The sequence below is a fragment of the Eschrichtius robustus genome, chromosome 16 (genome assembly GCF_028021215.1).
Source record: "Eschrichtius robustus isolate mEscRob2 chromosome 16, mEscRob2.pri, whole genome shotgun sequence".
NCBI lineage: Eukaryota > Metazoa > Chordata > Mammalia > Artiodactyla > Eschrichtiidae > Eschrichtius > Eschrichtius robustus.
This window is the reverse complement of record NC_090839.1, coordinates 86,630,175-86,694,354: the sequence shown is the minus strand read 5'-3', so window position 1 is coordinate 86,694,354 and position 64,180 is coordinate 86,630,175. Positions and strand designations below refer to the sequence as shown.

Here is a 64,180-nt window from a genome sequence, read left to right as displayed (position 1 = left end):
AACACTGATTCTTTGCTGGCAGGGATGTAATGGTGCAGCCAGTGTGGAGAACAGTTTAGCAACTCCTCAGAAAGGTAAACATAGAATATGACCCAGCAATTGCACTCCTGGGTAGATACCTAAGAGAATTTCCACAGTTTCTCAAACAAATACCTATACCTGCATGTTTGTAGCAGCACTATTCACAAAGGCAGAAGGGTGGAAACAAGGAAAATCCATGGATGAATGGATAAAAATTTTGGCCTTCTCCATTAAGCTAAATGTACCCAGAGGGAAAGAAAACGTTCAAACATAGGTGGATGGGTATATCAGACCTTTGATATCATTAGGGGGCAACCCAATTCTCGGAGGAATTAAAAACAGCTGACCAACATTGTTTTATAAATCTTAACAGGACCAGAGGGGTGGCTCCAGAAACAAGTCAAAGCCCACCAATCTTTATTTACCACTCCCAAACCTCCCCTATTTATCTTAAGAGGCTTATAAGTTAAAAAAAAAAAAAAAAAAAAATCAGCCCTTAAGGGAACAAAACTCCTCCTAGGAGGAATTTGCATTTCTCTTCCTATGCCTTTGAGGTGTAAATGTTCTACCTGGTCTTCTCCAGGAACTCTTATCTAGGCCATGGTTTTAAAAAGCAAATTTCAGGAAGGTAATATTTTTTATTTTTTCAGTCTCTTAGCAGATTTTTTGTTTTTAGTTGTTACACAGTTATTATTGCATGGTAATAAAAACTCATTACCTACACAGAATTAGGCCTTTATTACAGATTTGGCTGTTTCTAGTCTTGGTTCCACCATTTTTTTTCTTAGTTAATTCTCATCTTATTTTTTTAAATTTATTTTTATACAATTTTTAAAGGTTACTTTCCATTTACAGTTACTACAAAATATTGGCTATATTCTCCATGTTCTACAATACATCCTTGAGACTTTTTGATACCCAATAGTTTGTGCCTTCCAATCCCCTAGGCCTATTTTGCCCCATCCCCCTCCTCACTGGTAACCTCTAGTTTGTTCTTTATATCTGCGAATCTGCTTCTTTTTTGTTATATCACTGGTATGTTTTTTTTTTCGATTCCACATATAAGTGGTATCATACAGTATTTGTCTTTTTCTGTCTTACTTATTTCACTTAGAATAATGCCCTCCAAGTCCATCCAAGTTGCTGCAGATGGCAAATTTTTGTTCTTTTTTATGGCTGAGTAATATTCTGTTGTCTATATATACCACATCTTCTTTATCCATTCATCTATTGATGGACACTTAGGTTGCTTACATATCTTGGCAATTGTAAACAGTGCTGCTAGTAATATTAGGCCAGGGCTTCCCTGGTGGCACAGTGGTTGAGAATCCACCTGCCAATGCAGGGGACATGGGTTTGAGCCCTGGTCCGGGAAGATCCCACATGCCGTGGAGCAACTAAGCCCATGCGCCAGAACTACTGAACCTGCACTCTAGAGCCCACGAGCCACAACTGCTGAGCCCATGTGCCACAACTACTGAAGCCCATGCACCTAGAGCCTGTGCTCAGCAAGAGAAGCCACTACAATGAGAAGCCCACACACCACAGTGAAGAGTAACCCCCGCTCGCCGCAACTAGAGAAAGCCCACAAGTAGCAACGAAGACCCAACACAGCCAAAAATAAATAAATAAATAAATTTATTTTTTTAAAAAAATGTTAGTCTGCATTTATCTTTTTGAATTACTATTTTTGTTTTGCTTTTTTTTGATATATACCCAGGAGTGGAATTTCGTGGTCATATTGGAGTTTTATTTTTAGTTTTTTGAGAAACATCCATATTGTTTTCCACAGTGACTGCACAGCCCACCTCCTCTAAGGCCAAGAGAGAATGTCCTGTCACTCAGCACCACCTGCAAACCAGGAGACCAAGAAAAGTTGGCTATTCCCCTCTCCCAGCTGCCAAAACTTAAATACCACCTGGTTACCCCCAAATGGCAAGATCAAGTTTTTCCCTACTGAGAAGCATGAGGGCTTAGGAGCAGAGTTACAAACACATAATCTTGCTTTCATTGTTTGCACACTCCAGATTGTGAAATTTGAATGTAATGCACAAATCCTTCCAGAGTAACACTGCCTCTTCATACCGTGAGCAACTCTCTCGGCCGTGAAAGTCTAGATAGGCTTCCCAGAAGAGGAGTTACTTGGGCTAACAATATAAAAGGACAGGAATATAAGACCATGATGCTTCATCTATACTGATATCTGAGCCTAATGCTGCCCAGAATGCTATTTGAGGTTCAACTTTGAGTGCTAAGGACTGAGAAGCCATTTATACCTGATGAGGGAACCGTGTTCTCTTACCTGTATAATTAGTTTACCTTGGCTGTACTATAACTACCTGTTTGTCTCTCTCTTCAACTGAATACTGTCTGGGTCTTAGTCATATCTGCACGCTAAGCATGAGAACAGAGCTTTGAAAGTACATGCCGAGCCCATTAGTACACAGGTGAGTAGATGAGAGACATGGGGTGTGGGGTGATCTTCAGGCACACATGTCTTCCTTCACAATCTTAGTAGGTAAGACTTTTCACGTTAGGTGTTCCCTGCTGTGGAATGAAGGGACACAAAGATCATGCCTTCTATTTTTCCCCTTTGCAGAGCAAGGCCATTTGTATTGGTTAGGACGTGGCACTGGTTACATTTTATTCCCAGGAAATGACTAGCTTATCGCCATTGGGATAGATTCCAACCAGCTGGACCGGGTCCTGAGGTGAATAGGGCAGGTGATGGTCATATAAGGCTTAGTGAGAAAATTATTGTAGCCGAGTACACATTTTGGAGGAAGATGAAAGCTTGTACTTTCCACAAGGGTTTTGTTTTTAAGAAGACTAAGAAAGGCTGTGGGTTTAGTTGAGTGAATTAAGTTGTCAGTAGTTATCAGACGACACCCCAGTCATCCCATGTGGGATGTATTTTGTGTTCCTCTCAGTTGGGAACATACAGAGGTGGAGCCTACACACAAGACCCTAGTGTCCTCATGACCTGCACCTGTCTTTGTTCCTGCTGAGGTGAGATAGAGTCCTTGGTTCTGGTGACCCGTGGGGGAGCTCCTGGGCAGGGGTAGCCATGGAGGTAGGAGCCAGAATTGTAACCAAGTTGCTGCTGCAGCCTCGGGTCTCACTGTTTCCCATAGTGACCCTTATCACAAAACAGCAAACATTGAATACTAGCATTTCAGAGCAGAAGACTTGCCAATCTACCTTCATGTTAGCTTACATATGACAGGTTGTGATCAAAGCTGTTGGGAAGCCACTTGCAGTCCCTGAGCCTCAGTTTCTACATCTGTAAGCTGGGGGTTGTAGCATGACCCCACTTAAACGTGTCCAGACAAGGCACCATGAGGGGCCAGAAACAAATCAAAATTCCTAGGACTTTCCATCCTACTTTTCCTGGGAATCATCTTCCAGCTTCCCAGGTCTGTCCTTTGTTGGTATGGAAGCTTACAGCCACTTCTCTCCTTTGTCACCTCTCTGTAGGGCTCCATTATCCCAGAGACTCCAGAGGTATGCTCCATACTGAGCTCGGTTGACTATCTCATTCCCTCCACTGGGAGACTGCTTCCAAGAAACGACCTGCATGGATGGCTTCTAGACCAGCAAAATGCCTGCACAAGGCATACGCCCACTTGGACTTGAATCAGTGGAAGGAAGAATAGATATTTTCATGCATTACGATTTCCAGTGGCAGCTATGGATTTTAACAGCTGCCTTCTCAAGAAAGCCTGAACCGAAAGATGACAAATTATAATGGTAGAAATTTCATGCTGCATGACAAGCTCCCAAGGAAATAAACGAGGGCAGGAGAGACAGTTGGGACTTACTGCATTTTACCAGTGAGATCCAACCACTCAGGCCAGTGTTGGGCAGCTCTGGGGACTTTCAGAAGAACTGAAGGTGAGAAAGGATAAAGGGAGAAGGAAGTGCACAAACACAGCTGAAATGTCTTCCATTTCTGTTGAGTTTTAAGAACTTTAGAGGTTTTGTTTTTTACATAATCCACAGTTTCTCTGCCAAGCAGACAGAGAACTTGGCTCAGTGTAATCTTCAGCCCCTCAACCCTTGGGTCTCTCCCATCAGGTATGTGGCAGGTGCTCACAGGTGACACTGACTTCTCCTATAGGCCTCCTCCTATCAGCTCCATTTTAAAAATTCCCCACTCATCTAGAAGCAAGAAGCCTTTCTTTGCTCTTGAAGCTCTTTGCCCCAGAGATAACGTGCCCTCATGTGATCTTTTTGGAGTCCTGTGTACTGTGTGTGCCACATCACTGGCGGATAAGGAGGTTGGGGTCCACTTGGCCATCAGGCTGCTTTCTCCACTTTTCTCCATTCACACCCACTGTTCGCGAACTGGCGGTCTTCCCAGCGAGTGCAGGGAGACATATTTTGGTCTAGAATCTGTCTAACTTACTGTCTATTGCAGGACCCTCTCAGCGGGACGTGAATCAGCCTAAATCTATACTCCTTGGTGTAACCATCACCATCCCATCCACGTCCTGTCTCTTATTCAGGGGCCCTCTTGTAAACAGAACCCTGATGGATCACCCTGAATGTGCAGGGATGGTGGCCGAGGTACAGCCAGACTCTCTTGTTGTATTAATAGTCCAGGAAGACGTCATGGTCACCAAAGAGTCACAGGGAAAGGACACGCAGGCGTCCAGTGGTCTTACCTCCACCAACTCAATTCCATCAACCTTTCCGGATGCCAATTCTGCAGAAAGCACTCTACTAGGTACCAGGAACATGACTGTGGCTAATACCCACACTGTAGCCAAGCTCTCAATCCGGTGAGGGAACTACGTGCGGAAACCCACAATGGTGCTGGAGATAATAGGATTGTGTGCAGGGGACAGGAGTCCCGAGAGGAGGAAATGGTTATATCTGCTCAAGGAGGTTGGTTAGCAATGACCCTAACACAGAAAGTTCCATCTGAGCTCCATTTTGGAGGATAATTAGGAGCCTACAAGGGACACAGGGGCATTTCTAGGAAGAAAACAGCTGCGTGGGTAACAATCTGTAGACTTCTCTTGTTTGAAGGATTTCAAGTATTCTGTAGTGTGGGCAGCCATGGAGACAAAGGCAGATTAGTAGTGATTCAAGGCCAGTGGGTTTAGCTGACTTTCTGTGACCTTTGGGCTTACTGATGACACTGATTGAGTTGTTTATTGATTTTCCACAGAGTAAGAACTCAAGAGAGGTCAAACTGGAGTGTCCATGATGCTTTGCAAACTATCAAGGCACACAGAGCTCTGCAGATGGAGCACAGGTGGCCCTTCTGTTGGCTGCAGCTCCAGCTCCACTCCCTTCTCAGTACATAAACTTTCCAGCCTCACTGAATCTCCACCTGACATGACCGGAGCTCCACACTCAGAGGCAGGCAAAGAGCAGCACGTGCAGCTGAAGGGAAACTCGGAGGAGGGAAGCACGGAGGAAAGTGGCCATGGACCTGATCCCAAGCTTTTCCATGGAAACCTGGGTTCTCCTGGCAACCAGCCTGATGCTCCTCAATTTGTGGGTAACTGTCCAGGCTCAAGTCCTCTGGAACCTTGGACTTGGTGTGCTAATCTTGTCCCCCTTTCCCTTTACTGTTTGAAGATCAAAGTCAATGGAAGGGAAGTTGCTTAATAATTGTGTGCTACAAGCCAAAAAGGTTACTATTGACCTTACCCAGATCTGTTGAAGGAGTTGACGCCCACCCAGACCCCCAAGTTCCTATTATTGTAGTTAAGAGGGTTTAATGACAATTATTTACTCCTGTGGATGATTTGCTGATTGACTGCCAGTTTGCATAGACCTAGACTAACCAACCAGAATCCAGCAAAGGCAGATTTGAAACAACTGGCCCATGTGCAGCGGAGTCCTCACGCCTTCCCAAGCTTCGGGATCCTGGAGGCAGGAAGAAGGAACTTGGGTTTTTGTCTCATTACTTTCACCTTCTGGGTTCTGTGTCTGCTGCAGAAGACCTCTAGAAGGATTAGCCCCTGTGCCACTCGGGGTTCCTGCTTCCTTCCTTCCCATCACAGGTATCATTTACACAAGGCACCTGGTGCACCCTGACTTTGTTGGGGGTGGGGCTGGAGACTGATCACCCTTCTCTTCAGACTCAGCCCTTCCCCTTTTCTGCGCCCACCTGCACTCCCTTCCTAGGATTTAAGTCCCCCACCCTGTACTATGCAGAACTATCTACCCCCAAATGAGAAATCTTTAGATCAGAGGCGTCACGGCAGAAATCTGGAAAGTTTAGTCATTTCCTTCACCTTTTCTTCCAGTCTCTGGGAGGGTTAGCATTAGTATATACATTTATTTTCACCTTGATCTGAAGTCTGCTAACAGCCTGCAAAGGCATGAGACCTAAAAGCCAGTTTGTATTCAAAATATTTATTTCCCTTTAATACAGTACAGGAGGACGAATCCAAACCACCTAGCAGAGGAATTCCTTTCCTGGCATCATGGAGCAGGGTAGGAGAGCAGAGTGGGTAGGGAAAGCCTCCTCCATGTCACATTTGACCTCTTTCTCCACTTCAGTTTCACTGAGTGTAGGAAATCATGATGACATGAACATAGATAATATCTACCTCATTTTGCTTCTTTGAAAGATGGGTTAGAATTCAAGACATTGTGGTGACAAATTTTCCTTCTGATAACATTATAAAATTAATTGATATGGTTTAATTTCATTCTATTTAATACCAGTTTTTTTACTGATGTAAAACTATTTCCAGCATATTCTTTCTGGGGGATAAAAGAGGGCTGCTGTTCAGTATTTTTTACCATAAAGGTAGGTAGATAAACTCATACTTCTAGAATAAAGTGAGGAAAATGAATCTAGTGTAAAATATATATGTACATCTATGATACAGATTGTTTTAAATATACCTGACAACAGGTTATTTTAATCTCTCAGGGCAGGTGAGTAATTGTGCCTGGGAGCCAGTGATGATATGAGAGGCATCCAGGTGGGGTAAGGATGAAGAGGGAGAATATTCCTCAGAGCAGACCTCCCTTGGTTCCACAGGAGGTTAGCAGGTTTAGCACTTCATCTGCTTGAGGCCTGGGAGAAGGGACACCATCTAAGTCACACTGTATGTGGTCCATCTGGCAGCGGGTCCAGCACTAGACAGTGTCACCATGAGGCAAACATCCCTGCAGCCTTAGAAGATACTGGTGCAGCCAAGAGTCAGTAGCTGCAGGCAAAGCTCTCCTTAATGCCAACACAATGTAAAGACTATAAAAATGATTGGCTTTACCATTAGCCCCTTCCTTTTTACCCAAAGCAGCATTACTCTACCAAAAAGAGGGAAGCTGGAAAGAAAGCAAAGAATTCACCGAGCCCACCCACTGCCTTGATGTGGACCCTTGTGAGTTTAGACACTAGACGAGATCTTTCCTTGGGATCAGTGTTCTGACACGGTCGCTCAATTGCTTGGCATCATTTTTTTTTTTTTTTAATACTTGGAGACTTTTTTCTCTTTATTTCTTTATTTATTTTTGGCTGCACTGGGTCTTCGTTGCTATGCACAGGCTTTCTCTAGTTGTGGTGAGTGGGGGGCTACTCTCCGTTGCGGTGTGCGGGCTTCTCATTGCGGTGGCTTCTCTTGTTGTGGCGCACAGGCTCTAGGTGCACAGGTTCAGTAGTTGTGGCGCATGGGCTTAGTTGCTCCGTGGCATGTGGGATCTTCCCAGACCAGGGCTCGAACCCGTCTCCCCTGCATTGGCAGGCAGATTCTTAACCACTGCGCCACCAGGGAAGTCCTTGGTATCACTTTTGAATTCATGTAACCCCCTGAAAGTTCAGAAGCAGAATTTGATCTGCCCTGGTTGTGATGGCAAAGGAAGGACCTGGGCGGAATAGCCCAGGCCACCCCCTTTTTTGGCAGTTGGTGCTCACGCCTCCACCAACTGCTCTGGAGGAAGGATCGAAACACCCAGTGGGGCTTGGCCAAAGTACCTATTGGGCCTGTCCCACAGGCACGTCCTTTCATGCAATTTGGGGGTTTATTTTATCATGTATTATAAGGTTTGCTGGATTTGTAGAGAATATTTGAGTCTTGTACTACCGTAAAGTCTAAACTCCAAAGAGGAAGAGACAAAGTCTTAATCAACCATTCCGGAACATTTTATGCTTATTCATTCTATCTTGCATGATACGTCTTTTGCTATCCACAGGAAGGTACCTGAAGTTTGGAAGGGCCCCTTATCTTTTAGGGAAAATGGCTTGTAGAGCATGTTGAACCATTTATACATAAGCATACCTTCTTAATTTGCCTCTACAGTGTTAGTCTTGGAGGCCTAGCAAGTTCATGTTTAAAACCTTTGCTGGCAATCTCTTTGCTCAGCTTCTCTTCTCCTCCACTCTGTTATCTCTCAGAAACACAAGAATGAGAATGCTTGCAAGATTTCAAAACCCCCAGCTGTGGGATTCCACACAGGAAACGTAAAGATGCGTTGCCAGCAGGTCTGTCACAGGGAGTGCCAGAACCTACTGGGTTGTGGAGACAGTTAACACAGAGAGGCAGTAAAGTAACTGCTTTGTTACTGAGTATCTTCCAAAAGATGAGTGTGCCTGGGGCACTTAGCAGGCGAGTGTCACTGGTTGGAAGCCCAGGTACCATGATGGGGGAATGATCTGGAAATGGATCCCTTAGTCATTGATTCCTTTGTACAGTTTCATTCATGGGACATATGGTTAATCACCCTTCTCTGTAGCCCAAGTCGACCACATTGCCTGACAGCAGAGACTTGGGTGTAGCCGAAAGGGGCTCATATTTCTACGATGGCAATGGAAGCCTTGAACGCAGTTTACATTCTATAGAAATAAAAACACTGGTTGCTCCAAGGCCTATTTCTGTAAATAGATTTCAGAAGAATCAGATCCCAAAATGGGGTCAGGGCATAGAGGTAAGGAAAAGCAAGTCTTCAAGCAATCTGTAAGAACAATGTCACATTAGGCTCTCAGTAACTGTCTGTTATCGAGTGGACGAAGTTAAGCAAGATATCATTATCAGAACTGAAAAAAAAAATTTCCCCTTTCAACCTAGAATGAGAATCTAAATAAGCATGAATGAATTTTCTGGAAGAATTCCAGCCTCAGCTTCTCAGGAACACTCAAATTTGGGAACATTTATCAAGTATTCAATATCAGATTGAGATCATGGAGACTTCAGCTGCTTTTAGCTAATCATCATTAGCTAAAATCACCCACAATCATTCTGTGGGTCTCACCGTGGAGTTGGGGAAGGAAATGATGAGTGAAGATAATACGCTTTTGGAGTTGCTGATATTATTTATCGCCCACATGTTACCTCCCAAGGTTGACTGTTCCAGTTCTGAGTCAGTGACTGGCCAGCTCCAGCACTTATTCCACAATTCCTGTGACCTGGTTTTTCTCTTTCTTTATAGATATGGGACTTATTCACATGGACTTTTTAAGAGGCTGGGGATTCCTGGGCCAACACCTCTGCCTTATTTTGGAAATATTCCATCCTACCTTAAGGTATGTGCTGTTTGAACTCCCTCTTTTGATTCTTATGGTTGCAAATCCCAGCTGAGTTCCATCCCCAAAATGTACCTTCTCAGGAGAAAGTTCTGAGGTTTCACACTTTTCAGAAATGGCATCATAGGCCCCACCCAGCACATGGCCAGTTTTATCTATTGTCAGCTGTTAGGAGCCTCAGTTTTTCCTCAGTCAGACAGCCCAGCTCTCTAGCTGATTCAGCACGGGATTTGATGTTCCAACGTGTGAGCATTGTGAAGAGGATTTTCTTTCTGCCAGATTCAGATTCCCAGGAAGGATCTGTCCTATTTAGCATTAGGAGAAAAGCATGGAGGGGTTAGCTGTGTAACTATGGCTCATTAGCTGTGTAAACGAGAGTCAGACTTTCCTGTTGGTAGGATAAGCTCTGGGTACTCTTTTATTCTTCGTTCTGGATTGATTGGAAACTTCATTGTCTAAGGCAGTCTGAGTATTCATCATCAGGTAGTTTGCACATACTCGAATTCTCTCAAGAACTGCTAAGTCCTGCAGTTGTTTCTGTGACTCTGCTCTATCGCTACTCAGGACATATTTTGGGGTTTGAGAGATGGAACAAGAGCTTTCTGCTTTGATTCTCGGCCTTCAAAGGGGCACCTCATGGGTGAGTCAGAGCAGAGAGTGAGTATAACTGAGATAAGATGTTGTGTCAACTTCAGATATTTAACCACTAAATGAATTGTGTGGAGTTTTTTTTAAACAAAGGCAGAATCACCTACACAAAATCACTAAAAAGGAGATGATTTGATGAAATTATTAGAAATTTAAATCAGGGAACGGAATGTGCTAGGTGAGACATAGACTGTGAATTTTAGTGGAGCCTCTGTGGTTAATCCAGTTCTAAAGTTTTGCCCATGGCCTGACCCCTGGATGGAAGGTTTCAAGTTCACATCCAGACAGAAATCAGGCAGAGACTTCCGTGCAAGCTGCTCTCTGCCTCAAATTCCTTCCCTGCAGCCCTGGGTTTGTTCCGCAGATTCTAATTCTCCCAACAGAGGCCTAAATTGTCTCATTATTGCCTAAGAACTTCCTGAATTTTATTTCCCTCTGAAAAAGCAAATTTCCTTTCCAGCTTTCTCAGGTCAACCCCTTAGTTGATGGACACCAAGATTCACATTCCTTAGACTTTCTTTTGTGTTAAAATAGCACAACTTCAACTTTACAACAAGATTTTTTTATTCGCTGAGGTGAAAACTCAGGGCAAGTGTTTTCATTGCACTGTCCTTTGTGTAGTTGTGGCATCTCCCCGTCTTTTCAGTGTTGAGCTGGAAAACAGGAAAGTGAGTCCACTTTGTCATTCATTCATTCACTCACTTTCTCACTCAACACACATGCCTTAGACTTATTTAAATCTGCTAGACACTAGAGGTCACTGGTGCTTTAACTTCCTGATTCTTAAGAATTCGAGAAAGGGCTCAAGAGATGAATGAAAAGGAATGTTTAACTAGGAGATCAAAGTGTGCGTAGGAAACTCTTACTTTTTCTCAGCTTCAGTTTTCTCATGCTTCCCTGGAGGATTATCTCAGAGGGTTATAAGATCTTGGAGACACACATGCACAAGCAAAAACACTTCAGAAAGACAAGGAGTAATTAGTATTTACAGACAAGGGTAAGAGTGACTAAATTCTCCATTTCAAATACGTCCTCCATTTACCCTCCTTTCCCCTAAGACATCTCTGAATGAGAGCTTCCTTACAACTTCCAATGAAAAATAGTAAGACTGATTTCATGGCATTCACGCCATTTTTGTCTCAGTTAAAGGTAAGGCTCAATACATTTAGACTAATAATCTAAATCTTTTTCTCCTCCAGGGTGTTTGGGATTCTGACAAGAAATTTTTTTAAAAGTATGGAAAAATGCGGGGGTGAGTATTCTGGAAGCTTCCATTGGATAGACTTGTTATGATGAGGTGCCCCCTGTGGTGTGGAAGACAATCTCAGTCCAGAGCTTCTTAGGATGAAGTCATCTATTGTAAAGCTTTGGAGGCTTATTCCTCCAGAGATCCCAGATGTCACCAGGTTTCCGGGTCCACAGTCTGAATCAGGCCTGGAGAGTCACAGGTCATCACTTTGCTCCAGGCTTTGAGGCCCAGGGACTCCTAGCACCACTTTCTGTCCAGTGTCTCCCTCTCCCCCTTTTCTCCTTTTTTCTTCCTTAGGGCACCTTTAATTGCATAAAATGCATAATTCCAGACCCTTCTAATATGTGCTCATAAATTTATGTCATTATACCTTTCTCATTGATTCACTTTTAATTATAAGCCAGAAATTTTTTTGGTAAGTTTTGGATTTAATATGTTTTTATGGAAACAGGGTTGGGGGGGGCACAGATAAATAGAATGGGAAACAATTTATGTTCTTTTTTTTTTTTTTTTTTCACTGTCTACAAGTATGGAGTTTGGGGTTTTTTTTTAAGCCAAGAATTTCAGTAGAACTGTGTATAATTATTTCCTTATTCTATTCCTCTGATTTTGAAGAATTGTTGGATATTTCTAGCCCACATTTTTTCCAGGTGGGCTAATTGACTTGATGATCTTGTAGAGTGGCCAGGATTGATTGCAGCAGGAGTTCCCTTTCAGAGCTGTTGGAGGTTTGGTGAGAGCAGCAGGAGAGCGGTCATGTAGTGCTTGTTTGCCAGAAGCAAGTGGGAGAAGGCTCTACGTCTCCGTACCTCTTCATCTTCCCCCAAGAAGTCCTCACAAACCATCAGGCCCTGCAGAGTTGGCACGGCCCCAGAAGGCAACGTGATCAAGTGGACAGAACACATAGCCCTTGCATTACCACTGGCCCAGCTCCAACTGCAGCTCCAACATTTAGTACTTTCCAGCTCTGGATGGAGTCACTTTTTCATAGTGGATCCCAGTTCTCTCTTTAGAAAATGGTTCTAATGCTTGGGTATAAATACGAACCACCTGGGAGGGCTTGTTAAAACTACAGACTTTGTGGGAGTTCCCTGGCAGTCCAGTGGTTAGGACTCAGCACTTTCACTACCATGGGCCCGGGTTCAATCCCTGCTTGGGGAACTAAGACCCCACAAGACACGTGGGGCAGCCAAAAAAAAAAAAAAAATGCAGTCTTTGACTCCACCCACCAACACACTGAACCTAGAGGATCTGGGATGGGGCCCAAGAGTCTGAATTTTAACTGGAAGTGTAAGAAATACTAAGGCTGGAGTGATATCATGAATATAAAGGGTTACCCCAAACCACTATCCCTTCTCCACCCAGGTGTTTTTGAAAAAACATGATAGGAAGAAGGGAAATCATCCGAGAAATATGGTCAATCAGATGAAAAAGCAGATTAAATGCCTCCTCAAACCCTTCTGTCACTGCTTCAACACTAAATGCACATGACACTCACTTAAACCCTCTCAGTTTTAGAATTTTTTTTTTTTGAAATAATGCACTGGTTCTCATCCATTTTTTAAAAATATTTTTATTGGAGTAAAATTGCTTTTCAATGGTGTGTTAGTTTCTGCTTTATAACAAAGTGAATCAGCTATACATATACATATATCCCCATATCTCCTCCCTCTTGCGTCTCCCTCCCACCCTCCCTATCCCACCCCTCTAGGTAGACACAAAGCACTGAGCTGATCTCCCTGTGTTATGCGGCTGCTTCCCACTAGCTATCCATTTTACATTTGGTAGTGTATATTTGTCCATGCCACTCCCTCACTTCGTCCCAGCTTGCCCTTCCCCCTCCCCGTGTCCTCAAGTCCATTCTCTACATCTGCGTCTTTATTCCTGTCCTGCCCCTAGGTTCTTCAGTACCATTTTTGTTTTTTTTTTTTTTAGATTCCATATATATGTGTTAGCATACGGTATTTGTTTTTCTCTTTCTGACTTACTTCACTCTGTATGACGGACTCTAGGTCCATCCACCTCACTTCAAATAACTCAATTTCGTTTCTTTTTATGGTTGAGTAATATTCCATTGTATATATGTGCCACATCTTCTTTATCCATTCATCTGTCGATGGACACTTAGGTTGCTTCCATGTCCTGGCTATTGTAAATAGAGCTGCAGTGAACATTGTGGTACATGACTCTTTCTGAATTATGGTTTCCTCAGGGTATATGCCCAGTAGTGGGATTGCTGGGTCGTATGGGAGTTCTATTTTTAGTTTTTTAAGGAACGTCCATACTGTTCTCCATAGTGGCTGTATCAATTTACATTCCCACCAACAGTGCAAGAGGGTTCCCTTTTCTCCACACCCTCTCCAGCATTTATTGTTTGTAGATTTTTTGATGATGGCCATTCTGACTGGTGTGAGGTGATACCTCATGGTAGTTTTGATTTGCATTTCTCTAATGGTTAGTGATGTTGAGCATCCTTTCATGTGTTTGTTGGCAATGTGTATATCTTCTTTGGAGAAATGTCTATTTAGGTCTTCTGCCCATTTTTGAATTGGGTTGTTTGTTTTTCTGAGATTGAGCTGCTTATAAATTTTGGAGAGTAATCCTTTGTCAGTTGCTTCATTTGCTAATATTTTCTCCCATTCTGAGAGTTGTCTTTTTGTCTTGTTTATGGTTTCCTTTGCTGTGCCAAAGCTTTGAAGTTTCATTAGGTCCCATTTGTTATTTTTTGTTTTTATTTCCATTTCTCTAGGAGGTGGGTCAAAAAGGATCTTGCTGTGATTGATGTCATAGAGTGTTCTGCCTATGTTTTCCTCTAAGAGTTTAATAGTGTCTGGCCTTACATTTAGGTCTTTAATCCATTTTGAGTTTATTTTTGTCTATGGTGTTAGGGAGTGTTCTAATTTCATTCTTTTACATGTAGCTGTCCAGTTTTCCCAGCACCACTTATTGAAGAGGCTGTCTTTTCTCCATTGTATATTCTTGCCTCCTTTATCAAAGATAAGGTGACCATATGTGTGTGGGTTTATCTCTGGGCTTTCTATCCTGTTCCATTGATCTGTATTTCTGTTTTTGTGCCAGTACCATACTGCCTTGATTACTATAGCTTTGTAGTATAGTCTGAAGTCAGGGAGCCTGATTCCTCTGGCTCCGTATTTCTTTCTCAAGATTGCTTTGGCTATTCAGGGTCTTTTGTGTTTCCATACAAATTCTGAAATTTTTAGAACAAGAGTTCTTGACATGCCTGTGTCAGGTCTGGCACTATATTGGCAAATTCAAAATTTTTATCTTATGCATATATATATGTGTGTGTGTGTGTGTGTGTGTGTGTGTGTGTGTATGTGTTATGTAATTCATGTATATGTATATGATTTCTTGTATAATTACTTTAGACAGTATTTTATCCCCATTTTGCCAATGAGTAAAGTGAAGTTATAAGACACTAATATTGACAGCTAAATGAGGCTGAATTTGACTCTCTGGTCAATATTTTCTGAATTGTGTGAATAGATATTTTTCAGTTCTCATGTTCTCAAGCACTTCATCAAGGAAGTAACTGACAAAAAAAACCTATGTTGGGTTTGACACTACAGTTGTTAATTTACAAAATTTATCTAAGTACATATATATTATTGATAGTATATACTATATATAGTACTATATATATCATATCACATATGCAATTAATATACATATCATATAATATTGAATATATGCATTTACATAGATATATATTATTATAGTTTATGAAGTTGTTTTCATAGGAATTACCTCATTTGATTTTTATAATAAAATTTTATTTTTTCAATTTTTTTATCAAAAAATTGAGTAATTTTTTAAATTTGAAGTTTAAAAGGGATAAGAGTCTTTCCAAAGTCATACAGCTGACAGATGTTGTGTGTCCTCATCAGAATTCTTTCTACCACCCAACCACATCTCCTCCAGCTCCACTCCTTTCTGAAGAGCATCCACTTTAACAACAGTGCTAGGGACCAGGTATATTTGGATCAGCAAAGAATCTCTGAGAAACAGTATGATATTCTCAACTTTTGGAACTTTCCTGATGGACTTGGGCTTCAGGTGAAAGTAGGACAGTTTGTCCCACAGGCTCCACCTGGACAAGATTTTTCCATCTATGAAGAGTTGATCGATTGGGCCATCAGATTTAAAGAGGTTGGTTGCTGGATATTTATGACACTTAGGTATTTAGAACAGAGCTGGGTCATGAGCACTTTGGTGACCTCCTCCAGGTCAACACGAGAAACCGAGCGCCCCCCTTCTAGCTTGAGTAATTTTCTAAGTTTCCTTCAAATTTGAGCAATTTTCCCTTCCTAGTGCCTAACGGATTTGGGAAAAATACATCTAATCAAGTATATGCTCCTAACGTTTGGAAGAGTTAGTGTCATACAGTAGAGAAGAGCATCCAATCCAGTCAATGAATGGGTTCCTTTTTCAAAATAAAACTTGTTGGCTGTCCCTGAAACACTCTGGTTACACAGGACTAGATCACATGTGCAGGTTTCAACAAGTCTTTCCTCTGATTTCTCGAGACTCCTCGCTCTGTGTGCAGCAAAAGCGGTGGCCCTGGATGGAGGAAAGCTCCCCAGTGGGGACAGGCTGCCTGCTGCTTTGACTGCATGCACTGCCCAGACAAGGAGATTTCCAATCACACAGGCACCGATCAGGAAGAATTTCTTTCCCACCCTTTCATTTACATTCTCATTTGTCCCCCAAAAGCGAAGGATCTAGAATACAACTGAAATCTTCAAGTTCCCTCATTTACTCAGCAATTTCACTATTAAAGTTAACAATCCCTATGAAAGGGATATGAATTAATATCCCTATGAAAGGATACTGTTCTCTTTGGTTTATTCCTACTCATCTTTTTTTTTTTTTAAAGATCGACGTTTCTTTTTATTATTTATTTATTTGTTTGTTTGTTTGTTTATTATTTATGGCTGTGTTGGGTCTTCGTTTCTGTGCGAGGGCTTTCTCCAGTTGCGGCAAGCGGGGGCCACTCTTCATCGCGGTGCGCGGGCCTCTCATTATCGCGGCCTCTCTTGTTGCGGAGCACAGGCTCCAGACGCGCAGGCTCAGTAGCTGTGGCTCACGGGCCCAGTTGCTCCACGGCACGTGGGATCTTCCCGGACCAGGGCTCGAACCCGTGTCCCCTGCATTGGCAGGCAGATTCTCAACCACTGCGCCACCAGGGAAGCCCCCTACTCATCTTTTTGACCCTTAGCATTATCTTCTCAAGAAAATATTTTTAAGGACCATCCCAGAAGGACCTATGTCTGTTTCTACCAGGAAACTTAATACACAGTATTATGAGTATCTTGGTTTTATTGTATATGTTACTCTCAACCAAACCCTGATCACACTGAAGGTTGTATCTTATTCTGCTTCCTTTCTCACGTGCCTAGCACCATTCATAACACAAATAAGTGTTCAGAAATAATTTGTGTGATTTCACAAATGAAAAAACATCCTGTATTGCTGCTGTGAGCCTGTATTGTACAATATGCTGAGGATAAATTCCGGTACCCCTCTTTGTTCAATCATGCCTGTGCTCTGCTAGTTCAGAGGCAAGGAGAGGAGATGAACATGAGAGCTGACCACACGGACCATGGCCACTATACAAAGATGTGGGGGAGGATCTAACATTACTTTGGGAGGTCAGAGAATTTTCCACAAAGCGTGCAGATTTTATTATTGACTTCTGAAAGTTGAAAAGGATTGGATCAACTACATAAAGGGAGGAAGAGTTCCTTGTCAGAAATAAGTGGCACATTTTTCCCACTCTTCAGGGACCTGAAAAAAAAAAGTCTAATGTGGCTGAAAAACAGCAAGTATAGGGTGGGATGGTGGGACCTCATGATGGGAAGTGACAACAGTCTTGTACTGGAGACTTTTCACACCATAGTTAGTATTTTGGATTTGCCAACAGACAAGCTAATTAAATGATGAGAGAGGGAAAACACCCCCCACCAATTAAATTTGTGGACAACATAAATTGGTCACTTTCCTTCCTGTTATTTAACATTGAAGTTCTGAGCAGCACAACAATGCATGGAACAAAAGGGGTCATATTTATAGAAAAGAAAAATACAAGAGATTAAAGTACATCCTTTTGTACCAAAACTACTCCAAAGAATCAACTGCAACAGTATAATTGCTAAAACTTCCATGTAAAATCTCCTGATTGAAGATACATATATAAAAATACATGACTTTTCTTTTTTATAAAAATAATCAAGTAGATGAAATGATAAAATATTCCGTTCGGATAGTAGCAATGTACAATATATCTCGGGATAACCTTAAGAAGAACTGCATGGTAATTATATCATCGAAATGCAAACTTTTGGAGAGGTATATATCTTGATTAAATGAAAGAACCAACCTTGACTTCTTTACACCCCCTGACTGTGCTCACCCTCGGGCCAATGGTGAAAGCATGGAAAGTTATAAAAGCAGTAGGTGGTCTAGCTTGCTCAGTTCTGGCAAATTGATGTAGAATACCTCAAGAGCAGAATTCCTCATGCCCCTACTCCATGCCTCTTGAAGTTTGCTTACAAGCAGTGACGACAGTGTAAAATAGAAAATGCCATGGATATGACTTACTTCTCGGGTAATTGACTGTTAGGTCAGGTGTGTACCCAGGAGCTCTCAGGAGCACACAAGCTCAAATGAATCCTTTTAGGGAAACTCAACCTCTTCTTCAGCATGAACCCTTTGCAAACTTGGCTGCTGACTAGCTCCCTTCGAATTAGTGTTGGCTTTATTTGCACGTTTTTCTCATTAGAAGCTCATTGTCATCAGTTGGGGGGGTCATTGCCAGAGCAGCTTGCAGTGGATCCTGTGCCCTGAAAAAGAGCCCTTTGCTTTGCTTGATCTGATTTTTACTATGTTCTGGGCTTCGCACACATTTGGAATCAAAAGTACACCGAACACGGCAAAGTTCTGCCAGTTTTCTCTCCCTGTATCCACAAATCAGGCTGTAAAGTATAATTTCTCCTGAATTCACTAATTAACTCCTCTTATTTCTATCTGCTTTACTCGATGACCTTCCTCTTTCCTATGTAATAGATCCCCCTTCCTGTCTACATAACATCTCTTTATTTTACAGAATACAAATTTGGAATTTGGAAACATCCTAATCTACTCAGAAATAATTAGTAGGCTTAAAGAAATTTTAAATAACAATGCCAGAACCCTCATTTTGAAATCAGGCAAAATCATTCCAAATTTCATTTGTAAGAAAAATCAACTCCAAGAAAATAATTCTATAAGAGAGTGATTAGGGTGAAAACCCCATTTAAGATATTGAAGGTTATTAAAAACTACTCTTTCTTCACCGTCGTTAAAGCACTCTTGTTTAAAAACAAGACAAAAATGATCATTTTGCCACAATTGGGTAAGTCCAGTCTCTAAATAAGTACACAAAAGTGCAGTAGCTTTCCTATGGACAAATAATAACCGTATTAACTCTATGGCAGAAAAATATTCCAAAATGTAGGTACGCATTTAAAATATTTAGTAATGAACTGCAAGTGCACAAGTCTGATACAAAAGTATTCTAAAATTATTTGTTGGGGAAATATGGAGTTGATAATCCTGACACAGGCAAGGGGTGCTACTCAGGTGAGATGATTCAAGCTCAATCTAGAGACAGGTGTTTATAGTTAGTTACGTGGAGAAGGGAGGAAATGATGCCCCAGGAAGAAGAGAACACAAGTGTGAGACACACAGGTATGAGGACAAAGGAGCATTCTGAGAACTGAAGGTAGATTTCTTTCAAGGTTTTGATAGTAATGAAGGATCTCAAAGGGCTGCTCACCCAACAGGGCACCAGGTCCTGATCAGTTGAGCTGAAGATTCCATTAAACCTTCAGGAAACAGGTAATTTTCACTCAATTTAATGGTACCATAAGTTTTTTAAAGAGGAAAGCTTCATAAATTTTATGGTTTGCTTTTGTTTATTATAATTCAGTATAAAATTCTTGCCAATATTTGGACTATTGTGAACTCAGGTCTGCCTGACTCTAATGTTCTTTCAAGTTCTTTTGTTAGAAAACATTTAAAAATTTTAGCCCTGGTTGGCTGTGGTGTGCTATTTATTTAATGTACTTGATTAACCTTTTCTAAGGCTTTATTTTAAATTTATTAGCATTTTATAAATGAGATTGGCCTATGGTTTTCTTTTCGATGATAAATTTATGAAGTTAAATCTTGAGAAATTCATATTGAGATAAATATCAAAACACAGAAATTTCTCTAAACCCTGTAATTCTAAGAGAATGACAGCTTTTTAAGAGAAAATGTTGTAATGAACATGAAAACTAGCAAAAGGTGTGTAAGGGAAAGATCACAGGCTTTGGAATCAGACAAACATGATTAGGGCCCAGACTACGGTAAGGTAAGTGAGGTGCAGGAGGTACAAACATTAATGAGGCACTCGGGGTCTTGCAGGGGCAGGGTTGGCACTTGAAACAGAATCCTGCTTGAATTTTGCCCCTGTGGGTGTCCTATTTGGCTCACCCTAATTCAGCCCCCTGGTCACGAGTCTACATCTAGCCCTGCTCTACCTATCTCCAAGATCTCAGGTAGTTACTTCAGCTCTTTAAGCCTCAACAGTTTTCTTCTGCAAAGTGGTTGCTTCTATCTACCTACCTCCTGAGATTCTGTGAAAATTGAAGGGGAGATATTATATGAAACAAATTGTCTGGAGTATCACAGGTACACATTAGAATTGGTTTCTTTAGCCTCCCTACTCCACAGTCTCAAAAAAAAAAAAAAAAGTTGTTGCAGGAGAAGTAGGTAGAATGTAGATAATAACAGCGCTTTTTGCGTGGTTGGGAGTTTGGACTCAATCTAGAACAGTGATTCTCAAAGTGTAGTACGTATACCAATGGCATCAGCATCGCTGGAGAACGTGTTAGAAATGTAAATTCTGAGTTTCCCAATCAGAAACTCTGGTGAGGGACCAGCAAACTGCTTTAACAAGCTCCCCATATGATTCTAATGCATGCTAATGTCTGAGAATCACTGATCTAGAAGAACATGAGAATAATTGTGGCATTTGAATCAAGAAGTAGTATGAAAGGGTTTAAATAATAGAAACAATAATACCTGTGACTGAATGGATGAGAGATGAGAGGGATTCAAGACAGAAGACAGGGAGACTCATTATTCTGTTAAAATACAAGTTATTCAAATTGGAACAACAGAGTGAAAGTGATAATGAACAGGACATAGGCTTGCAATGATGTGGATAACAGAAATAATGTAAATTTGTAGCTTCTTAAGTGAGTGTTTATGCCTTGGTCCTCTCTATATGTGCCACAGTTGGGATATTCTCTAGGTCACTGCAGGTTATCAATAAACGCTTGCTTTTGAGTGAATGAATCCAGTATATGTCCTACTCTGCCCATATCTAAGTCAAATAGTTGGGTGTAATTTTTGTTTATATGAAAGAACATGTTCCTTTGCATATGTAAGATTAAAAAAGAGGTGATGTTAGGTTCCTTGGTCCTTGATATACTAAGAAACACTAGACAGCATTAACTCAGAATTCTTCACTCTGTAATGTTCCTTTATTTGGCGTCGAACTACAGAAATTTGACCACATGTAAATATTTGGGGAGCTCAAGAGAATCACTGAACCCAAGGTAATGGCACCTTGTTTTTCTTGCTGGATGCAAAGCAATGTATGAAGTGTCCAGACCATCAGTACCCAAATAGTGATCGAGATCATTGCCTCTCAAAGGCTGTGACCTTCTTGTCCTATGAAGATCCTCTGGGGATGGTCCTTGCCTGCACTGCCCTTTGTCTGTCTGTCCTCACAGCTGTAGTTCTTGGCGTCTCTGTGAAGTATAGGGACACCTCCATAGTCAAAGCTAATAACCGGGCTCTCAGCTGAACCCTGCTCATCTCCCTCATCCTGTTCTTCCCCTGCTCTTTCCTCTTCATTGGCCATCCCAACACTGCCACCTGCATCCTCCAACAGATGACATTTGGAGTCGTGTTCACTGTGGCTATTTCCACCATTTTGGCTAAAACCATCACTGTAGTCCTGGCTTTCAAGGTCACAACCCCAGGGAGAAAGATGAGGCAGTGGTTGCTTTCAGGGGCACCCAATTTGATCATTCCCATCTGCTCATTGATTCAAGTGACCCTCTGTGCTGTCTGGTTGGGAACCTCTCCCCCTTCCGTTGACATGGATACACATTCAGAGCCTACCCTCCTAATCATTGTGGGCAGTAAGGGCTCCGTCGTCATGTTCTAACTTTCCTTAGGATACTTGGGCTCCTTGGGCCTCTCGAGCTTCACCTTGGCCTTCCTGGCCAGAAGCCTGCCTGCCACTTTCAGTGAAACCAAGTTCCTGACATTCAGCGTGTTGGTGTTCTGCAGTGTCTGGATCACCTTCCTCCTTGTGTATAATAGCACCAAGGGGAAGGTCATGGCGGCTGTGGAGATCTTTTCCATCTTGGCTTCCAGTGCTGGGTTACTAGGATGCATCTTTGCCTCCAGGTGCTATAATGTTCTCCTTAAGCAAGATAGGAATACCCTGCCAAGATTAAGGGGTAAAACAAACTCTGGGGAAAAATAAATATTTAAGGCTTTACTTCATGGATTTCATAAAACATTTAGAAAGCTTGAAATTAAGCAATACTTTGAAGAGTTCACGCCTCACACCCTGCCATGAGTACCTAAATGTTCTAACATCATTTCCTCCTTGATTTGCAATGCCCTGGTTATTATAAACTAAATTCCTAGATATAAATCTGTGTTCTGCACTCACTATTCTTTCATTGATTCTTTCTCTGAATTAATACCATGCTGTTTTAACTTTCTGGATTTCATGGTATGTTCTGACAGTTGATAATACCTGTTCTTCGTTATTGCTGTTTTTCTGTTATTTTCTGTTTATTCTTACAGTTTTCTCTTTGACTTTTTGAATGGTCTTGGCAAATTCCATAATACACAGTAAGAGATTTGGATTGGAATCATTTTGAATTCAAAGATTAACTTGAAGAAGGACTGACCTCTTTGCAATTAAAAGTTTCCCACTCAGGAATGTGCATTATCTCTGTTTATCTTAGCATGTTCAGTTTATTTATTAATGTTTTATTATAGTTTCTGAATGGTTATTTGGGTTGTTAAGTAATGTATTGTTTCTTGTACATTTCTTTAGCTTACTTGTTTGCTCCTGTTAACTGTAAATTGATTCTTTTGGTCTTCTAAAGTATGAAAAATACTGTAGGGTTTCTTTCTGCTCAAGATAACTTATTTCTTTCCTAGTGTATTGGCAAGATTCTTTAATACAATGCTTAATCATAGCAGTAATTGTAGTCTTGTGTCTTGGCTTTAGTGGGAAGACTAATGGTTTTTTTTTCCATTAAAATGTATATTTGTGGTAGGTCTTTGGATCATACCTTTTTGTTAATCCAAATGAATATCTCATTAATGATGAGAGTGCCCTGTATTCAACCCAACCTAAGTTTTTTACATAAATTTTTAAAATTGTGATAAAATACCCATAACATAAAATTTACCATCTTAACCATTTTTAAGTGTATAGTTTCAGTAGTGTTTAAGTACCTTGGCGTTGTGTGCAACAAATCTCCAGAACGCTTTTGGTCTTCTCAAACTAAACCTCTACACCCATGAAACAATTCCCCACCCCCTGGCATTCATCATTCTAGGTTCTTTCTCTGTGAATTTGACTGCTCTAGGTACCTCAGAGAAGTAGAGTCATACAGTATGTGTGTTTTCATGACTGGCTTATTTCACTTAGAATAATGTCCTCAAGGTTCATCCATGTTGTAGCATGTGTCAAAATTTCCTTCCTTTTCAAGGTTGAATAATATTCCATTGTATGTATATTTACCACATTTTGTTAATCCATTCCTTCATCAATGGGCACTTGAGTTGCTTCCACTTTTGGGCTCTTGTGAATTATGCTGCTATGAACAAGGGCATACAAATACCTCTTTGAGATCCTGCTTTCAGTTCTTTTGGGCATATACCCAGAAATGGAATTGCTGTAATTCTTTTTATTTTTTGAGGAACCACCAAACTGTTTGCTAGAGTGGCTGCAGCATTTTACGTTCCCATCAGCAGTGCACACACGTTCCAATTTCTCCACATCCTTACCAACACTTGCCCTTCTCTGCTGTCTAATAATAGCAATCTCAATAGCATGAGGTGGTATCTCATCGTGGTTTTTGTTTGTTTGTTTTTATTAAAGGGTGAGATTCATTTTTCCTACTGCTATTGATCTCAGAGAGACAGCAGTGAGCGCTGGCTTGAAGGGAGATCTTAGTTCTCCGCCCAGGAATTGAACCTGGGTAGCCTGGATGAAAACCAGGAATCCTAGCCACTAGACTAGCAAGGGCTAGAGACTGAAGCAAATTCTCCTTGGCCCTTGCCCCCCCACTGAAAAATGCATTTCTCAAGGAGGCAAAAACTGTAAAAACAGGTACAAAGTTTATTATTAGAGACAGCACAAGTGGGAGAGCACACAGAGAAACAGTTTGTTTAGTTAAGACCAACGCAAGGCAGAGATACACACCCAGAGAGAAAGGGTGTGGGCGTCCTCCCTAGTGAGGAGGAGCCCAGTAAAAAGGCAGTTAACTCATTTATATAGGGCAGTTCTTCCGGGTCTTTGTTTACCTTTGGCCAATTATCTGGTTTCTTCTTCCACACCTGCCCTACCCTAGGATCCACCCCAACATGCGTGCACCACTTTTTTCCAAGATGGATTACAGCCCACCCTCTGGGGGGGCCTTGACATCACCTATTATGGGGTGGTACCCCCTCCTTTTTGACCCCCAAGGAGCCTTTCTGCACTTGTGCAATGTCTCCCTTGCCCCAAGGAAGGGAAATATATGACCTCTTGGTCTTTTACTCAAAAGGGTTTAGCCCCTCAATGTTCCTGCCATGACTGTTATATTAAAGTGCTCTCAGGAGACAAAGTCTGGCTATTTACCCTGTTTCTGTTGTTATTTCTATGTCGAAGTGCAAACAGGAGGCTGGTTGTAAATATCTAACCTAGAGCCCACTTATCTCGTGTCTCAGGAAATGCAAACAAGAGGCTAGTTCTAAGTGTCCAGCCTGAAGCCCATCTTCTTCTCACCCCGAGAAATGTAAACAGGAGGCCAGTTGTAAGTGCCTAGCCTGGAGCCCATCTGTCTCCTGCCTCACTATTAAGATGTAAATGATGTATAACATTGTATTAGTCCAAGGTGTACAACACACTGATTTGATAGATGTATGTATTCCAAAATGATTACCAAAATGAGTTTAGTCAATTCACCTCAAATAGTTACAATTTTTTTCTTGTTATAAAAACTTTTAAGATCTACTCCCTTGGCAACTTTCAAATATACAATTCAGTACTGTTAACTGTAGTCACCGTGCTGTACATTATATCCTTCAAACTAATTTATCCTGCAACTGGAAGCTTTTACCTTTTGATCACCTTCACCCATTCCCCCCACCCTCAGCCCCAACTCTGGCAATCACTAATCTGTTCTCTGTACCTAAAAGTTGAGGGGTTTTTTTGGTTCCACACACAAGTGATAGCGTAGAGTATTTGTCTTTCCCTGTCTGACTTATTTCACTTAGCATAATGCCCTCATTGTCCATCCATGTTGTCACAAATGACAAGAATTCCTTATTTTTTATGGCTGATAATATTCCATTGTATATATATATACCACATTTTCTTTATCTATTCATCCATAGATAGATACTTAGGTTGTTTCCATATCTTGGCTATTATTGGGTGGGCCAAAAGGTTCATTCGGTTTTTCTGTAAGACGGCTCTAGTAGCACTTAGTTGTCTTTAACTTCATTCGAAACAATTTTGTTAGATTGTATGTGACAGCTGTCATATCAGTGTACATTTAAAAAAAGACTTATCAAAATTGGTCAATTTTGGTGTGGCCATTTTAATATTGAAGATGGAAGAAAAAAAGCAACATTTTCAGCATATTATGCTTTATTATTTCAAGAAAGGTAAAAAACGCAACTGAAACACACACACAAAAAAGATTTGTGCAGTGTATGGAGAAGGTGCTGTGACTGATCGAACATGTCAAAAGTGGTTCGCAAAGTTTTGTGCTGGAGATTTCTCGCTGGACGATGTTCCACGGTTGGGTAGACCAGTTGAAGATGGTAGCGATCAAATCGAAGCTCAAAATGTCCAAATCAAGCGCTGAAAATCATTTGCACCAGCTTGGTTATGTTAATCGCTTTGATGTTCAGATTCCACATAAGTTAGGCGAAAAAAACCTGCTTGACCATATTTCTGCATGTGATTCTCTACTGAAACATAATAAAAACGTTCCGTCTTTAAAACAAATTGTGAGAGGTGATGAAAAGTGGATACTGTACAACAGTGTGGAACAGAAGAGATCGTGGGGCAAGCGAAATGAACCACCACCAACCACACTAAAGGCCGGTCTTCATCCAAAGAAGGTGATGTGGTGTATATGGTGGGCTCTACATGGGCTCAACAACATGGACTTGTACTCACCACGGCCAATCTAGGTACAGCCACCACTGAGTGCCCAATCTGCCCAAAACAGAGACCAACATTGAGTCCCTGATATGACATCATCCCACAGGGATATCGGACAGACACTTGGTGGTAGACTGATCATACTGGATAACTTCCATTACTGAAGGGACATTACTTTGTTCTTACTGGAGTTGACACTCTGGGTAAGGATTTGCCTCCCTTCCCCACAGAGCTGCTGCCAAAACTACCACCTATGGACACACACAATGCTCTATGCACCATAATGGTACTCCATGAAGCATTACTTCTGACTAAGGAGCTCATTTCATGGCAAATAAAGTGCAGGGGTGGGCCCATGCTGAAGGAATCCACTGGTCTGACCGTATTCTCCAGCGTCCTGAAACAACTGTCTTGACAGAACAGTGGAAGAGACTTCTGAAGACTCAGTTACAGCAACAGCTAGTTGGCAACACCTCCCATTGCTGGGACAATGTCCTCCAGGGAGTGGTATATGCTCTAAATTTCTATATCAATTAATGGTGTTGTTTCTCCTATCGTAACAGTTCATGGGATCAGGAATCAAGAGGTGGAAGTGGCAGTGAGCCTCCCACTATAACGTTTATAGCCAGACGTTATAAACCAAAGTTTTGCTCTCACACATTTAGACTCTGCTAGTTTAGAGGTCTTCATTACAAAGAAAGGAATTCCTTCATCAGGCAACACGATTTCATTTACTGAGAGTTGAGACTGCCACCTTGCCACTTTGGACTCCTCATATCACTGAAGCAACGAGCAAAGGAAGTTACTACACTAATTGCTGTGTTTGATCCTGACAAGCAAGGGGAAATTGAGTCGCTACTACTCCATGCGAATGAGGGGGAACATGTCTGAAATTCAGGAGATTTTCTAGGGTGCATCTTGTACTCAAATGTCCTGTGATGAAAGTCAGCGGAGGGCTTCCCTGGTGGCGCAGTGGTTAAGAATCCGCCTGCCAACGCAGGGGATGTGAGTTCCAGCCCTGGTCCGGGAAGATCCCACATGCCACAGAGCAACTAAGCCTGTGCGCCACAACTACTGAGCTTGCGCCCTAGAGCCTGCGTGCCACAACTGCTGAGACCCGTGCGGCTGGAGCCCATGCTCCGCACCAGGAGAGGCCACCACAGTGAGAAGCCCGCACGCCCCACCAAAGAGGAGCCCCGCTCGCAGCAACTAGAGAAAGCCAGCGTGCAGCAACTCACGCAGCCAAAAAAAAAAAAAGACCCAACGCAGCCAAAAAGAAAAAGAAAGTCAGTGGAAAAGTACAACAACCCAATTCAAACAGGACTACTAATGGCCCAGATCCTTCAGGAGTGAAGGTTAGCGCCACTCCCCAACCCAACAAGTAACCATGACCACCTGCAGACAAAGGGCATATGGAATGGGTAACGAAAGAAAGTAGCTAGGAGCTCCAGCCATGACCATGTGAGCAGCTGGAGAATCAAAACTTGAAATAGTTACAGGCATTTCTTATTTATATATGAATATTTTGTATATAGATATATTTACCAAATATTTCTGTTTTTTCCCACTCAGTCATCCCCTTGTCTAACATAAGATATATTAATATAGTTAACTTCATATCTCAGTATTCAAGTCACAGGATATAAAAGGGGAAGTATGAATCAGATAGGAGTAAAATTAATTTCACCTTTTTTATGGGAAAAGCATTGGTGTGTTTTATATGTTCTTCTTGGGAGAGGGTTACATGTTTTTGGTTGTACATGGGGTAGTTGTATCCAGTTAGGTGGAAGGATAAAGTGATACTGTCTTTATTTGGAGATTTAGTTTAAAGAAATGTGCATGGGTGCCAAGCTGACACATTACAAACCCACCAAAACTATGTGTTTGACTGGGAAGACCTGAGAGCCTGAAAATTACAAATCGGGCTGATAAGACTAGGATGATAACATTTAATCAGCCAAATTTCCCAATCGGTCCTTTACCTAATTCTCATATGAACACTGATCAGAAGGAACTTTAAAAAATACTCTAAATTGATCCCCAAATATCCACTCTGTTCCTCTCTGTGTTTTTCCTTCTAAGCATCTCCCTGGATCTTCATGCATTCCAGATTACTTACTTTTTAGAGTGAAGAACTCAGAACTGAATGTATTCTTCCGAGGATAGTTTGACCAGTAATCACTCTCCATTTTATGCAGCGTAGGAGCATCTTTGGGGCTGTCACCTCACAGTGTTATTTCAAACTCAGCTTCCTGTGGACTAAGAACCCAGCATTCCCCCACGCTTCCTCTACTCACTCCAGCCCCGTCAACACATCCACAGATTTCCCTTGACTTAGGTATCCATATACTTCCCCCTCTCTTTCCTCATTAGTTTCCATCTTTCTCTGGAAATCTCCGTAGCATAATACATTTTCCCATCGTCTGATTCATGCCTCTCTTCCTCCCACAGGCAACTTTCCTAATAGTTTCCCATTCTGATTTGTGACTCTCAAGTGACTTTTCCTCTGCCTTCTCAGGCTGCTTTCCTCATGGAATCACCAATTATCACCCTCTGACTTGAGGGGTCCAGTAATAAGACCCTGACAATGCCAGAGGATGCCCTAGTTTCAAATAAAGGTTTCTTGAATACTTCAAGCCCCAGCATTACCTTGCCTGGAGTTTCCCCTGCAGAGACTTGTGGGAAAAACAAGTACAGAAGTGGAATAGGGCAGAATGGATCCACACTGACTCACAGATTAGCTACTGAACATCCAAACAAGTCTTTTATGAGATGCTCATCAGACTCCCTTCATAACCCTGAAAATCTCCTTTGACTGAGGAATAGCATAGAGGATATTGTCCTACACAGTCTTTATTGTTTACACTAATTCTCTTCGTGACAGAGCAGCATCACCAGGAGCAATAGAAGGTGTAATTCTGAAATACTCTTGCAAAATGTGTTCAGATTTTGAACTCCATCAGCATGCATTAGGACAAATTAAGTAAACTTGTTTAATCTCTATTAGTTGAGCCTTTGAATCATGCATACGATTTCTCTGCCTCCAAAAATATATCTGAGCCACCTCTCCATCCAAAAATAGCAATGAGAGCCTGGGTCATAACAATTTGCATTAATGTTACCTGGTTAAGAAGCTACATTTAATACCAGCTTAATCATCAATGAGTCCAGAGTCAAAAGAAAATCTGTTTTGGATTTCATGCTCTATTGGATCACTCAAGGCACTCTCTTCTTAGCTTTACACCTCCTTTCCCATTTTAATAAAGTAAGAATTTGGCTCTAGCACTGGGGTTTTTAGAATAAGCCCCTTCCTGACTGCATGAATGTTTCCTCAGCAGGAATCATAGGGGCTAGAATGAGGAAAGACTTGGCCTGACAGGAGCCAATCATGAAGGAAGAGTAGCATCATCTGTGAGAAATGAAACACCCCTCAACCCAGAGGACCTATGTCAGCTGAGGCAAACTGGGGACACTAAACATATGGCATCAGGGATTCCCACCCAAAGGACACATCCTGAATCTCTTCCGGAAACCATTACTCAAGATGCCAATTAGACTTGCATTGTGCATGAGATAAGCATTCCCAAAGGGCTTTGCTTGAAGTTTGTTTGTAGGGGTCAGGGGACTGAGATACTTTGAGGACTGTGGCTCTGAAGATAACATGGGAATACCTTCTCCAAGGGCCAATTAGCCGTGGAGAGAAGCAATTCCTAGAGTCCCTGGCTTGTTTTTCATCCTGGAACCCAGATCACTCTTGCCCCTTTCCATCCAACCCTTTGGAGAAGACAATCTGAGAAAGATATAGCCTCTATTGCCCACGGGGGCCTGTGGAGGTTTCCCCCTGTGCCTTATCATAGGAAAAAAGTCAAGGAATGGAGGCAGGCGATTACCACTAGTACTTCCCACCCTCTCTGTTGGTCATACTCCAATTTTATAGACTACGTTCATAGAACATGGCCAAAGACTTCAGATACAGAAGTAAGAAAAGAAAGTAGTGTTATCTATACATCTCCTCCTTATTTACTCCCATCTCAGTCTTATGCCCTGCTCTTCCTCTCCATTAAAGGATCTATTGAGCTATTCTTTGCTCTCTATCTCAACTCAGATACTAAAATGTCTTATTTCACTGAGTTTATCTTGCTGTTTATTCTTTGAGTAGATTCAGTGTATCATCACTTTCTTCAAAACTTCTGTCTAATGATTTACTTGGTGCTCTCATTCTTGCCAGAATATAATATCCCTCTAGTTAAAGCAGTTATGGCATTTATATAATGCATTAATTTATTTGACCAATATTTGATGATCACCTGCTAAGTTCCAAGCACTGTACTGTGTACAGTGACAAACAAGCAAGCATGGTCCCTTCCCCCAGGGGGACCTAGAGATAGAATAAATAAATAAACAAATATACTATATTATATTGGGTTAATATTTTGTATTGATCAATACTCTTCAAATGCCAACGACATTAAAACAAAACTTATACTATCTTAAGGGAAGGGTGTGGAATCACAGCAATGACTAGGGTAGAACTAATCTCAGAATCAGCTAGAGCCAGTTACTTGAATCATGTCAATGCCTTCTTTTTCCATCTTTCATCTTGGCTTGGGTCTCTGTTTTGATCTCATTCTCTCAGGCATTTTTAGATGCAGGGTACCCATACAGCTGGAAGCTCTGATGCCATACTTTTGGCTTGAAATCTAATACTCCTCCACCTCCAGTTGAGAAAACTCCAGGGAAGAAATCTGTTCAACAGTTTAGCCCTGTGGCCACACCATGGAGCAATCACTGTGTGCCAAAGCCTGCAGTGAAAGGATAGACTTCCCTGGGACAGGTGCCCATCTCTTGCAGGGGTTGGAGAGGTAGGGTGGTGATAGAATAAGAAAAACATGGATTTGGGGGAACTTCCCTGGTGGTCCAGTGGATAGGACTCCACGCTCCCAATGCAGGGGGCCCGGGTTCGATCCCTGGTTGGGGAACTAGATCCCACATGCGTGCTGTAACTAAGTCCACATGCCACAACTAAGACCCGGTGCAGCCAAAATAAATAAATAAATACTTTTAAAAAAAGAAAAAGGAAAAACATGGATTTGGAATGGATTTGGAATGGCGTAATATTACAAAGAAAGTGTGGTTGTGAAGGGGTGACTTTAGCAGAAGTAGGGAAGGAGTGCGTGACAGACAAAACAATGCATGTCCACTGCTAAACTATGATGAAAAAGAATTTACTATGCTAGAGTAAAACAGGGAGGTCACTGCAGTAAACTGGGTCATAAGGGAGAGCCTCTTTTAAAAACGGCAACTAAGCTAAGATCTCTGAATTGAGGTAAGGGTTATCCAGGAAATTGAAAATGAAAAGAGGTCTAGATAAAGTCAAAGACGTGCAAAATCCTTAAGCTGAGAAAACTCTTGATGTAATTAAGGAGCTGAAAGGAAGCCAGTATGACAGTAGGTACAATGAGGAGCAAAGTAGGAGAAGCCATGATGGATATAAGCATGAGGATGAGGCGAGGGAGAGAGAGAGAGAGAGGGAGAAAGGAAGGGAAGGAGGAAGGAAGATGGAATAAAGAAAGAAAGGAGGGGGATGGAGGAGGAAGGAAGAGAAGAAGGAGAAAGGGAAAGAAGGGAGGGAGGGAAGGGAAGGGAAGGTTAGGGTTAGGAAAGAAAGGGAAGGGAGGAAAGCAAGGTCTAGTAAATTTTATTCAAAGTAGAATGTGAGTTCTTAGAAAGTTTTAAAGTAAGGAAGCATCAAGATAAAACTTACATGTTTTAAAGCTCACACTAGATGATGTATGATAGTGGATATATATTACTGGGTAAGGCTGGAGGCAGTGTAGCCAATTATGAGGCTACTGCTACATCCAAAGAAAAGAGGATAGTGTTTTGGACTGATCGTAGCAGTGAATAATTTCCAGATATTTTAGGAGAGTGTCATTAGCCTAGTATAACGATTGATTTAATATGGAGAGTTGAACATAATGGAATCTCATGATAGGAAACTAATAAAACTGCTTTAATAAAAACAGAGGATTAAGAGTATCATGTAAAATTAATTATGAAGGAAACTAGGACAAAATATACAGCTTTCTTAAATTTCAGAACTATTAAAAAGACAGGGCTTCCCTGGTGGCACAGTGGTTGAGAATCTGCCTGCCAATGCAGGGGACACGGGTTCGAGCCCTGGTCTGGGAGGATCCCACATGCCGCGGAGCAACTGGGCCCGTGAGCCACAACTACTGAGCCTGCGCGTCTGGAGCCTGTGCTCCGCAACAAGAGAGGCCGCGATAGTGAGAGGCCCGCGCACCGCGATGAAGAGTGGGCCCCGCTTGCCGCAACTAGAGAAAGCCCTCGCACAGAAACGAAGACCCAACACAGCCAAAAATAAATAAATAAATAAATAAAGGAGTTCCTTTAAAAAAAGAAAAAAAAAATAGTTATATGTAGAAATATTTTTTAAATAAGAGCAGAAAGCATATGAATACAATGTGACAGAATTCAGGACAAAGATACCTGGACTATTAATAAATATAAATGAATTTAACCCAGTTATTCACAGAAAAGGCTTTTCAAATTAGGTCACAAAGCAACATCGAACTCTATACAGTATAAAAGAATGTATCTCTTAAAAAGTAGTTCATAAAGCTAAAAATAAAAGAATGGGCAGAGATAAATTAAAATTTTAAAAAATAAAGGATTTTAATCTTATCATCTAAAAAACTGGAATTCAATTCCAAAGACATGAAAGACAAAGAAAATTTTGTAATTTTAAAAGGGCATTTTCTGAAGTGTATATAACAGTGAAACTAAAATCTGTAAAAGACTGTATAAATGGGTACAATCTATAATAAAGATACACTAGTTATGAAAATGTAAGCACTGACAGAGCAGCAATATTTAATAAAGCAAATTACAGGAACTATAAGGAGAAACAGAAGTTCACTGGAAGAAGAAAACTTTACCTCTCTCAGTGTGAGAAAGATTTAAGTGAACAAAAATATAAGTAAAGATTGAAAAGAGAGAGAGAGAGAGATACCTAACGAATGTAATCAATAAGATAGCTCTCACTGGTCTACTGAGAGAACCTGGGTGTTGCAATAGTTAAGCAAGCACAGGATGACAGGGCCAGAGACACTGAGTTCAAATCCCAGTTCTACTACTTATTGGCTATATGATCTCAGGCAAGTTACCTCAATAATCTGTGCTTATGTCCTCTTTTGAAAAATGATGACAAAAATAATATATACTTCATAGGGTTTGTGAGAATTCAGTAAGTCAATATGTTTAAAACACACAAGATAATGTCACGATGCCTATGTGAGTGCTACGTAAGAGTAAGCTATTATTATCCACTGGAATGTAGACTCCATGAGACCAGTAAGTTATGTTTTCTTTTCTTTTGCTTTTTCTTTTTCTTTTTTCTTTGGGGGGCGGGGTCTGTTTTCTTCATTGATGCATTCCCAGTATCTAAAACAAAATTTGAATTTGCTAACCACAAGCAATTTTATATAACCATATTACCAGGATTGGTTAGAAAACAAACCAGAAGTTTAACACATTTGTTTGAATTTCTCTGATCATACAGCCACATCAGAATTCACTTTATAATGGTGTATATTACACATTAAAGTTATGTAATTTAATTAGAATATGACAAGCATTAGTGTAGTCAAGAATTTCAATTAAATAAAACATGTTGTGTAGTGAAAATAGAATCAGAACAAGAGGGAAAGAGATGGTTTGAGTGTGAGAAAAGAATCCTTTTCAAATTGCTTAAAACATACGTGTAAGGACTTCTGACCAAGATGGAGTAACATGGTGGTGGAGAGGGGATTTTTCCCTTCTGCCTGAAACAACTAAAAAAACTACACAGAATGTATGAAACAACAGTTTAAGACACTGGACATCAGACAAAATGGGACAGTGATCCTTGAGAGCTGGGGGAAAATGAGATGAGCCCTACAGTTGTCTCATATTATTGTCTTGAGAGTTTTCAGGCTGCAGTGTCGGGAGGAAGAAACCAGATAGAGCCAAACCACCTCCCTAAGTTGAGGAGATAAAGTTGAGAAGATAAAGTTGAGAGTCTAGGGGAGATCAAGCTTACAGGAATTTGCAGGGCAGAGTAATGGAGAGAAAAAAGTTGCACAGAGAGACAAACCCAGAGATGTGCAAGAGCTCTCCCTTGGGTATTTAGCAGAGTATTATTCAGCACATGTGCTTCATGAAACCACTCAAGGCTAGGGAAAAGAACTACCTTGACCTGGACCTGAGCCAGGCCAGGAACAGTGCCCGTTCCCACCAGCCAAACTGGAAAACCAGTCTGGAGTACTGGGTGTAATACTCAGAAGGGTCTTGCCTCAGTAGTGAGGAGTAATTGGACCTAGACTAAACCCTGCTATAGTTCTGCCTAACAAATCCTAAAAGCAAAATCCAAAAGGATCAGATTCCCAATGACTGCATTCCAAAACAAAGCTCAAGAATATTTATAGGAATACAAAAATATCCAGCACACTAGATAAAATTTACAATGTCTGGCATTCAATAAAAAATAACTAGGCATGCAATTAAATATAATGAATAGAAAAATCAGTGACTTGAAGTCTACTCAGAACTGATACTCAATAGACAATTTGAGGTATTTTATTGATTATGTTGGTTAGATCAGACAGAATTAGAAGACAAAGGGAGTTCCCTGGTGGCCTAGTGGTTAGGATTCCAGGCTTTCACTGCCGTAGCCCCCGGCTCAATCCCTGGTTGAGGAACTGAGATCCCATGAGCCATGAGGCACAGACAAAAAAAAAAAAAAAAAAAAAAAAGACAAGACATTAAAACATTTATTACAACATATTCCATATGTTCAAAATTCTAGAGGAAAGATTAAACATGTTAATAAAGACAAAGAAGATAAAACAAACACACACGAGTTTCTAGAGTTGAAAACTAGTGTCTGAAATGAAAAACACACAGAGGAATTAGCAGCAGATTGGACATTGCAAAAGAAAATATTGATTCATGAAGACACAGCAATAGAAACTATCAAAAATAAAACAAAATAGGAAAAAAATCTAAAAAATTAATGAACAGAGTATCTGAGCTTTAGGAAAACCTCAAATGGCCCAATATATACGTATAATTGGATTACTGAAAGAGAGGAGACAGAAAGGACAGAGAAAATATTTGAAGAAATAATAGAACACTATTAACTAACGACCTAATTGAGAACACTCCACTCAACAAAAGAATAATACACATCCTTCAAGTGCATATGAAACATTTATCAAGATAGACCATATTCTGGGCCATAATAAGAGTATAAATAAATTTAGAATTTAAGTCATACAAAGTATTTTCTCAGAACACAACAGAATTCGAAATCATAAGAGAAAGATCTCCAGAAAAATCCCAAATATTTGGGAACTAAATAGCATACTTCTAAATAACTCATATCAAAGGATAAGTCAAAAGAGAAATAAGGGGGTATTTTGTTTAAAACACTTTGAGGTATGATTGACATACAAAAAGCTGTACAAATTTAAGAAGTAAAACTTGATAAGTTTGCAGATAAGTGCACATTCATGAAACCATCACCATAATCTATGCCATAAACATACCCATCACCTACAAAATTTCCTCCTGCCTTATTATTTTTTTGTGTGATAAGAACACTTAACGTAATATCTCCCTCTTAGCAAATTTATACACAATACAGTATTGTTAATTACAGGATCTGTGCTGTACAGATCTCTAGGACTTACTCATCTTGTATAACTGACACTGTACATTTTGACTAATCCTCCCCATTTCTCCTTCCCTCAGCCCCTTGCAACCACCATTCTAATCTCTACTTCTATGAGGTAGACTATTTAAGATTTGTTACGTAAGCGATATAGCGTAGTATTTGTCCTTCTGTGTCCGGCTTATTTCACTTAGCTGATGTCCTCCAGGTGCATCCGTATTGTCACAAATGGCAGGATTTCCTTTTTTTGTAAGGCTGAATAATATTTCATTGTATGTACATGCCACATTTTCTTTATCCATTCACCTGATAATGGATAATGGATAATGGTTGCTCCCATGTCTTAGCTATCGTGAATAATGCTGCAATGAACATGTGAGTGCAGGTATATCTTTGAGGTACTGATTTCAAGTCCTTTGGATATATAGTCAGAAGTGGGTTTGCTAGATCATATGGTAGTTTTATTTTTAATTTTTTGAGGAACCTCCATACTGTTTGCCATAATCTTTGGTTCTCTTGATGATAGCCATCCAAACAAGTGTGAGTTTTATGGTTTTGATTTGCATTTCCCTCATGATTAGTCATGTTGAGCATATTCTAACCATTGGCCATTTGTATGTCTTTGTTGGAAAAATGTCTATTCAGATCCTTTGCCCATCCTTAATAGGGTCATTTAATATTTGGTATTGAATTGTAGGAATTCCTTATGTATTTTGGTTATTAACCCTTTATCAGATTATGCTTTGCAAATATTTTCTCCCATTCTGTAGGTTGCCTTTTCATTTTGTTGATTATTTCCTTTGCTGTGCAGAAGCTTTTTAGTTTGATGTAATCCCGCGTGTTTATTTTTGCTCTTGTTGCCTGTGCTTCTGGTGTCGTATTCAAGAAATCATTGCCAAAGCCAATTTCAAGCTTTTTCTCTGTGTTTTCTTCTTAGGGGTTTTATACTTTTGGGTCTTACATTTAATTACTTAAACCATTTTGAGTTGATTTTTGTGTATGGTGTGTGATAAGGATTCGATTTCATTCTTTTGTATGTGGATATCCAGTTTTCCAAAAACCACTTATTGAAAAGCCTTTTAATTTCCCCATTGTGTTGAAGAACAGTTAACCAAAATGTCAAATTTAAAATTATTTTTAAAGGAGGTATAGCTCTTTAGAGATCCAATAGCTGAAATAAAATAAACTTTTAATATATTCTATTAAACCAAAAGAGGGCAAGAAAAGAGTAATAGAGAAAAAACAGAACGGGCAAATTTTTTAAAAGCAAGTTGATAGATTTAAACTCAAAGATATCAATTTTCATTAAGTATAAATGGACTAAAGTCTTTCACTACACATGAAGTGACATATTGTTTGAAGGTAGATTCAGATCAAAAGCCAGAGATTTTTACAATGGATAAAGAAGCAAGACCTGAAAGTGTGTGCATCATGCTAAATGAGAAACCAAAAATGAGATCGTCTGTCAGCAAGCATTCTGTAGGTCTACACCATGACACCAATAATGGCAAAACTGTGAGGAAGAACAGATAAGATATACTTTCAAGTTTATTCAGAGGACCATGATCCCTTCGACTCTGGAAATCTTTCCCACTTCAGAATCACCTGTCTCCTGCATTCTTTCTCTTAGACTTGAAATGAGCCCAGGTTACCAAGAATTAAAGGCTGGACTCTCAGCATCCAGACTCCAGAGCAGCTCTGATTTTCTCTCTTTCCTGAGAGTCTCTGTTGGCTGCCTGAATGTAGTCTATCTTCTAAGTCATCAGCATGGATATTCTATGACAAACAGCTTTCCAAAATTTCTTATGATTCTTCAGTTACCTGGATTTCTTCATCGTATCTCCTTTCCACTTTTTTTTTAAATAAATTTATTTATTTTATTTATTTATTTTTGGCTGCGTTGGGTCTTCATTGCTGCACGTGGGCTTTCTCTAGTTGTGGTGAGTGAGGGCTACTCTTCGTTGCAGTGCACGGGCTTCTCATTGCAGTGGCTTCGCTTGTTGTGGAGCACGGGCTCTAGGCACACGGGCTTCGGTAGCTGTGGCTCGCCAGCTCTAGAGCGCAGGCTCAGTAGTTGTGGCGCACGGACTTAGTTGCTCCACAGCATGTGGGATCTTCCTGGACCAGGGCTTGAACCCATGTCCCCTGCATTGGCAGGCGGATTCTTAACTACTGTGCCACCAGGGAAGCCCCACTTTTTTTTTTTTTTTTTTGGTCATTTCATACCACCTTAACACTTCTCAACATACCAGAAGAAGACGTTTAAAGCAAATAAGTGTTTAAAGCATTGATAGTAACAACGTATTGGGTGTTTATTGCATACCTAAAAGTGAAATGTATGATAAAAATGGAACAAGGACTGGGAATCAAGATCGCACTGTTATCAAGTCTTTCACCACACATGAAATAACATACTATTTGAAGGTAGATTCAGATTTTTCAAAATGTACATTGTAAACTCTATGGCAGTGACTCAAAAGTTTTTAAAAGAAGTACAAATAAGTATATAAGATAAAATTAATTTTGTTTTTTAAATAATAAAACTAGAGAAGGCAGAAAAAAGAAACAGAGGAAATGAAACTAATAGAAAACAGCTAGCAAGATGGTGTATTTTAATCCAACTATACACAGTAACTTTAAAGGTGAGTGGATTAAGAATAACTGTTAAGAACTGTTTAGAAAAACAGCAAGAACCAACTATATGAGGTTATATTAGTCATGGTTCTTCAGTGAAACAGAACAAATAGATCACTGGCCATTGGCTCACGTGATTGTGGAAGCCAAGAAGTTCCACAATCTGCTGAGAGCTGAAGAACCAGGAAAGCCGGTGGTTTAGTTCAGTCCAAGTCCAAAGGCCTGAGAACCAGGGGAGCTGATGGTGTAAGTTCCAACTGAGGTCCAAAGGCCCAAGGATCAGAGGGCCAATTGTGTAAGTCCCTCCGATTTGAAGGTCCAAGAACCAGGAGCTGAAGTCCAAGTCTGAAGGTCCAAGAACCAGGAGCGTCGATGTCCAAGGGCAGAAAAGAAGATGGATGTCCCAGCTCAGAGAATAAATTTGCCCTTCTGCCTTTTTGTTCTATTCAGGCTCTCAACTGATTGGATGATGCCTACCTACAATGGTGAGAGAAATCTTCTTCACTCAGTCTATGGATTCAAATGTTAATCTCTTCTGGAAACACCCTCACAGACACCCCAGAGATGTTTTACCAGCTCTCTGGGCACCCCTTAACCCAGTCAAGCTGACACATAAAATTAACCATTACAGAGCTCTATGAGCAACCTATTTTAATATTATAAAAGAATACTTCCAGTTTCAGCTCCAACATGCAAAGAATTTGGAAATCATAACTCACATCCTTACAAGAAAAAGATGAGAAAACTGAAAATTATTGGCTTTTCTTGGGCCCATCAGAGAACTGAGGTTGCACGGCAAATTGCCACCCCAAAATCTGGATAGACAGACAAATCCACAGAGTTGAAGCTGAGATCTGCTTAACAGTGGAAGCAAAATCCACTGGAGCCATAAACTAGTAGGAATACTTAAATGGTAGTTTTGACGAATTGCTGGAGGTTGAGTGTGGGCTACCTTAAAAGTAAGAAGCTTTGGGGAGCTGCAGTATGGGTGAGCTGCGTATGAGCTGAGTGAAAAGTTGAGAAAGATCGCCTCATGGCTCTGGCAGGGGGAGGAGGACTAGAAATCACTGGGAAAATGTGGCCAGTGTTTTCCATAGCAAAAGCCTGGTCTCCAGGGGAAAAGACTTCTTTTGTAAAAAACATTTATTTATTTATTTACTTGGCTGCCCCGGGTCTTAGTTGCAGCACGCGGCATCTTCGTTGCCGCATGTGGGATCTTCATTGCAGTATGCAGGATCTTTAGTTGTGGCATGCAGGATCTTTTAGTTGTGAACTGTGTAAGTCAGACTGGGACCTGAACCCACAGGCCAGGACTCGAACCCAGCCAAAACCCAGATTGGGAATTGAACCCACAGTCTTTTAACTGAGATCACACACCTGGTCTCAGGACTTAATGAAGCTCAGTTTCTTGATGTCTCATCGCAGAAAGAATTCAGTGAGAGACAAAGTGATGGGTGAGAAGTGGATTTATTTAGAGAGAAACACACTCCACAGACAGAGTGTGGGCCACTCAGAAGTCAAGAGCGGCACCAGGGTATGGGGTTGTCAGTTTTTATAGGGGTGGGTAATTTCATAGGCTAATGAGTGGGAGGAGCATTCCAGCTATTTTGGGGAAGGGGTGGGGATTTCCAGAAATTGGGCCAGCACCCAATTCCTTATGGTCGGCCTTGGAACTGTCATGGCACCTGTGGGCATGTCATTTAGCATGCTGATGTGCTACCATGAGGCTCAAAGTCTAGTGGAAGTTGACTCATCTGCCATCTTGGACCTATTTGGTTTAATCAGTTTATGTCATGTCATCAGGCTATGTCATTCTTTTAAAGGTTATGCCCTGCCCCCTTCCCTCCTGTTTCAGTTGCAGCATGTGGGATCTAGTTCCCTGACCAGGGATCAAACCCAGGCCCCCTGCACTGGGAGCACAGAGTCTTAGTCACTGGACCACCAGGGAAGTCCCTATCCAGGGGAAAAGACTTTAGCAGAACCTTATCCAGGGCCACAGAGTGTGGGTGGCTTATAGCACCAATGCATGTACCCACCAACTCTGGGGGCTAGAAGGGACAAGCTAGACTGAAATCTGAGATGGCCAAGATCACCTCAAGAAAGTGCAGGCTAAACAGTGGTTGCCAAACTATCTTCTGGGGAGTCTTCAATGCTGCTCCCAGAGCTAAAGTTTCTGTGGTAGAGAACTGTGTTCAGTAGCCTATGATAAACCATAATGGAAAAGAATATTTTAAAAAAAGAGAGAATGTATATATATATACATATATATATACACACACACGTGTATATATGTATACATATATACATGAATCACCTTGCTATACAGCAGTAATTAACACACTGTAAATCAACTATACTTCAATAAAAAATAAAGTTTCTGTGGTGAAATAAACTTAAGAAATGGTGAATAAATACCCCTCCTAAAGAGTCATATAACACTCTAATAAAGACTCAGAGAAACTAAGTAAAATAGGAAACTGACTGGGACACATTTATTCTCAATCCTGTTTGTACATCAGAAGCATCAGAAGAGTTTATTTTTAACCAATACAACAACTGGGTCCCATTCCATACCTGAAGAGATGAGAGACGGTCCAATATCAAGACCCAAAAAAGAGGCAAAAAATTGTTAATCAGATGGGTAGAAGAATTTTTTTCTCAGTAAAAGATGCAAGTTCTTTGCAATAATAAGTAGTGATGGAAACCAGAACGTGTCACCCCAAAATATGCCTCTTTCACATAAAAATTATTTTGAGCTGAAGGCAATTAAGAGGCAGCAAACCCAGAAACCCGAAAGGCAGGATGTAAATTCTTCTTTTACCGGAGACAGACTCAGCCCAGAGGCAGTGCCAGAAGAATCTGCAAACACACATTGACCCATTTGTTTCCACACATATATTTACCTTCACACAGTCTGCCACCCTTGGAAGACTAAAACTGCTTTCCTTTGTCCTATCATCTCTCCACAATTTTACTGTTCTTTGTCGAAGATACTATGAAAGCCAGAATTCTAAGCCACGGCTTTGAGTTAGTATTCATTTTATGTTTCTCCTGCATGATGTGTTGCATGTGTTAAACTTTTTCTTGTTAATCTTTCTTTTCGTTAGAGTCCCAGCTGAAAACCTCAGATAGGTAGAGGTAAACTTTTACCTCCGTTATAGTAGTAGAAAGGGAGGCTTATAAAGGCCTTTTCTTTGAGAAAAGAGGAAAAGGTTTGGTTTGGAATCACTGCCGTCAGAAGATGTAAAAAGGAATTTAAGATCAAGCTTGTCTACCAAGCAGCCCAAAGAGCCTACTTGAAGTCAGAGAACAAGTCTTTGTAGCAGAACCAACCAACCTGGTTCAACAGCCCAGAAAGAAGAGTGGAGGAAAGGTACTAATGAGTTTCCCAAGGACTGGAAATTAACAATGTAGGTATTGTCGACAAAAAACTAACTAGTCGATCTAAGAAAGAAATTGGAAATTTTATTCGAGCCAAATTTGAGGATTATAACCCAGGAAGAGCATCTGAGAAAGCTCTGAGAACCGTTCCATCCGTTAGAAGTCAAGGCACAGTTATACCAGTTTTTTGAGACGGGGGCTGTACATTAAATGACATATTGATGACAGTTTACATCGGATCTAAGCACCACGTGACCCCTTATCAAGAAGGAATGTTATCTTTTAAGGAGTCGTCTTGTTGATGCTGGGAGAATGTTGCTCTTTATGGCTGAGCAGGTATTTCTGCTGATGGGGGAGGTGTGGTCGATGCATAATGCAGACACACAATGCACAGTGCAGGCACAGAGACCAATGGGCAGAGAAAATTTTTTATGTTTAAATTTTTCTTGTCATGCCATAAAATATGAATATTATTTCACAGTACTGAAGGAAGTCCTGATGGGCAAGTGTTAAATTCCTAAGTTCCACAAACTGGCTGGCTTAAAACAACAGAAATTTACTGTCTCACAGTTCTGGAGGCTAGAAGTCTGAAATCAGGGTGTTTGCAGGGCCATGCTCCCTCAGAAGCTTCTAGGGGAGGATTCTTCTTTGCCTTTTCCAGCATCTAGCAGCCCCAGGCATTCATTGGTTTGTGACAGCATAACTCCAGCCTCTCCCACAGCCATCTTCCCTCTGTGTCCTCACATGGCATTTCCGTGCATAAGTGTATGTGTGTGTGTACAAAATTTCCTCTAAGGATACTAGTGATATTGGATTAGGGCCCACCCTAATGGCCTCATCTTAATTTCCAGATAAGGTCACATTCACAGCTAGGACTTCAACATATCTTTTTCTCTAGAGGACAGAATTCAACTCATAACGGCAAGTATCTTGGAGAGTTAAGGAGAACTCAGCAGAAATCACTGAATGAGGGGGATTGCTCCAGCTGCAAAGGAAGACAAGCCAGGATGGGCTGGGGCACAGGAAGGGGAGGAGGGATTAGGGAGGGTGCTGGAAATTTTCTAAGAAGCTGCCAGAAAGCCTATTGAAAGTCTGGGAGGAGACACATTAAAATGTTGGTAGTGGTGGAATTATCAATAACTTTAATTTTCTTCACACTTTTTATATGTTCCAAAGTTTCTATAATAAGTACATGATTTTATAACCAGAGAGAAACATTCATTATTTTTCAAATAACTATCCAGTAATAGTCACAATCCTCTGAGTGCATACAATCTAGAGCAGGAAGGTAAAGAGAGGAGAACACTCATACAGGGTAAAAACATGTAACAAAATAAAAACCTGAAACAAAGGTGTTGGAGATCACAATCAGCATTCAATATGTGCTCACAGGTGACCGCAGAGTAGAAAAGATCAGGACCTTCCTCTCAGATCTAGATTCAATCCCAACATGCCCATTTGACAGCTGGGCAGGACTGAACGAGTTAATCTCAAGGTTTGTTTTCTCTTTTGTAAAGACAGGATTTTAATTTCCATCTCATTTCCATCTCTGTTGCAAGAGTCACGTGGGAGCATTATGTGAAGAGGCTAGCACAGTGTAAATACTTAACAAGGGCTTCCCAACATCTTCAGGATGACGTTAACAACCTTGTGCGCACAGTATACGAATCTGACGAGTGGAGAGCATAATGAACCCTTGAGGGCAGAGACACGGTCAGGTGAAGAGTAACAACACGGGCAGGGTAGGGGAAGACTGCCTCAATCTTCCGATCCAAGAAAGTGAGGAATATCAGTACTTACTGGAAAGAAGAGGAATTACATGACTAAACAGAAAGGGATTCTGTAAAGCTGTCAAATTTCAGGAGAAAAGTGAGATAGGTCTATACCGTGAGATGTCCAAGCTACGTGCCTATAGCACCGGTCAGGATGCTTCAGCCTGCAAGTGACCAGAAGGCAACTAGAACTGCCTTATACAATAAAGAAGCAATAATCTCATATAACAAGAAATTCGGGATTAGGGAAATTCCAACCATTTCGTGATGCCAACGAAGACCACATTTCTCCTCCTTTTTCCACGGTTACTGCGCTCCTCTCAGTTCCGGTATACCTACTAACATCAGAAGAGGGGCTGTGTCTTCCCAGACATCTCTTTCTAAAAGCTAAAAAACCTTCCTCGGAGGCACCTTGGAGAATTTCTCACCCCACCTCACTGGCCAGAATTCCCTCCTATGGGCCTGTCCCTCCCTGAAGCATGTGGAGGGCACATCCTGAACAGTTCAATTAGGGAGAACCAGAAGAGAAGGAGAAAAAGTGGGCCAAGTGGCTACTGGAAAGATACCCAGCAGGGTCTTCCACATCTGTCTACGCACATGATGTCCACGGGGGCTGAACAAAATGTGAAGTTGGAATCTGAATGGACAGAATTGAGGGACCACCCAGGATGGATTTATATATGAAGTCAAAGATGAGGGCCAAGGGATGTATGTCCCTGGGCTGGGGTACAAGGCAAAGATTCTTGGGCAGGAGAAGAACAGCCTCATTTCCCACCAGTCGCTGGTGGGATGACTAAAGATGCTAGTGGACTCAACCAAAAAAATGGCCGGAGACGTGAGATGGAAGGACAGGAAAAAGTGTAGAGGTGCTCTCCATCCACAGCACTGTAGAATGAGATTTCCCCAGCCCTGTGATCTAGGAAAACTCCCACCCGGTGAAGAGCTGGCTCTAGCTTGGTAGGCCTCACAGAGATGCCTGTCAGGGGCCAATAGCCAGCAGAACTCCAACAAAGAGCCCAGATTCCCACGCGGGGGGACATTGTTGAACCACCAGTAATCCCCATGATGTCCTCCCGACACAACCCCACAGCAACCTCCAGGCTACCTTGGTGCTCAACTTCCCAGTAATGCTTCCCTGAAGTGAAAACATTTTTTCCCAAAACGCAGGGTAAGTGCTGAAATCTCTCCACAAAGTCTGTGGTCCTCTGAGGATTCCTCCATCCAGTAAAGTAGCTCCACGCTGTAGAAAACAGTGGCCAAGAACTGGCTGATGCTCCATTTTTCACGTATCTCCCTTCCTGGGAGAAGACAAGTTTGGGATAAGCAGTGTCCTCAGCTAGATTTACAGCCACTGCAGAGAAAACGAGAGCTGAGATCAATAACGCAAGAGCTTACCACCAACCCTCCTCCAGACATGCCCGTCTGTTCCAGCTTCAGTGCCGTCCTTCTTCTCCCGTCACTGACTGTTAGGGATAAGACTCCTCACCGTCCTTCAGCGGATCCTCAGCTGGGCCTAACAGGCCATAGTATGTGCTAGTAACCTGAAATCTTCATTCCCCTTCTGCTTTAAAAGGCTATGATCTGGAAAATGGGGAGCCCATTATTTCACGGCCCCAAGTCTTCCCCATCAGCATAGAATTTGGAGAAACAGTAACAAATACTGACTTGTTGAATCAGGACCAGAACCAAAGCTGTCGACTGGCTGGTTCTTTGTACAGGAACACGCAGATGTCATCATTAACAAGGTATCTCTTTACTGATTCCAGCTGTTCACTGGGCATCTCCGCAAGCCCCCAGCAGGTAAGTCAAAACCGAATTCAGAGCATCCCAAGTCCCCTTCCACTCTCGAGACTAATCCTCCCTCACGTGCAGACTTCTTGTTTTCTATGCTTTCTAAGGTCTAAGAATATTAGCTCCACCCAAACACTCACACTTGGAAATCTTAAGGTTATTTGATTCTTCTTTCCCTCTGACCCTCGGTGGCTAACTAATCACCAAGTCCTATCAATTCCACCTCTGAAATATCACTCAGGTTCTTTTCTTCCTCTCCTTTCCCATCGCCATTGTCTTCACTCGGACCTTCAGCATCTTTCACTGTAACTGTGTCCATAACTTCCTCCCTGGCCTGCCTCCAACCTCTCTTCCCTCCCAGACTCTCCACGTCTCTTTAGTTTGCTGAAAAGTTGTGTTTTGTTTTGTTTTGTTTTGTTAATCAGAAATGAATGTTAAGATTTTTTTTTATTTAGCATCGTCATTGGAGTATAATTGCTTTACAATGTTGTGTTAGTTGCTGCTGTATAACAAAGTGAATCAGCTATACGTATGCATATATCCCCATATCCCCTCCCTCTTGCGTCTCCCTCCCACCCCTCTAGGTGGTCACAAATCACTGAGCTGATCTCCCTGTGCTATGCAGCTGCTTCCCACTAGCTATATATTTTACGTTTGGTAGAGTATATGTGTCAATGCCACTCCCTCACTTCGTCCCAGCTTACCCTTCCCCCTCCCTGTGTCCTCAAGTCCTGAATGTTAGATTTTGACAAGGGCTTTTTCTGCATCTACTAGGTGATCAAATAGTTTTCCTTTTTTTAATTTGCTAACGTCGTGAATTATATTGACTTTCAAATGTTAAACCAAACCTGCTTTTCTACAATAAACCCCATTTGGTTGTGATGTATTATACATTGTTGAATTCAATTTGCTAAAATGTTCTTTAGAATTTTTCTATGTTCATGAGGGACACTGATCTATAGTTCTCTTCTCTTGTAATGTCTTTGTCTGATTTTAGTATCATGGTAATGCAGGCCTCATAGAACAAATTGGGAATAGTCTCTTCAACTTTTTGTTAAGAGTTTATGTAGAATAAATATATTTTAAATGTCTGGTGAAATCACCGGTGAAGCCATTTGGAAAGGTTTCTAACACAAATTTCTTTAATAGAAATAAGGTTATTCCAGTTATCCATTTTCTCTTGAGTCAGCTTTGGTCATTTGAGTCTTTTAAGGACTTTGTCCGTTTCACCTATGTTGTCTGATATATCAGCATAAAGTTGCTTGTAATATTCCCTTATTATCCTTTTAATATCTATAGATTTGTAGTGATGATGCCTCTCTCTCATTCTTAATACTAGTGATGTATCTGGTCATTCTGCTAAGAGTATATCAATAAAATTGATATTCTCAAAGAAAGAGCTTTTGGTTCCACTAATATTTCTTTTGTTTTCTGTATTCTGTTGCAATGATTTATGCTCTGATTTTTATTATTTCCATTCTTCTGTTTTGGGGGGCTTTATTTGCTCTTCTTTTTGTAGCGTCTTAAGGTAGATACTGATGTCACTGATTTAAGAACTTTCTTCTTTTATAATGTAGGTGATTAGTGCTATACATTTCCCTGTGTCGCTTTAGCTGTATCCCACAAATTCTGAAATGTTGTGTTTTCCTTTTCATTCAGTTCAAAGTATCAACACTTTCTACTTCCCTTTTGATTTCACCTTTAATTCATGGGTTATTGAGAAGTGTGTCATTTAGTTTCCTAACATTTGGGGAACTTCCAAGGATTTTTTTTAAACTGATTGCTAACTCAAATGCATTGGGGTCAGAGAACACACTTTGTATGGCTTGAATCCTTTTGAATACTGAGCTATGTCTTATGGCCCACCCTGTTCTACCTTAGAAAATGTTCCATGTATGTACACTCAAAAAGAATATGTATTCTGTTTTTGTTTGGGGCAGTATTCTATAAATAACAGGGTGGTCAAGTTGGTTGACACTGCTATTCAAATTGATAGTGTTATTCAGTCTACTATATCCTTACTGATTTTCTGCCTACTTGTTCTAAAAATTATTTTTAAAAGGTACTGAAAATTCCAGCTATAATTGTGGATTTGTCTGTTTCTCCTTGCAGCTCTATTAATTCTTGCTTAATATATTTTGAAGCTCTGTTATTAGGTGTATAAATGTTTAGAACTGTTATGTCCTCCTGATAAACTGACTCCTTAATCATTAGGACTTGACTTTATCTCTGGTAATACTCCTTGCTCTGAAATCTTCTTGATATTAATATAACCATTCCAGATTTCTTTTGGCTAATGTTAGCATGGTATAGCTTTTCCAATTATTTTACTTTTAACATATATGGGTCTTTATATTTAATGTGCGTTTCTTGCAGCATATAGTTGGGTCTTGCTTTTTTTAGCCAATCCAACCAGTCTCTCCCTTTTGATTAGGACCATTTATACTTAATATGATTATTAATATGATTAGGTTTGTGTCTATTACGTTATGTTTCTATTTGTCCTATTCTTTTTTCCTCTTTTTTGCCTTCTTTCTGATTAACCAAGTATTCTTATGATTCCACTTCATCTCCTTTGTTGACTTATTAGTTACAACTCTTTTATTTTAGTGATTGCCGTAAGGTTTATAATATACACCTTTAACTTAACAGCCTACCTTCAAGAGATATTATACCACTTCACATATAAGAATTGTATAATAGGGACTTCCCTGGTGGTTCAGTGGTTAAGAATCCACCTTCCAATGCAGGGAACGTAGGTTTGATCCCTGGTCGGGGAACTAAGATCCCACATGCCGCAGGGCAACTAAGCCTGCACGCCGCAACTACTGAGCCCACATGCTCTAGAGCCCACGCTCTAGAGAGAAGCCCGCTTGCCTCAATGAAGAGCCTGCACGCCGCAATGAAAGATCCTGCATGCCGCAATGAAGATCCCGTGTGCTGCAACTAAGACCCGACACAGCCAAATAAATAAATACTTAAAAAAAAAAAGAACTGTATAATGGTATACTTCTATTTCTCCCCTCCTAACATTCATGCTATTGTTGTTGTGCATTTTACTTGTAAATATGTTATAAACTCCACAATATGTTAATTTCTGTCTGTTTACACAGTCAATTACCGTATTTGTCAGGGTTCTCCAGAGAAATAGAACCAATAAGATGTACGTGTATAGAGAAAGAGATTATAAGGAATTGTTTCATGTGATTATGGTAACTGGCAAGTCCAAATCCACTGTGTGTGACAGAAGGCTTACGACCCAGGGAAAACTGATGTTCCAGTTCAAAGGCCACAAGGCAGGAAGAACCAAAGCCGCAGATGGAGTCCTAAGGCAGTCTGCTGTAGAATTCCCTCTTGTTCAGGGTGAAAAGTCAGCCTTTTGTTCTATTCAGGCCTGCAACTGATTAGATTAGGCCCACCAGCATTATGGAGAGCAATCCGCTTTACTCAAGTTTCCGGATTTAAATATTAATCTCGGGGCTTCCCTGGTGGCGCAGTGGTTGAGAGTCTGCCTGCCAATGCAGGGGACACGGGTTCGAGCCCTGGTCTGGGAGGATCCCACGTGCCGCGGGGCAACTGGGCCCGTGAGCCACAATTACTGAGCCTGCGCGTCTGGAGCCTGTGCTCCGCAACAAGAGAGGCCGTGATAGTGAGAGGCCCACGCACCGCGATGAAGAGTGGCCCCCGCTTGCCGCAACTAGAGAAAGCCCTCGCACAGAAACGAAGACCCAACACAGCCAAAAATAAATAAATAAATAAATAGTAATTAAAAAAAAAATATATTAATCTCATCCCAAAACACTCTTGTCACAGCAACACCCGAAATAATGTTTGACCAAGTATCTGGGCACCTTGTGCCCCAGTCAAATTAACACATAAATTAACCATCCCTATTACCTTTTAATGAGATTTAAGTAATGACAGAAGTACATATTTCTTTATGTCATTACCATTTCAGAAGATGTTTTACTCCTTTGTGTAGATCTGACTTCCATCTGGTATCATTTTCCTTCTGCTTGAAGGACTTCCTCTAACATTTCCTGCAGTGTTGGTCTGATAAACTCTTTCTGTTTTTGGATATCAGCAAACATCTTTGTTTCACCTTGTTTTTGAAGGGTATTTTTGCCAGGAATGGAAGTCTGGGTTAACAGTTATTTTCTTTCAGTCCTTTAAAGATTTTGTTCACTTGCATTGTTTTCAATGAGTAATGTGATGTCATCTTTATCTTTGTTCCACTGTAACATGTCCTTTTTAACTTGTTGCATTTAAAATTTTTTCTTTATCACTGGTTTTGGTGTACTTTTCATCATGCTTAGGATTTGCTGAGTTTCTTGGATCTGTGTACTTACAGTTTTCATCAACTTTGGAAAGTTGTCGGTCATTATTTCTTCAAATGTTTTTTCTGTCTCATCCCCATCCCACTCCTCTCCCTGAGGGGTACCAATGACCAGACATAAGGCTGCATGAAAATGACCCACAGCTCACTGATGCTATTTTCATTTTTTAAGTTTTTTTCTCTGTGTGTTTCCGTTTGCATAGTTTCCACTGCTCTATCTTTTCAAGCTCACTGAGCTTTTCTTCTGCAATGACCCATTAACCCCAACCAGCTTGTTCTTCATCTCAGTTATTGCAGTTTTCATCTCTAGAGGTCTGCCTGGGATTTTTTTACATCTTCCATGTCCCCGTATGCCTCTTTACAAAATAGTTACAGTAATTGTATTAATGTTCTTCTATGCTTATTCTAGCATCCAGGTAAATCCTGGATCAGTTTCAACTGATTATTCTCTTCATCATGGGTCATGTTTTCCTATCTTTTTGCCTGCCTAGTAATCTTTGATTGGGTGCCAGGCATTGTGGTTTTACATTGTTGGGTACTCATTTTTTTAAATTCCTATCCATCTTGTTGAGCTTTGTCCTGGGATGCAGTTACTTGGAGATAATTTCATCCTTTTGGGTCTTATTTCATGATTTGTAAAGTGGGTCCAAAGCAGCGCTCAGTGTAGGGTTAATTATTCCCCACTAATGAGGCAAGATATTCCTGAGTACTCTACCCAGTGCCCCACGAATTAAGAGTTTTCCAGAGGCTGGTAGGAACAGGCATTGTTCCTGGCCCTGTGTGAGAACCAGGAACTATTCCTTCTACTCATTTTGGAAATTTCCTTCCTCAAACTCGGTTAGTTCTTCACGAGCAGGCACTGATCAGCATTCTGCTGAATGTTCACAGCGTGTCTCTGTAGATCACGTGGGTTCTCTCTCTGACCAGCTCTCTCCTCTCCAGCACTCTGTCCAGTGCTCTGTAACCTCTCGCAGCTTTGTTCTCCCGGGACTCTCAGCTCCACTCCTCAAGTCAGGGAGTCCACCTGGCTCCGCCGCTGTTACCCTCCCTGAGGTGGCCTGGAAACTCTCTCAAGGCTGTAGGCCGGGGCCATCATAGGCCGGGGCCATCATAGGCCGGGGCCATCATAGGCGCACCTCACTGGCTTCACATTTCCCATGGATCACTGTCCTTCCCTGCCTGAGGTCCAGTGTTTTAAAAACTGTTGTTTTATGTATTGTCTGTTTTGGGTTTTTTTCTTTGGTCAACTAAGTTTCAGGAGTAAATCCAGTCCCTGTTACTGCATTTTAGCTGGAAGTAGACATCCACAACATGATTCTTAATCAGGTACATGCACATGAGAATTGAGTGCATAGCTTTACATCACGTACATGCCTTGGTACTTCCCTGGAGATCTAATAAGTTTATCTTCAGTCTTCCCTACACTCATCTTCTCGAACTCAGTTCCTGCCTTTCCCCATATGCACCTTATGGTTGAGTCACATCAGATACCCTCTCCTCCATTTTCTCCACACCTTAGCTCATGCTGCCGCCTCTGCCTGGAAGAGGATTCCCTCATTTTCCACCTGGCAAACTGCTACTCATCCTTCAAATTCCCAAACAACTGTCATCACCTCTGCTGTGAAAACTTTCCCACTTCACCCCCAACAGAGGTCTTCCTCTGTAGTTTTGCAGTATTTTATTCATACCACTGATAAACACTGGATCCCACTGTATTACAGTAAAGTGGTATGTGTCTGTCTCTCCAATTTGTAAGCAAATAGGTCTTTTTCTTTTTGTATCACTAGTACCTTATAACACACAGTATGTGTTAAATGGATGTTTCTTGAATGAAGCATATATCCATTTATTCCTAAGTAGTTATTACCATTTTCCTGACCCTCCTGTCAGCTGCATGCTCTGTTTTCTCTTTCCTTTCCAGACTTCTCTCATTCATTCTCTGAGCTCCAACTCCCAGAAATTCTGCTCACCTTGGAATCGCTTCAGCATTTCCTTCATCAGTGGGAGCCGGCACACAGTCTTCACCTTTAGAACTTCAAAGGAGTAGTTCACATCCTGGTTCTCACACCTACAAGAAGTGCAGGGGGCTGCTCTGCTTAGGAGACAACTAGGACACCCAAGACCCCCAACTCCCAACTGAAGGTTCAAATCCCAGAGCTCAGACTACTTCTCTCCCATTCCTCCTGGCAAAAGTGAACAGTGGAACTCCTCCCCGACAACCCCCTCACGTCAATGTCCACACTGACCTATGGAGCCCAGGCCTCGTTTCCCCTCTGCTTGGCCTGTATCTTTACCATTCTACTCAAGCCCCCATAAGAAAGCAAGAGTTTGTACCTGGTCAACACATCTTTTGGATTCTGTGAAGAGAAGAAAGAAACAAGTTATGTACCTTCCCCTAGAGATCTGTTACTCAACTTTGTGAGCAGGTATTTTTCTGTCAGGTGCTTTTATTAACGTCACATATGCTCTCATGCTGCCAAACCCAATGCATTAACACAACGTAGTCTTTGTTTCATGTGACCCCTCTGAACCATTTAACAATGTTGACCAATCCTTTCCTTGAAGCCCTCCTCTTTCTCCTTTGGCACTATGACATTAGCTCTCTCCTGGCTTTTTGCCTACTTCTCCGTCTACACTCCTTCAATCACAGACAAATGTTAGTGAGGATGTGGTGGCAATATAAAATGGAAAAAGGTAGTTTGGAAAAAGGCAGTTTCTTTAAAAGTTAAATATAAATACAGAATACAGCCTAGCAATTCTGTGCCTACTACTTACCCAAGAGAAATGAAAACATATGTCCACACAAAGAGTGACAGACAAATGTTAAAGCAGCATCCTTCCTAATAACCAAAAGGTGGAAACAACCCAAATGTCCATCAACTGGTGAACAGATATACAAAATGTGGTATATTCTACAATGGAATACTATTCTGGAATTAAAAAAAGGGATGCAAATACAATACTAATATATGCTACAACATGAATGAACCTCAAAAACATTACACTAAATGAAAGAATCCATATACAAAAGAAATGTGTTATTTCAAAGATTCTGCTATAGTATATGTTTGGATATGTAACTGGAACTTCACTGCTCAGGCAAGTTGTAAAAGTTCTAGACAGTTCTTGGACTCTAAGTATCTCATATTACCTGAGCTCATCAGACCTAAATTTCACATTAATTTCCTTTGAAAGGTGAATCTTTGACTCTTTAATTGTATAATAAAAATAACAACACAATAGCAACACAGAGAAAACATGTCTTCTACTAAACCCACTCACCAGGAAGGACATTCAGTTCTAAAGGCAAGAGGGCGTTCAGTTAGGGATGTTAACTAACAACTCTGTAAAGACAGAGACTACGCCCTTCCCTGCCGGTCTCACCTGGAGCAGCTCCAGGGTGGAGCTCTGGCTCTTCTCCCCCACCTCGAAGATGAGCTTCTTCATGGAAGTGATCATTTGATTGAGCCTTAATGTGTTCTCATTCTGTTTCTTCTTTGTCTCTTCTTCTTCTTGGCTCAGTCTCTTAAGAAACAATTGCTCTTCTTCAGCCAGGAAGACGTGCAGCTTTGCAAACTCCGCACTGACTCTCGTTCGCTGATTCTTCATCTTCTCCTATAGCCACAGGAGACTGGCTCAGTCCTTGTTTTGCCTGGTCCTTTCTCCTAAATTCCTTGCACACGACTCCCTAACAACCCGTGATCCTTCCATCCAAATCACCTCCTCCGGAAAAGTTCCTGCCCAGCCCCTACAAATTTCCCCTACTCCTTTCTTTACACCTACTTGATATCTTTGTACTAATCTATATAGTATTAATTCATTCTTTGTAACATCTGAGTCTCTGCTATGATAGCAATGCCTTGTTTGTATACTTTTTAAACTAAAATGCACTTGCACATCTATTATTTAATTTAGCCCTCAGATCACCTACCGTTTAGTTATGTTAAATCTTAGACGTGCATATGTGCGCCCACATCATGCCTCCCATCTAGACTAGCATCTCTGGAAGCAAAGTCCATTTGCTTTCCACAGTGCCACAGACCCAAATCAACTCCAATGTAGGAAGCCAACCTAGGGAGAAAGCAGAAAGGAAAGGGACACTACCCTTGAGATATGAGGATGAAGTGTGTGGAACTCATGTTGCCCAAAGACACAGGTCAGTAGAGATAGATTCTTCCTGTTCTATCACCTTATCTGAAAGGGGCCTAACAACTGATGAGATCCACAAGCTCTTCCCAGTGAAAGCCCTTGAGCGGCCTCAGACTGAAAGGACTCAAGGGCAAGAAATACCCAACCAACTTCTGCTCTTACCTTCCACTCTGCAGCATTCTTCACTTCCATGTCCTGTAAATGCATGGCTTTCTTCATCTTGGCTGTCAGACTACGTTGAGTCTTCAGAAGTTTTTCCTGTCAGCAGAAACACGCATAAGTAACAAATCATCTCTCCCAGCATCTTCCTTGTTCAAGAGCTAAAAGTCACCTAATTCAAACAGGGGATGAGATTGAGAAAATGCTGAAGATGACTACAGGCTAATGCATAAGAATTATTCTGGTCTAAAATCGTCATAACACAATATAGAGTATGACTACTAAATAGACAAAAATTTTAAATTGTTAGAAAATTAATAAATGCCTAGTCCTGGCAAGGGAAAAGGCCTCTGGCACCATAATAGTAGGAGAGTAAAGGTCCCTTCTTTCTGAAGAGCAATTGGCAGGATTTAACAAAATTTAAAATATGCATAATCCTATTTCTAATAATATCCAACAAAACATTAGCAAAAATAATCAATATGTATAGGAATGTTAACTGCAGCATTATTCACTACCTATCAATGTGGAATCATTAAATTATGGTATATTGATACTCTACATCAATTTCAGGTAGCTCTCTATATAATTCTGTTTTGAAAAGAACAAATATACATGTGTCTGTGCAAGTGTGTGCGTTTGTATCTGAACAGAGGGAAAATCTGGAAGGGTATATACCTAAGTATTATTAACACTGCTTATCTCTGGGGAATAGGAATGGCTTGAAAGTTGGAGGGGGAGGACTAGAAATTTTATAAATCTCTGTTTTGTTTGAATTTCTACAAGAGGCACATATTCTTTTTATAATTAGAAAAAAACAAATAAGCTATTAAAAAAATTGAGTCTATCAGAAGGAACAAAGTAGACTGAAGAGGGGAAGCACCTAACAGCAGAATCTCAGGGATGACCTCAGAGACAGAGGCAGACAGGTTAGAGACACGCACAAATCACTGTCAAATCTGATGTACGTGTGAAGGCTGTCATGAGATAAACAGCTCCTTTGAATGTGACCAAGATTTTTTTTTTAAGCTTTCACTTTTGTTTGCTAATAAACATAAATATATTTGAAATAGAACTTTTCAGTTTTTAGAAGCCCTTAACAATTTTCAGTATGTATGAATTTTCCTGTTTTCATTACCTAAGCTTTTTTGTATCCTGCCACAGTTGGGCTCTTAAAGTGGTCCCCTGAGTAAACTTGGTAACGTTCTGGGATTAGAAAACTTCTTCCCTGCAATAACAGAAACTGCCACGAGGTGGCAGGACGGCAACACAAGCATTTCAAAGCTGGGTAGACGTACCAAAGTTTAAAAATCACTCTCTTCATTTAACATCAGACAATTGTGTGTATATAAAACTGTAATAAAAGAGCAGACATTTATAGAATGAAGACATTTGCTGACTTGTGATCATGTAGTTCAAACGACATGAAACTTCAAATCAGGTCTGAGTGTCAGTCTAGACTTTCACAAACTAGCTATGGATCTGTGGTCAAGTCAGCCTCACACATTTCCCGGGCCACAGCTCCCTTACCGAGAAGATGAAGACAACTAGACTAGATGGGCTTTTCTTAAACACCATCCCAGCACTTAGGTTCTGTGGATTTCAGTCACTGTAACCTCTGTATCCAATCCAAGCAGGGAGGTCTACCTCTAAAATACATATCAAATCTGCCCATCTGCCGTCCCCAGCCACCCCCTAGTTCAAGCCACCTCTTGTCTGGACAACTACAATAACCTCATGTCTGGGCTCCCTACTTCCAATCTTGTCCTTCTCTTATCCAGTGTCCACAGAGAAGCCAGCATAATCTTCTAAAGACCAGTCAGATCATGTCAGTCCCCTGCTTAAGATTCTCCATTGGCTTCCCGCGTCACTAAGAGAATTCAAACACCTTGCGGTCCGACATAACCCCACTCTTGTCTGCATCTCCCAACTCATCTCGTGCTGCTTTCCCCCTTGCTCGTGATGCTCCAGGTGCATAGATCTTTCGGTTCCATAGATATGTTCTGCTCTTCCCAGCCTCAGGGTCTTTGAATTTGCTATCCGCTGCCTGGGATGTTCTTCCCACAGTTCCTCAGATGGCTGATTCCTCATCCATCAAGTCTCAACTGAAATGTCATCTCCTCAGAGAAGGCTACCAACGTGTTCCCTTACTAAACCCCATTGTCACTTCTCTGGCACGGCACTATCTTTCGTTCACAGCACGTATCACCATCTGTGGTCATTTACTTGTCCATGGTGTGCCTCTCACCCCCACCCCAGCCAGACTGTAAGCCCCATGGTCTTTTCACCACTGTTTGCCCAGTGCTGAGTCTGGTACTATAGTACAGCAAGTGACACAAAATGGGTGGTTCAAGAAATACTGAATATCTGTTAAATGAGTTAATAGCAATGAAGGGATTAGCTCCCAGAGTCACAGACTAAATATTGGCTTGAGGGAAAGAAGAGCTGTGCCTGGAAGCCTTTTCCAGGCAAACGGTTTGCTCCCTGAAGCTTAGGACGCTGTTCTCTTTCTCTGTTCTCTTTTTCTCCCCAGCCACCAATGATTCCATTAAAGACAACTTCTGCTCTGAAAGATTTTTTTGAGATTTCCCTCTGTGAAGATACTAAGATGTAGGTCCATGGTCCTCTATCCTATCTGTACACTAGAATCACCTAGTGAATTGTTAAACAATGCTGATGCCAAGGGCCCCACCAACTGAACCAAACACTCGCGGGGGTTGGGGGGTAGTATTGCTTAAAATTGCTTCCAGGTGTATCCTGAGCCACTGGTGTGGCCCAAGAGGGTGAGCAGAGCGGGCTAGGAATTCATCAAAGCAGGTTTCCCGGATGCAGTGCTCAGGGGCTCAGGTCCTCAGAGAAAGCATCGAGCACTGTCTGCAGGGCTCAGGTGTGGGCACAGGATGGGGGATATTTTCCATGGATTTAGGGAACTCCAAACTTTTAAGTCACAGTGTACCCACCTGAGTATGTGCTTGGAATGGGATGGTGGAACCAGAATTGCTCCACCCAAGAGCAACTTAATGTTTTCCTAGCTAACTTGGGGTGGGGTGGAGATGGATAAACTGAGCAGCGACGAAGCAGAGGAGCGTGCAGAAAAGGACAGACAATGGGCAATTGTGCCTAATGACCGGAACACCTGACCAGTCAACCTCATGACATTCAACCCTCCCCAGCGTTACCCTCACCCACTCCCTACCTGTTGGCCCGTTTTTGTTTAATCCTGAAATCCCACCTCTTCCGATTAGTCTTCTCAGCTAGATTAGCTGTAGCAGAGTGCAAAGTGATATGGACTAGGAATTAGAGGACCTCAGTCCAAGCTTAGCCACTTCCTAGCTTCTGTGACCTTGGGCAAGTGGTCTCACATCTCTGGGCCTCAGCTGCCTCATCTACAAAATGGGGATAACAGAATCCATCCAACAGGGCTGCTATGGAAATTTAAAAATTACTATACGAAAAATGCTTAGAACTGTCAGTGATGCCTAAGTAATCAACACCTGACAGCTATCATTAATATTATAATTATTGCCAAAGGTTGAAGCTTTAAGGGTTATTTTCCCCTTTCATACCTAACCACTTACACTTGCCTCAGCCCTCCCCCATAAATTTTTTTTTGGGGGGGGGGTTGGGTTTTTTTTGGCCGTGCAGTGTAGCATGAGGGATCGTAGTTCCCAGATCAGAGATCGAACCCGCACCCCCTTCAGTGGAAGCGCGGAGTCTTAACCACTGGACCGCCAGGGAAGTCCCATGTATCTTCTCTTCCATTTCTCTGATGGGTCCTTTCAATCTCTTTTGCTGGCTACTAAGCATTGGTGTTTCCCAAGCTTCTCTTCATGCCCCTCTTTTTTTTTTTACCCTTAATGTGGTCCCTCCAGGAAAATCTAATCAGCTTACCTCTTCCATGACTTCAAGGGTAGGCTGATGATTCTAATCTAAAATACTGTGTTTCTAGCTTCCTATGCCCCCTGCCTCCTGTCCCTCTTCCTTGGACTTCCTGTCACAGTTACTTTACTCTCAACATGTCCCAAATGAGCACCAGATATCCACACTGCCATCCTAGACTCCTCTCTCTCCCCGACCCATCAGTTCCAATTAGTCACAATGTCATTCAGCTCCAGCTCATCATAACACCATGCCTTCCCCTTCTCCATCACCCCTGCCCTGCACTAATTCAGGCACTTACTACCTCCTGCTTGAAGTAGTGCAACAGCAGCCCAACTGGTCTTCTCCATTCATCCCCGTGGATGCCACAATGAACTCTCTAAAACAAAAGAACTGATCGTGTCATCTCCTGCCTTAAAATCCTTCAATGATCCCCATTCCCTGGAAGAGAAAGCTCGGTCTTCTCAGTATGGTCAACAAGATCCTCCACAACATGGACCCTGCCTCTGTCTTCAGCCTCAACTCCCACCATCCTTCCTCCCATGCGCTACCCTCCTGAAGCACAGAGTGACCTCTGGTCTTCTTATTTATCACATGCTATTCCACATTGCCACACTACTGAATATGCTGTTCCCTTGGCCTGAATATCTTCTCCCCTACCTTGCTGTACTCATCCGTCAAGAGTGGACTCGTGTTCCACTCCTCTGTGAAGGCGGTCCTCACTCCTGTCTGATCACTCTAACCTCAGACCTTCTGTGTGTTGGTACAAACGTCAATAACTCTCACACACACTGAAATTACAGGACTACATGCTTATGCCCCATACAAGACAAGGCCCATGTCTTTCTCATCCATTTACGCCCAGATTCTAGAACAATGACTAGCATACAGGAAGCACCAATAAAGGTTACCGAATAAAAAAATGAATGTACACTTTCTAGTCTAACTTTTCATCTGTTTCCTGTTTGTAGTCAGCTGATAAAACTGTACAGCATTTCACAGTTTACAATACACTTTAACTTGTATCATTAAATTCGTGTTTTCAACAAGTACTTACTAGATACCAATTCAGATGGAGACCACCGGAGTGACACCGTCAGTAATGGAAGGGGGTGGGGCTACTCTGGAAAGGATGATCAAGGAAGGTCTTCAAGCTAAAGTCTAAAAGGATCTAAAGGATGGAAGGTATGAGTAGAGAGAGAGTGAACAGGCTTGAAACAAAAGCAAGAAGGCCAGTGTGGCTGGACCAGAGTATGATAAACGGATTTATTTGACTGAAGCTTCTTAACCCATAAGATAAGGCAGAACAGATAATCTCCAAATTCAAACATTAAGTGATTTTCCCAATTGATGAAGGAAGCTAGTAAAATCCAGACTCATCCCTACAAGCCAGGTTTTTCCCAAATCATTCGTTGTCTACGACATCTGTAGGTATAAACCCGTACTGTCCAATACAGCACCCATTAGCCATGTGAGCTCCTGAAATGTGGATAGTCTGAACTGATGTGTGTAAATGTAAAGTACACAGATTTCAAAGACCTATCATGAAAAAAAAGGTAAAATTTCTCATTGATAATTTTTTATATCAATCAATGTTGAATGAATGTTCATTGCAGCATTATTTACAACAGCCAGAGCATGGAAGCAACCTAAATGTCCATCAACAGAGGAATGGATAAAGAAGATGTGGTACATATGTACAATGGACTATTACTCAGCCATAAAAAGGAACGAAATTGTGCCATTTGCAGAGGCATGGATGGACCTAGAGACTGACATACAGAGTGAAGTAAGTCAGAAAGAAAAAAATAAATATCGTATATTATTGCATATATGTGGAATCTAGAAAAATAGTATAGATGAGCTTATTTTCAAAGCAGAAATAGAGGCACAAACGTAGAGAACAAACGTATGGATACCAAGGGGGGAAGGGGGAGTGGGATGAACTGGGGGATTGGAACTGACATATATACACTACTATGTATAAACTAGATAACTAATGAGAACCTACTGCATAGCACAGGGGACTCTACTCGGTGCTCTGTGGTGACCTAAATGGGAAAGAAATCCAAAAAAGAGGGGACAGATGTATCCGTATAGCTGATTCACTTTGCTGTACAGCAGAACTTAACACAACACTGTAAAGCAACTATACTCCAAAATGTATATATATGTGAAATCACACTATCCGTGCCCATCCAAGCCAGAGAACAGCTGTAAGAAAAACTTGAGTTCTCCATTTCCTGATTATATTTTGTTTCATTTTCACAATAAAGAGGAAACAGAATCAGCTTTAAGAAAAAAAAAATCTATGTTGAATGATATTTTTGATAATTGGGTTAAATAAATTATTAAAATTAACATCACCTGTTTCTTTTTACCACTAGAAAAGATTTTAATAACATATGTGGCTCGTATTTTTGTTTCCATTGGACAGCACTGGTGTATAACCTCTCAGGATAACCATCTTAAACTAGGAGCTCCCGGAGGCCAGTCCCTTTAAAATTCTGCAGTGATGACTGAGCCTTGCACCGGCCCTCCCAATCCCAATTTTAACTCCAGCTCTGAGATCCGTGAGTCGCTTAACTTTTCTGAGCCTGGTAGGGGTAGGATGGGGGTTCATGCTTCCAACGTGAACAGTAAACGTTCCCAGGCAATACCGGCAGCCCCGTAAGGGCCGGCTCACCCGGTAGCTCGCGAAGGCCTCGTCGACGGGGGCCATGGTGTGGGCCTGGTGCTCCTGGGACTCCCTGCACACCAAGCACACGAGCCGCTGATCGTCCTCGCAGAAGAGCCGCAGCGGCTCCCAATGGCGGCCGCACAGGCCGTGGGGCGCGGGGCCCAGGCGGCGGCGCCGCATCCTCTCCGTCAGCCGGGCCAGGGCCCAGTTGGGCCGCATCGCAGCGGGCGCCGACGGCTGCCGGCACTCGGGGCAGGGGACCGGGCTGCCACTCGGCGCCCAGCTGCGGCGCAGGCAGCCGCGGCAGAAGTTGTGGCCGCACTCGATGGACACCGGGTCCTCGAAATAGTCCAGGCAGATGGAGCAGGTCAGCTCCTCCTGGAAGTCCTCGGCCTCCATGCTGCTCCTCGGCCCCAGAGCCGGAGTCGTGGCTGGATGAGAGGTCTGCAGGCTGCGGGAGGTGGCCTTCGGACCCGCGGCCGCCGCCTCCGGAGGGAGGGAAAAGTGCAGCCTCTTCCGGGGTTCGCCACCCAGCGGGGCCGCGCGACAGCCGGGCGGCGGCCCTTTCCCACGCGTGCTGAGGGCGCCGACCGCGCGAACCTCCAAGTTTCCTCGCGAGGACGGCGCGCTAGGCGTGACGGGACTGCGAGCTGCAACTGGACGAACAGTAGAGATGCGGAAGTTCCCCGAGAAGCCTAGAGAGGCCTCGAGGAGCCCGTAGTTTCGGGGACGCGGCGGAGTGTGACGACCGCGCAGCTGCAGCAGCCGCTGGTGGAGCAAAACGGGGAGGCGCTAATTAACTTGGCCTGGCCTTCAGGTTTGTGGGCTGAGGTCAATGTTCGCCGTCCGCTCCGGAAGATTTAGGGTCTGGAGTCCTAGGCGAGCTGCTGCCCAGAAGGGCGTTCCAGGCGGGCAGCAGCCTAGCGGCAGAACGGCCAGAAGGACGAGGGGCATCTGTGCAGCCGGGCCTGGAGTGGGGTTAAGGAGGCGCCGTGCCCCGTAGGCCAGCTCTTCTTGAAGTCTCTCCTTTTTCTTTCAGCCTCATTCTCTAGGAGAGGAAGCCGTTCTTGTCCTCCAACCCCAAGGTCTAGTTGAGTTTCTAGAAAGGGAGGATTTCTGGCTCCCCACACGAAGCCCATCAACTCGAAGCCCACAAACTCTCCTGGAGTTCGAGGATTCAGGCGAAGTGGAGAGCCAGTTTTCTAAGAGGCGAGTAGGGAAGGGAGTGTTTAGCCCCACGACCTAGTGGGGAGCTGTCTGATCACTCTGCACTGATTTCACTCTCTTTCTTCCCCAGCACAAGAGACACACCAGGTAGAGGAAGCCCATTCTTAGGGCAGGGGCCTCCCTCACCCAGTGCAGATAGAGGGTCTAATAATTAAGTTAGGAGAAAGAATCTAGGGTTAGATGGTCTTCCCCTGGTTTGAGATTTCCCACCAGTATTTTAGGTGGTTCAATGCGGAGGAGGTCTGTGGGCTAAAGGATGCTCTAAGCCAGCTCTGGGTGGTCTGCTATGAGCGGCTGTCATCCTATATGCTGGGAAGGAGCAGATCCTGTAGCTGCTGGTGCTGGAGCAGTTCCTGACCATCCTACCTGAGAAGGTCAACACCAGGGTGTGAGAGCAGTACCTGGAGAGTGGAGCTGAAGCTGTAGCTGTTCTGAGGACATTGTGAAAAACCTGATAGGACCGGGAGAGCGGTGGGAAGGAAATCAGGTATTTTAAGTTAAGATTCAGAAGCACAGATGCATTGCCTTTTGGTACCCAACTTGAAGACGGCAGCCGTTTTGCTAACCCAAGTCACATCCATTGAGGTTTTCAACAAGCAGTATGCTTGCCTGTTTCAGGGAATTATCTGTTTCTCTTCAATGGATTTTTGATCTTGTGTTTCTGAGGTGCTTGGTTTTTTATTCTTCCCTCTATTCCTTTTCTTATGAAAGAAATTTTTAATTCTTCCTGTGTCCCAAAATCAGATACCACCTTTCCTGTAATATGCTCCGTAAGTGGTCACTGAATGTATGATTAAATGATTTGGAAAGGGGGTTCCTGCGATCACTATTTTGGGGTTTTGGTGAAAGTTCCACAGAATGTCTTTAAATGTTTACAACAGATAGCTGCGTTTTCCTTACAAATTGAAATATTATCTTGAGAAGGAATCTGAGGGCATTCCCTGGCAGTCCAGTGGTTAAGACTCCATGCTACCACTGCAGGGGACCCGGGTTCGATCCCTGGTCCCTGGTTGGGGGAACTAAGATCCCACGTCCTGCAAGCCACACGGCACGGCCAAAAGAGAAAAAAAAAAGAGAGAGAGAGAAGGAATCTGAGTCTTAAATATGGACCAAGCAGAATGAGGTGCTCTTATCAGTTACTGATGTTTGCCATGAGTATCGGTGGTGTGAGTGTCTATGTATCTGTGTGTCTGCCTTTGTATTGAACTATATCTCCTTAATGTCTTTGTGTCTTCAATCCTGCCATACTCCTGAAATGAACATCCGTCTTTACTGAAAATATTGAGGCTCCCTAATTTACAGTTTTATTCATATGGAATTCATATGGAATTTCAGGGGATCTCAATTGGCCAAACAATCTTGAAAAAGAAGAACAAACTAGGAGTACTCACACTTCCTAATTTCAAACGTTATTACAAAGCTGCAGTAATCAAAACATGGTACTGCTATAAGGACAGACATGTAGATCAATGGAATCGAATTGAGAGTACAAAAACAATGCCATACATCTACAAGCAATTGATTTTCAACAATGGTGCCAAAACCATTATATGCAGGGAAAATAGGCTTTTCAACAAATGGTGCTGGGACAACTGGATATCTCCATGCAAAAGAATGAAGTTGGACCCTTATCTCATACCATATACAAACATTAATTCAAAACCAAAGACCTAAATGTAAAGCTAAAACTATAAAATTTTTAGAAGGAAACATAGGTCTAATCTTCACAGTCATGGATTAGGCAATGGTTTCTTAACTATAACACCAAAATCATAAGCAACAAAAGAAAAAATTGATAAACTGGATTTCATCAAAATTAAAACCTTTTGTGCATCAAAGGACACTCAATAAAGTGAAAGACCACCCACTGAATGGGAGAAAATATTTGGAATATCAGATCCTTAAATCTGATAAGGATCTAGTATCCAGAATATATGAAGAACTCAACAATAAAAATACAAACAACCCAATTTTAAAATGGACAAAGATTTGAGTAGACATTTCCCCAAAGAAGCTATACAAATGGCCAATAAGCACATGAAAAGATGCTCAACATCATCAGTCATTAGGGAAATGCAAATCAAAACCACAGTGAAATATCACTTCACCCACTAGGATGGCTAGAATTTAAAACTCAAACAGAGAAAAAACCAAAATACCAAGTGTTGGCAAGGATGCAGATTAAATTGGAATCCATTTGTACATTGCTGCTGGGAATGTGAAATAGTAAATAGTACAGCTGCTGTGGGAAAAAGTTTGGCAGTTCCTCGAAAATTTAAACAAAGTGTTACCATATGCCCCAGCAACTTCACTCCTAGGTATTTACCCAAGAGAACTGAAAACAAACAAAAACTAATACATGAATGTTCGTAGCGCCATGATTCATAATAGCCCCAAAGTGGAAACAATCCAAATGTCCAGCTGAAAAATGAGTAAATAAAATGTGGTATAGCCATACAATGAAATAATAATCATAAAAGGAATGAGGTACTGATACATGCTAA

The 64,180-nt window shown here is 41.7% G+C and overlaps 1 protein-coding gene across 7 annotated transcripts; it reads right to left on the bottom strand.

Moving 5' to 3' along the window:
• Nucleotides 1-10,774: 10,774 nt before the first annotated feature.
• Nucleotides 10,775-60,942, bottom strand: TRIM4 (tripartite motif containing 4). 7 transcript variants are annotated; one of them, XM_068565893.1, is made up of 6 exons: nucleotides 60,456-60,942; nucleotides 53,894-53,989; nucleotides 52,967-53,197; nucleotides 51,917-51,939; nucleotides 51,553-51,650; nucleotides 10,775-10,812 (listed from the first exon to the last, which is right to left on the bottom strand). In XM_068565893.1, the coding sequence occupies exons 1-6, from the start codon at nucleotides 60,846-60,848 to the stop codon at nucleotides 10,802-10,804; spliced, it is 852 nt and encodes a 283-aa protein (XP_068421994.1). In that variant the 5' UTR covers nucleotides 60,849-60,942; the 3' UTR covers nucleotides 10,775-10,801. The 7 variants fall into 7 exon arrangements, with proteins under 7 accessions (XP_068421994.1, XP_068421991.1, XP_068421992.1 ...); XM_068565890.1 differs by lacking the exon at nucleotides 10,775-10,812 and adding an exon at nucleotides 25,445-25,739; XM_068565891.1 differs by lacking the exon at nucleotides 10,775-10,812 and adding an exon at nucleotides 25,445-25,736.
• Between the last annotated feature and the right edge of the window lie 3,238 nt (nucleotides 60,943-64,180).

Bases quoted from the DNA above. Each gene is read 5' to 3' on its own strand.
- TRIM4 (XM_068565887.1), bottom strand. From the start codon at position 60,848: ATGGAGGCCGAGGACTTCCAGGAGGAGCTGACCTGCTCCATCTGCCTG. The intron at 51,651-51,916 runs GTACAAACTCTT...CACTTCTTGTAG, and splicing joins CCAAAAGATGTGTTGACCAG to GTGTGAGAACCAGGATGTGA. The intron at 44,825-51,552 runs GTGAGCAGAATT...TATTGATCTCAG, and splicing joins AATGCTGAAGCGATTCCAAG to CTCTCGTTTTCTCTGCAGTG.